General features: G+C 36.6%; 1 protein-coding gene across 3 annotated transcripts; it reads left to right on the top strand.

Annotated features, from left to right (window-relative positions):
• Positions 1-13,154: 13,154 nt before the first annotated feature.
• LOC128858734 (serine-rich adhesin for platelets) lies at positions 13,155-43,917 on the top strand. 3 transcript variants are annotated; one of them, XM_054095214.1, is made up of 8 exons: positions 13,155-13,364; positions 26,763-30,033; positions 30,107-30,754; positions 30,820-30,946; positions 32,915-33,154; positions 33,223-33,641; positions 37,628-37,794; positions 38,224-43,917. In XM_054095214.1, exons 2-8 carry the CDS (start codon positions 27,010-27,012, stop codon positions 41,060-41,062), a joined length of 7,464 nt encoding a protein of 2,487 aa, XP_053951189.1. In that variant the 5' UTR covers positions 13,155-13,364; positions 26,763-27,009; the 3' UTR covers positions 41,063-43,917. The 3 variants fall into 3 exon arrangements, with proteins under 3 accessions (XP_053951189.1, XP_053951190.1, XP_053951191.1); XM_054095215.1 differs by lacking the exon at positions 13,155-13,364 and adding an exon at positions 13,651-14,181; XM_054095216.1 differs by lacking the exon at positions 13,155-13,364 and adding an exon at positions 14,204-14,320.
• The last annotated feature ends 17,361 nt before the right edge of the window (positions 43,918-61,278 follow it).

A 61,278-nucleotide genomic window follows, 5' to 3' on the forward strand; every position in this document is an offset into this window, starting at 1 on the left:
GTTAAGATTCTAAGGGTATCGACGGAATGTTGTTGCTGTTATGAAAAAGCACGGCTTTAAGACTTGTTTTTGATGAGCCCATAACCCGGTCCGTTTCGCTCAAAACAAAACTCAGCTAAGAAATTCACCATTCACCGAATGTATTTCTGCCATGTAAAAGCTTCTCATAAAAAATATTTGCCTTTCGGAGTCGGCTTAAAACTGTAGGTTCCGCCATTTGTGGAACAACATAAAGACGTTCGCCACAAATAGGAGCGCCAATTATATATATATGTATATATATATATATACTATACGAGTATAGTATCTTAATAATGTACTGTAAAATTCTCATGCGCAAATTCCCAATATTATAGCTTCTACAGTCCATTAACTAGGTAGAGATCGGTTAGGTAGTTTTTCTGTTTATGCATAAGATCCTATTTTTCTTTTTGCATTCATCATCTGTACCAACTTTAACTAGTTTTGCAATATTTATAACAGAGGTATATATATCTTTGACATTACCGTTAATGGAAATATCAGTTTTCAGTACGAAATTACCTTGGAAATTGTGATCAATTTAGAGGTATCGAATTTTAAATTGAAATAAAGAAATTCAAATTGGATGGGTAATCTTAATTATTTTTGCGTAGAACCGTTCATGACATTTGTTTTTTAAAGGTAATACCTTTCAAACGTTGGGCGCAACTGCACCGTAATTCGACCATCCGTAAACACTAATTTTGAATGACTCGCTGGACGACTTCGGTCGGTATCTCGTGAATAACTTTAGTAATGTTGGCTTTCACTGCCTCAATCGAAGCTGGTTAATCCACAAACCATTTAGACTTCACATAACCCCACAAATAAAAGTCCAAAAGGGTGATATCACACGATCTTGGTGTCCAATCCACTCGTCCGAAACGAGATATAAATTGCTTACCGTAACGACGATGCAGTAAATCCATTGTTTCACGGGCTGTATGGCAAATAGCGTCGTCTTGTTGGAACCAAATGTTGTGGAGATCATGGGCTTCAATTTGCGGCATCAAAAAGCCGTTTATCATAGCGCGATAGCGTTTGCCATTAACTGTGACGTTGCCGCCATACTCGTATTTGATTGATTCCTCCAACCTATAAGCTGCACCAAAGGGTTGTTTTTAAAAGATGTAATGGCTTCGGGTTGCTCTTCAGCCCAAATACGGCAATTATGCTTACTGGCATAGCCATTAAGTCAAAAATGGGCCTATCGCTGAACACCATAAGCAAATATTGAAAAAGTAGCTATAAAGTACGGTTATTCGAAAATTTCAGTTGATAAATCGTCGTTCTTATTACATACAAATATACTCGTACATGTGATAATTCGTAAGAATCTGTATGAAAATAAAAAGCGAACCGGTCGCCAAAGAAACTGTCCAGAAGAGATGTAAGCTCCATTTTAAGGGAAATCGACCACAATTAGTGCTCCGAAATTGGTCCAACATATCGTCGAGACATCCGAAAAAAGTGTTCATTTTAGAACTATTAAGATATATCTTAATAACAGCGGGTATTCAGGAAGACACCACGTAAAAAGCCTCTGATTTCGCCTTCGGCTTCGGTTAGCGCGAGCACATGTTCGCAAGGGAATGGATTTCTGATCTAAAGGTGTATTTACGGACGAATCGCAGTTCAATATACAGTATGTCAATTAATTATTTGCAACATAATGAAAACTTCTTAAATACGTTTTCGAATGAATAAGGTTTTTCAAGTCGTAAGTCTCTGGTATTTTCTGCCATTCTTTCCAATTTCATTCTGCCATTTCTTCATTTCTTCTTTAAAAAAGCCCACAAATTGGGTTTAATTCAGCACTCTGGGCAGGCGTATAAATGATTTTACTGCAATTATAAAGTAGCCAGATCTTGCAAAGCAACGACTTGTGTTTGGGGTCGTTATCCTGATATAAATATAATGCCAACAAAAAATTAGAAACAATTTATAATGTATCTTCTAAGCTTTAACTAAAGATATCGGGAGAGATTTTTTCAAATGTTTTTTTTTATTTTAGTAATATTTTATCATAAACAAATGGTATGAAACAAGCACCGAGCCGTAGTTTCATAAGATATAGTCATACCCAAGCCTGGAAAATATCCTAACGATGTCTTCTCATATAGGCCAATGTCGTTGCTTCCAGTAATGCGAAAATTATTTGAAAAAAATGCTATTGGCGCGGCTACCGCCACTTATCGAATCACTTGATTCCACCACTCAACAATCGACCAAATTCACTGCGTTGTAAGCACCTTCAATCACGCTATGGAAGAAGGTATGCTCCGCCGTTTTTCTTGAGTTTCTAGGGCTTCTCCGAAAGTTTAATTCTATGCTACCAGCCCATTTCCGCGAGGTGCTTTCGTCACAGGTACTTTTGCGTTAAGTACAAAAATGCCTATTGTGCTTAAAAAACAAAAACGCTGGAATACCGGCGGTCATCTTGGGGCCTATGCTGTATCTCCTCTACACACAAGGCATACCAATTGCAGGTGCTGCTACTAAGCTTCAAGATTTTGGGCTGGGCCAAAAATTGGAGGGTTAAACTAAACAAGAGCAAATCAACCTACATAGTTCTTTCTCTGAAAAATACAGAACCCAAACCAATCTGCGGATGAATCGACAATCCCATACGTCATTGTCGCCAAATACTAAAATATAATATTACACTCGATGCAAAGCTACGCTGGAAAGCGCACGTAAAAAAGAAATGTGACGAACCCGATTTGATATCAAAAAACCACATTATCTAATTGTACATCGCTCTAAATTATCAACATATCAACAAATTACTTATTTACGAACAAATTTTAAAGCCTGTCTGGACCTCTGAAATCTAATTTTAGGGATGTTCAAGCAAAAAGTACTTATAGATAAATTCCAGATTTTGTGAATTATTTTGATGTTTTCTGGTGTTACTGCCCCATTTGGACGTCCACTACGTTGTGCATCATCGGTGTCTCTACGCCCACGTTTGAAGTCAGCAAACCATCGTTTTATTCATGTTTTTGATGGAGCAGAGTCTCCATAGCACTTCGCTTTAACGCTATTTTTCCCCATCAAGAAGCAGTGCAACATTAAAACACGAAAGTCTTGTTGATCCTTTGTTTTTAAAATAACAAAAGTAGTGCCACTCTTAGCCGTATGCGGTCTCACGATCAACACGTACTGCTGAGAAAAAGATTCAATTAGCCCGTGCGAATTTCTAAGCATAAGATTAATTAGATTAATTTGTTTTCGGGGGTGCTAGATGTGGACTAAAACCATTCGTCAGTGGTTTCATAAATGATATGTGAGCGCAATGCGCTTGAATTTGCATTTAAAAATGCTAAAAACTCTGCAAGCAGTGACTTAAATAGAAAAAGAAAAAATGACAACGTGATAGAGGACACAATGTCAAAATATAGCAAAAACAATTACTATGCTATTCTAGACAATGAACTAGAAGAGTGTAATGAAGTGATAGAAAAATTTGAGCAGTACTTGCATACCAACAATCTAAGCAACGAAAGAAGTGAACAAATAAAAACTGGTGATACAATAAATAGTACCACCGTTACACCAACAAGTGCAAAGTCAATTACAAATCCAGTTGCCTCTACTAATGTAAACAATGACAGTGAAACAAAAGCAAACAAAAATGTCAAACACAAAAACAATAGTAAAAATATTCCCCCTATAAATACATTTGATATAGAATCGAACAAATTATAGAACTAATAAAAGATGGTTTAAGGATAACACAATTCACAATTAAAGAATATAAACAAAACAAATTAGCAATATACCTAAAAAACATCGCCGACTATAAAAGAGTTCGAGGATACTTAGAAAAATCTAAAGTGAAATTCTACTCATATGCGCCTAAATGTTTGAAAACAAAAACTATATTAATGAAAGGGATAAACAGTAACACCGACACCAAAGACATTTTGAGTGAACTTTGCAAATATCAAAACGATAACCTTGAAATCCTCAAAGTAACACCATTCACTACTAAAAACTCAACACAACAAAAAATAAAACTACCAATTTTTATGGTTCAAATAAGTGCGGAAAGCAATGTTAACGAATTGAAAAAAATTAAAACCATTTTATACCACTGCATTAAATGGGAACACTTACGTAGGCCTGAGATAACTCAATGCAGGAATTGCCAAAGCTTCTTCCATAGAGCAGCCAATTGTAACCTACCACCAAGATGTGTCAAATGTAGCGGAACACATAAAACCGAAGACTGTTCTTCCTCAAGCGGAACCTTAACGGAGAGGGAAAATGTGTACTGTGTCTTATGCAAGAAGTTTGCACACCCAGCATCTTACAAAGGCTGCCACTGATACAAAGAACTGCAGCAGAAAATTAGATTAAGAAAACAAATCCTCATTTTAGCTATGCCGACGCAATTAAAGAAAATATTGGGGCAAATAGTCCTACTAACAATCAAAGTTTAATACCTCTAGAATTAAAAAATACAATGTTATCTCTAAGTAAGCAAATTATGGCTCTTCAGAAACAGCTCGAAATACAAACTGCACGAATCGATGCAATATGTAGTCTAGTAGACTCAGTATGAATTCGCAATCGCATTTAAAAATTATTTCCATTAATGTTAACTCAATCATTAACATAAATAGAAGAATAGAATTAAGTAAGTTCTTAACAGATAACAATCCAGACATAGTTTTGCTGAACAAAACCAAACTAAACGCGAAGCACAAGCTAAAATTTAATGGATATAATTTAATAAGGAGAGATAGATCTAGTAGAACGACAGGTGGAGGAACTGCGATTTTAATTAAAGAAAATATGAAATTTGCCAAAGTTTTTAATTATAGAGTAGACTCCCTTTCTTATTTAGAAGCTTGTATAATTAAAATGCATATGCCCCCAAATAATATATTGTATCTAATTGCAGCTTATTATCCATCAGAAAACAACAACGATGCATTCAAATCAGAACTTAATGTAATATTTGAAGCTCTTGACCTTCAAAACCCAGATCATTACTATATATTAGCAGGCGACCTTAATAGTAAGCACTCGGACTGGGGAAACACGCAAAACAATACTAAAGGCAACGCTTTAAAAGATTGGCTTACTTCAAATGCAATAGAATTTAGATGTAATATGTATGCCTCCGTAACCCCGTCTTATGAAAGGACCCACTCCTTCCTAGATATTTGTATTGCTGATCATAGAATAGATATTCAAAAGGTCAATGATACAATTAACTGTTTAAAATGCATCGACTATGATAGCGACCATTGCGCTATCGAAATCAACGCTACTCGTAGGGATGGCACATTCTATCTTAACTTGGCAGGCAATCCAATCCAAAGAACATTGGACTATAAAAAAACCAATTGGAAAAATTTTCGAAATACACACAGCTTCAGAAAGAGATTTTGGCACCAAACAATAGAAACATAAGTAATTCCAAAATTGATCTTCACTTGCTTAAGCTAAATAAAATTATTTTAGCAACTGTAGAAAAAAGTGTACCAAAAGTTAAGACTAAAAATCCAATCAATACTCTTGTAAACTTACCTATCATAAAAACACTACTGAAAGAAAAAAGTAGAATTCTTACTAACATCAAAAAACACAACCGTCTACAAATATACCTCCCTCCTAACATTCTCCAATAAGAAAAAACAAAACTAAAGCTTATCAAAAAATTAATTAATGACAATATAAAGATTCAATTTAATAATCAACTCGAACACACACTTATTTCCCTTAAGAATATCGACCCCTCAAAATTTTCAGTAATTCAACGAACTTTTCTAAAAAACCACATCTCAATTAGTCACATAAACGTTCCTTCTAACTCATCAGATATACTTCAAAAAGCTGGCCTCGATTGCAATCTGCTAGAAAAAAATTTTACAACAGGCAACTACTGCATCAAAAACAGTGAAGATATACCCGATATAGTAGGGTTTCATTTTGAAGCAATTCATTCTTCAAATCAGTGCAAACCTGACAATCTCGTTCACTTACAGGTGCAAGAATGCTTCAATAAGTTTTTAGAAACAAAGACTTTATTCGACAGCTTTCGAGCAACCAAAACAAGATTTGATGCCATCAAACAAGCCAATAATTTAACTGAAGAACAAACAGGCAACTTCTTTATTCGTTTCGATGATCTCTCAGATATATTTTCCAATCTTAAAAGTAAACTGTCCTCAGGCTTAGACCAAATACCTAACATCATTCTGAAAAACTTATCCCAAGAACTAATTTCAGAATATTGCACACTATTCAACAACATGTTGAATAATGCCTATTTTCGTCCTATTTGGAAAACAGCTAAACTGATCGTGATACCAAAAAAAGAGAAAGACAAAAACTGTTTGAAAAATCTCCGACCAATTAGCTTGTTACCAAACATTAGTAAAGTTTTTGAGGTCGTAATCAACATAAATATAAATAGGGTCACTAAAACCAACAACTTAGTGAGTTCTAAGCAATTTGGGTTTAAATATAGACATTCAACTATACATGCAATTAACCTTTTGACTTCCGAAATTAACTGGAGCTGGAATAAAAAACATGTCACAGGAGCTTGCTTCTTAGACATTGAAAAAGCTTTCGACAAAGTGTGGATCGAAGGCCTGATGTCTAAACTCATAGGCTATAAATTCCCGGTTCACCTCGCCATTCTCATTTATAACATACTGTCAAAACAAAATGTTTCAGTACATATAAATAATATGAAAAGTAAGCGCGAATTTAATATAGCAAATGAATACAAAGAAATGCGAAAGCATTTTGTTTCGTCCACCCATAAAAAGATGCAACTCAAATATCAGAAAAAAATGGAAAAATCTAAATATAATATCTAACGAAACCAGAACCCCTATTCAAACCACTGAGAGAGTCAAATATGTCGGTATTCACCTTAATCAATTTTTATACTATAACGATCACATTAACCTCCAAGTCGAGAAGACCGCAAGAGCTTTCCATATCTATAAAAAAATGTTTTCATCGAAACTACTACACAAGAAAGTCAAAATATTAATGTATCAAACCCTGGTATGACCGATACTCACATATGGTTGCTCAATTTGGTACAACATTCCACCCTCATATATGGAACGACTAAGGAAGCTTGAGAGACTTGTGAACTTGAGTACTACGATCATGTACTTCCTTATACAGATCACAAAATAGTAACTATACCAAATACATTTCGAACTCAAAGCTTTATAACATAGCGAAAGTGCCCAGAATTGATTGTCATATTATAAATTTAATAAGAAAACATCAGGCGTTGCCTATACAATACCAATGACATATGTATTAATAAGAGCGTTTTACTACTAAAGCGACGATTATTTCTCACTAGCTATTTCTAATGGATTTCCACCTCCCGAATCCTTCTTATACCTCGACAAAAAATGCTTTATACAAAACGAAAACCACACGCCAATAATATATCACATATTCAGAAGACCGAACAATAAAATAATCACATCAAAAACACTTAATGCAAATAATAAACGTTTTGATACATATATTTCAAGCTGCGACAAAATCGAATCCACCCTTACCATTAAAAACTGCTGGTGGTTAACAAGTGACACGCAACACTAACTCATACCACCTTTCTAGTCTGACTACCTTCTTTTACTACTTTTAAGCCTTTTATTATAAACAATAATCTATGCATCGTTTTTGTTCCCTTTTTCCCTGCATCAAAGATATAAAATATTTTAATAACTTCTAAGTTAAAACAAAATTAATTTCAATACTAAGGAAAAGTTACTCGACATCAGATAATATACGCACTTGAGAGCTCGTCTAGAGACATTGTACGACACATCATTACTATACTAATACTATTGTTTATTGTATTACTTAATATTTTTAGTTGAAAATAAAAAATAAAAAAAATTGAGCCATGCTTATGGCGTTTTTGACTTCATTTAGGATACTTAGGTGACCGGTGAGTTTGCCTAATTTGAAATTTCCTTTCTTGTGTAGCATGAGGGCTTGCGTAGCTGCTTCCTCTTGGATTGCTATATGAAGTGGTGGGAGATTAAGGAGTGCTTCCATGCCAGCTGTTGGGGTAGTTCTCATAGCCCCTGTGATGCAAAGGCAAGCAAGCCTTTGTAATTTTCCCAGTTTGGTTATCGCTGTTTTTTGAATAGATTTGCTTCACCATACTAGTACCTCATACAGTATGATTGGTCTAACTATTTGGGTGTATGTCCAGAGGGCCATACTAGGGCTGAGGCCCCAGAATCTCCCTAGTAATTGTTTGGTTGTCCACAAAGATTTCGTGGCTTTTTTTGTTATATTATTTATATGCGACTCCCAAGTCAGTTTTTTATCTAAGGTTAAACCTAAATACTTGATTTCTTCCTTTAGTTCTACCACGGTTTCATTTATTTTCAATATAGGAAACTCCAACTTTCTTTTTTGTGATTTTGTTAGGGTTGATCGACAGCCCCTCCTTTTTACACCATTCCCATGGTGCGTTCAAGGCATTTTGCATTAAGTCTGTTAGTGTCCTTTCATGATTGCCTTTTATTATAACAGATCTGTCATCTGCATAACCAATGGTTATAAATCCCTTATTGTTTAGGTGCTGCACCAAGTCATCAACTAGTAAGGACCATAGCAGTGGAGAAAGAACTCCTCCTTGCGGGCATCCCTTTACTGTTGTTACATTAAGTTCAGCTTGGCCTAACGAGGCTTTAATAATCCTCTGATTAAGCATTTGGCTTATCCAATGTGTAGGGTTTGCACCTCTTTTCTCGAATGCTGTTTCCATGGATTTGTAATTTGCGTTGTCGAAGGCTCCGTCTATATGTGAAAGCGGAGAAATATATATTACTAACAGATCAAGAGATTTTAGAAAGATGTTGTAAGCATTTTAACGACCTTTTAAATAAGAAACACCCGGACGTGAATTCATCTTGGGAACATAGAGCTACGGCTGAAAACAGTATTCTGTGGCTCTTAAGAAACTCCAAAACGGTAAATCAAGCGGTGAAGACTCTATAGCGGCTGAGCTCTTAAAAGAAGGAGGTAAACAACTGCATAAATATTTGTACCACTTAGTGATAGACGCATGGGAAAGAGAATCTGTACCCTCTGATTGGCTGGGAGGCATATTCTTCCCAGTGTACAAAAAAGGAGACAAGAGAGTATGTGAAAATTATCGTGGTATTTCACTGCTTAACTCTGCTTATAAGGTTTTTACTAATGTCCTCTATCATCGTATCAATGAATATGCAGAGACCATTATTGCAGACTATCAGTGTGGACTCCGCAAGGTAAAATCCACAATCGACCAGTGCTTTGTCCTCAGTCAAATCTTTGAAAAACACCACGAATATGAAAAGGATATTCACTGCATTTTGTTATAAAAGAAGTCAACAAAGGTGGTACATTACTAATTAAAACAACGCAAATATGTGCCTATGCAGACGATATCGCCATTCTTTCGAGGAACACGAACGACTTAAATGAAACCTTTTTAAAAATTGACAAAATTGCCAACGATATTGGCCTCTTCGTTAAGGAGTGTAAAACGAAATACATGCTGAAATCAAGACGGCACGCAAATGCACAGAATCTTCATGTAGGTGCATATACTTTTGAAGCGGTGCAACAATTTAAAAATCTAGGTGTTATGTTCACTTGTAGCGGTAACTCAACACCCGCAATCAAAGATCGCGTCAACGCCGCCAATAGAGCGTACTATTCACACCTTAGTTTGTTCAGGTCTCGTCTTTTATCTAGATCTACGAAGCTGACCATGTATAAAACTCTTATACGACCAATTTTGACATATGGTTGCGAGGTGTGGACTATGAAAATCAATGGCAGTGCGCTTATTGCTAACTTCGAAAGGAAAATTTTAAGGAAAGTGTTCGGACCCATTAAAAATGAAGATGGCAGCTACAGAATTAGGTACAACTCGGAATTGAATGAACTTATCCAAGACGAGACAGCTGTGCGTTTTGTAAAGGCGCAGCGTATGCGGTGGCTAGGTCACGTGCTCCGTATGCCTGCTGAATCCGCTGTAAGGAAAGCCATGACTGGAAAGATAATTGCTGCGAAGACGAAGGGAAGACCGAGAAACCGATGGATAGACGCAGTAGGAAGCGATCTCACAGCATTGGGAATTCGCAACTACGAAGGAAAAGCAAGCGATAGAACACTTTGGAGGAGTTTTGTGAAGGAAGCTTTGACGCACCCCGCGTTGTAATGCTGTGAATGATGATGACTGTTGATGAAACATGATGTTTCCAACGCGAATCTGAAACTAAGCGTTAAAGAGCCGAATGGAAGGCCTCAGATGAGCCACGACCCACAAATTCGTGTTTGGAGAAGTCAAAAATCAAGTCAATACTCATTTGCTTTTACGATTCCAGGGGAATTGTCCACAAGGAGTTTGTGCCAATGGGTCAAACCGTCAATGCAATTTTCTATCTTGGACTCCCAGAATAGATTTTAATATATGCAGTCAGAGGCAACAATTTTGAAAAAAAAAGTATAGCAAAATGCATTTGATACAAACTCTTTTTTCAGTTAATTTTTTATTTTAACTTTTTAGATAAGTAACAACCTATTCAAAAATGTCTGATATCTGAATACCTTTCATCTGATGCTCATATTGTAACACCTCTTTTATCGATTTATTCGAAAAATCTACCTTTTATTTCTTCCGGGACCATATTTAATTTAATATAAAAAATCATTTGTGACAAGTTGCCATTATTTGTACCTACATATGTATGTGTGAATGTCTAGCTGATCCTTAAGTCCTTGGGAACACAACCTGCAAGGAAAGTAAAATTGGAAATTCAAATTGGCATTCCAATTCAAAAGTGACACTGTTAAATTTTTAATTGCAACGATTTGCCAGTAAGCCGTTTACAAGCTTACAAGCTATACTTTATTTGATACGGCGATTTAATATACTATAATATTTCCCAAACTTCTTGGGTTTACTGCCCCATAAAAGTGTGTTTTTGTGCTTATAAAATACAAAGCATATTTGCAAGTTGCCGGAGTAAGGTTCTGGCTATGCAGGGTTATGCTTAGTATAGAAGTAGCTGATAGACTACAATATTATGAATAATAGCTTACCCAAATTGTAAGGAACGGCGACCGCCGTAGCCGAATGGATTGGTGCGTGATTACCATTCGGAATTCACAGAGAGATCGTTGGTTCGAATCTCGGTGAAAGCAAAATTAATAAAAACATTTTTCTAATAGCGGTCGCCCCTCGGCAGGCAATGGCAAACCTCCAAGTGTATTTCTGCCATGGAAAAGTCCCTCATAAAAACCCATCTACAGTATATTCTATTTGTATATTCAATCGCAATAGCCGAAAAGGATTTACAATATTCGGTCGACTTTAGTCTCCTAACTAACGGAATAAATAGTGACAACTTGTGAGTGAATTTTCTTTTATTGCTGTAAGAACGATTGGAAATGTTTTCTCAATTCCTACCAGGGATTCCTAAGGAAATACCACTTCCTCAAACAAAATGGAAATTTAAGGTGGGACACAGAAAATATGTTTGTTTCTGCAAAATTTTTGGATTAGAAATCGACTAAAATCAATTTACCGAGGTGGTACTTCTAATACTATTTCAAAGCTAGGTAGAAGTGGCAGTCGGTCCTTAAACCATCTCACTTAGACCATTGCCGATACCAACTACTAATTTCATTGAGAAATGAGCTTCCGGTAAGCAAATCTAATTTTTGCGCTTTACACAACAATATGTATTTGTTGGTTTCTATTCCTTCCGAATTGTCACCAAGAACGGAAAAAGTTTGCATCAAAATTGAGTATTTAGGGGCATGGTTTGAATACTTGAATGCGTCTAACAAGGCAGACAGTGCCAGTAGAGCAAAATGAATAAGAGCAGTGAATTTGTTTTTGCTTTTGGTCCCTAGAACGTCCAAATCTATGAGCAAATATTGACCGTTTTGAGTAACTTAAACAAAATTTTACCAATAGAAAAAGTCAAATAAATAGAAAAAGTCAAATCAGCTGTAATAATTAAATTATTGTTAATTGAAAGCACTAATAATTGAAAAATAATTATATTAAATTCGATATTTCCATTCCTGTATCTTAAAGTTTGTTTAGCAATTCAAAATCATGGGCCGTTTCAATATGCTACGAAAATGTGTCAGTGATCTGCATCTCTACTGACTGCATCAGCTTGCATTGTAAGCACTCGTATTTTGTATGCTCAGCATTTTATTATTATTCGTACATATGTATGTATGTATGTAAATACTTACTATCATGTACTATATGTATATCTATATGTAAAGATGTATGTATGTATGTATATGCATGTACTTTTATGTACATTGGGTCGTTGATTTTCACGCGAGTGCTTAATTTCCAAAAAAACTTAAAATCTTGCTAAATTTCAAGGATACAAGCTGCATAAGCTAAGTAAGGAGGAACTTGCTTGCATATACATACAAGCGTGCATATGTATACATACATGTTACATACATACACGTTAGTGTGAATTGATACTTAAAAAGATACATAAAATATTTATACAAATATTTCTATTTAGTATTTCTCAAAGACAATAGGTACATTTTAACAAAATAGGCTTACATATACCTACTATGTACATACACATACATATGTATGCATACTACATGCTCATCACCCCAACTATTTATAAAATATACACACCCGTAGCAGCACTAAAAGGAGTTAAATTTGGTAAGTATTCGCACATGTACAAGTACACCCAAAATTCAGCTGCATTCATACCGGCCATTTTCCTGTGATGCAGTGCTGCTTGTTGCTGCATTACGTGCGTATGTATGTACATACATATGTAGATATCTTCCATTCGAAGCCAACGACTACCAACAACGGCAGCGACGTCGACAGCACACGCTAACGTTAGTTTCGTCGTCGATGGTAGGTAGCGAACAGCTGGCTGTGTTTTTCAATGAATAGAAAGAGCAAAGAGCGGAATGCTTCCCGAAGCAACAACAAATATATGCTTAGAGAGCGCCTGGCGAGTGACGTGGAGAGCAGACACACCAGTATGGCGGCAGCACATTGCTGGTGCTGGTTCACTAATCGTTCGCTTCATAGCGAATGAGCAGCGTAGCAAGCGTTTAGTTTTATTTTCTACCCCCAACGAGTCAGTTCATATGATCAATATAGTCAATACAATCCTTTGGACTATGTCGCGCAAAGTAGTAAAAGCGTTATACTTAGTAAATAAATAAATCGAAATGAACCACTACATTGACATTGGCAGAGCTTAGAAGAACAGATTAAAGAAGAAACAGAACTGCCAGTGAACGAGAAAAATTGGGAGAAAAACGTAAGGAAACAATCATACTTCAACAAACATAGGCGAATGCAGGAAAACTCAAATCAGACGAATACGAACGAACACGATGTTATGGTAAAGCGAAGTTAACTTGACTAAAGGCGGTATTGGAAGCGTAAGCAGCGACGTTGTTGTGTTGTATTCGGCAGGAAAATTTATGCTGTCTACTGTGGCAGAGGTGCTGCTTCTAGTTACGTTTGACTTTTATGGGAAATAGTGAGTGTAGTTGATTGGTTTGCGCTTGCTTTGACGCCGCGATCTCACGTGCGCTTTGGACCTCACGCTCTTTATACGTTTGTCATTTATTTAATTCCGTTTTTGCCGTGCTCTTCGTTTGATGGTTCCATTTTATTTTCTTTCGTATTCTTGCTCAGTTTTCATGTCATGTCCGCTGTTCGCTCATAATATTCAAGTTTATCAATTTATCTGTATTTGCGGCAATACGTCGTGTGTGCATTTTGTGTTATGTGCGTGTGTAGAAAGAGGTAGAGAAGAAAAATAAACGGCAGGCGAGGAAAAGTTTAACAAATACTACATCATTTGTATTGCATGTGCGAATAAATGCAATGCAATAAGTTGAAAAAGTGGAAAATTGAAGTGAAAATCGGTAGTTAAATTTGCATTGCATTTTGCGAAAGGGCAAAGAAGAAATTTGCACATTAAGTTCGTACGTTCCATAGAGTGTTGTTCGGCTCGGATGGCCTCGGCTCACTCGTCGCGAGTTAGCGTTGCAAGAAAAAGCAAAAGCATTGGTGTGTACGCGTGTGAATAATGTGCTGAGCGTTGTTATTCAGTGAGTTTTGGAACGGTAGGTCATTAATTTTAAATGCAGTTATGGTTGCATGAAGTGTTATTCGAGAGAAATTTAAATTAAATTGTTGAAAATTAAGTAAAAAAAAAAAGTTAAATGTCAAAAAAGAACATATTTCGGCAGAAATATTAAATGGGTACGACATCAATGCGTTATTGTGTGTGTAATGCAAAATTTTACTAGGACAAACGGTGAAGAAAATCGTCAAATGCAATTTATTTGTAAGAAGAGAAGAGAGCAGAGGTTGGAAGAGAAGATTGAAAGTGGTACGAGAAAAATGGCGAACACAAAGTCGCAGCTGCCATCGAAAGACTTGGACTGCGGAGAAGAATATTTGACGTTCGGCAATTTCCGCTTTTAGATTTTGCTATGTTTCCTCTTCTCCGCTTTTTAACTTTGTTTGTTCTCTTTTATTGTTTTATCGTGCGTGGTTTTACGTATCATTTGGTGTACGTTTAGCCCGAATGTGATAATGGCGGACGTTAAAACAAAATCGGCGATTGAAAAGTCGTATATCAGCAAACAGCAATTGCTGGGTTATTGTGGCGAAGTACGATGACGGTGACAACACCGGCGAACATAGGAAGAAAATGGCGTTCTCTGCTATTGCGCTAGCCTTTTTTTTATCGCGCTCCTTTTCGCTACTGTTTATTTCTTTCTATTTTTTTTTCCTTCTTGTTTATAGATACTTATATACAGGAGTATGGTCAACAATACTAATCTACTAATGGACTAATGACTTCTGAATCCTTATATTGAAATTATTATTCATTTGCACGGAAAGGTGCAGTGTTAATGTTGCGTATTTTATACTATTGGCGATGAGCACTTGCTCGTATCTGAATATACAAACACAGCTAACAATTTGGCAGTTATGTTCTGTAAGCTGATATGAATCGGAGCTGTGCCAATAGTTTAAAGCTTGTTTTTTTACTACTAATAATGAAGTGTGCTGGTGGGAAAATGTTTTTGCAAAATGATTTCCCGTTCATACGGGTTCACCGAAGACACTTTGTCGTAATGCCAAGGAACTTTGACAAATTCATGCTGGCGGGCTTTGATAAGTTTGGCTGTCAGTTTTAAATTGATTAAAGTTGTTCCAGCGTAAAGAGTTTTTTAAGGATAGAGTTTTAATAATTTAGGAAAGAAAGCTTAATATCTTACTACGCAATTTCTTTGTAGTGGGAGCAGAAGGTAAGGGCGGAATGGTAAGATGACTTCAGAATGAGAACCTCCGATTTTGGTAGGAACTTATACCACTCGCTTCTCAACTATATTGTTTTATAATAGGGGCGGGTCCGATGTTGACAGGCTATCACTTTGTTTATTACTCAAGTGTTCTATTGTTGTTTTTTTTTTTTTTTTTTTTTTTTTTTTTTTTTTTTTTTTTTTTTTTTTTTTTTTTTTTTTTATTTATTTATTTATGTCAAACGTACGTCCAAATAGGTTATTTTTACAATGATTAACATTAAGAATAGATTAAATATTTAAATCCTAGATTACAAACAATAAAATCACAGTAGTAATAAAAAAGCAGTAATAGTAAAAAAGTTGAAGTTGTAGAAAGTATTGAAAAAAGAAGTAGTAGTAGAGGTAAGCATTGATTGGACTTAAAGAATGAATTATTGTAAATCTATTATTTGAGGTTAGGGTTATCTCTTGTGGCGATAAAGTTAAGTGCCTACCCAGATAGTTGAATTAGACATTGCTGTACATTTTATTGTTCAGTGGTCTCAGTTATATCCTGAGCAGCCATAATCGTAAGCATAGCGCACAGACCATTGGTCGAATTTAACCGGATATATTCAGTTGAGTAATTGAAAGTTGCAACAGGATAAAACATTTGCTATGAGTTTTTGACCAATACTGCTATGTGGATGTCATTGAACATATAAGCATACGTACCTATATAAATATCTGACTTATACATGACTGACTTGGAAATATACTGCGGATGAGAAACTACATATAATTGTAAATATATTTTGTTTGATTTAATAATTACTAGAATAAAAATTTCATGAAAAATCAAACAAATCCTAATTTACTCCCTTAAGTAACATTCTGTGGTAATTTCAATCCCACGCCCATAAAAAAAAAATAAGTATATTTAAATTTTTTTTTTTAAATGAGATATATAAAAAGCTTTTACCTAATACAACATTTTTTTAATCAAAATGTAAATTAGTAATTTCCCTAACACAGAAATTCTTTAAATTTATTTTCGCTTGCTTTTGGTTGACCATCCTTTTTTTCGTTTGTTTTCGGCACCCTTTATTCAAAAATTAATGGGACAGTTAAAGATAATAATTATTATGTTATGTTATAACACACAATTCTACAAATACGAAAAACAAGTAATATAAATGAGTGGAAAGTAAGAAACACAACGCAGGATTTATTATCACGCAAAGCAATTCATTTTATTCATTTGTTTAATTTAGAAACCAAAATATTCACTGATTGATTCACTAAGCAAGTAACTTTGCACACAATCGTTTGTTTATTTTCTGTGCTGGCGTTTCTCAAAACAGCCGATTCGGTAAATTTCACCAAAAATAAAATAGGATAGGGGTACTAAAATGACACCACCTTTGTATCCTTTAAGTCGTGTTTGTGGCCCATCTTTACTTTGTAGTGATGGCAAACACAATGTGGAAAATACAAAAGGTGGCGCCATCTCGCTACCGCTTCTTCGTTCTCAATTTGAGAAACATCAACACTGAAAATAAACAAACCTTTAAAGGCAAATGTATTGACGTGCAGGGGGATGTGTGTGTGATTAATTCTACATTATTAGGTTCATTTTGTTTGTTTATTGTCTGAACTCACGCCACGATTCATCAGGAGGAGCAATTTTGTATTTTAGCATTCTTGGCTAGTAAGCCACATGTGATAAATAAAAGTAAAGTTGCTAAAAACTGTCGAATTGTATATTTCGTTACGTAGGCTAAAGCGTTCTCTCGATGAAAAGCATTCTCCCGCCCGGCATACATATTTAGGTAGATACTTACCTACAGGGACATTAGCAACATGTACCCAAAAATACGGGTGCACTCTGCCGGAAGGTAAGGAATTTGTATCCGGTCAAGGGATGTCCCTACAATACCATTCACCAATAATTTATGTGGAATGTTTTGTGCTGTGAATCAACAACAGCAAGGAAATATTTACGTGGTAAATTACCGCACAACTGAGCGGCGTATACGCAACATTATGTTTCCTCTCCTAATTGTAAGAAGAAAAATTAACAGACGCGGTTGCAAGCACGCGAATATGTCTGCAATACATGCACATTAGAGCCTTGCACGAGCAATTAAAACAGTAACCTGCTAGTTAGCAACCACGCCGATGCGCCGAGTACGCGCTACATAGAGATACATTCGGCAACGTGACATCGCCGATTACTAACAAGCAATGATAAATCCGAGGCCTGTTATTTTCATCGTTGTTTTTATTTAATTTTTTTTGTAGCCGCGTGCACTTGCGCACAAGGGTAATATAATTTTGTTCACATAATGGATATATACCAAAATGCTTAGAATGATGAGAGGAGCCTTGCTAGTCATACCTATCAACAACCACGCCCACCTCCCTTATAATAGTAGTGATGTTTGTGTTATAATTGAAGCAAAATTACTCAAGTTTTGAGGTAATGAGTATATCGTTTCACAATATTATTGATCGATTATTATTACTGAGATCGGGTTGATGCCAAAAATTACCTGAATTACAAAATTAAATTTTAGAAAAATTTCCAAACAAAATTTTATTCAGTTGAAACTAATTGTAACCACGCCAATGCACAAAAATAGTAATAAAAACAGTGTTAGAAATTATAGGCCCATATGAAAGCTATTTACTGGTCCTAAGTTGCTAGAATGCATCTTCAAAAATAAACCGTTTTTTAAACTTAAGCAATTAATTTGTATTAATCAGCATTGTTTAGTAACTCGTAACTCATCTCGCGATTTTTCCTGATAATTGATTTCCTGATACAGAATATCTTATAAAATTCTCTTAATTAAACTTTTCCACGTAGGATTTCTTTTTTGTTTTTTTTTTTTTTGTTAGTGGATCAGATCGCGTATCTTTCAATCTCATCCAATGCACTTGTCCTCTGGTGTCCCGGTTGCCATTTTTACACCGTTATTTTTATTTTATTTGTTAATACAGTCGAACTTCCATATAGTGAATTCGCACGGGACCTGAAAATCACTTCACTATATAGAAACTTCATTATAAAGAAACATTGATTTTTTATGTAATTTTATTTAAAATAATCAGTGAGTTTGGTTTGAATTACAGCCTTCCATTTTTCATTTTCAATAAAAGCTTCCAATTCATGTAGAGAGTTGAAAACATTAATCGGCACGTCACTCCTCATTTCCACAAAGGTTCTAATTACGCTAATGGATGAAGCAGCTTGTATCAACGTAGGTAATGCCTCCTCAGTTTCTGCAAATTTTTCAACGGTCAAATCGTGTTCATCGTTATCTGAAATAATATTTACATATTAAATTTTTGTTTGACTATAAAAAGATAAATGCTTACCAGGTTCAGCTGGAACTCCGCGACTTTCAAAAATGCTGTTGAGAATATCTTCTTCGGATGGGTTGTCCGAAGTCTGCACACCATTATCAACATTTACGTAGTCATCAAACGATGCTTCGATATTTGCTACTTTTTTAAATGAAGACTGTAAAGCAGCCAAATCTGATATTGAAAGAAGGTCCTCTTCAGCCCAATGCTCAAATGGAATCTGCATAGCATCTTTTGAAAGTCCAGCCTTTTTAAAACAGTTGGCAATTGTTTCTGGTTTAACATAGACATTCCATACATTGCTAAGATTTCGAACTGCTTGCAGCAAGTCTATGGCCATAACAGAATTTCCCTCATCCACTTGAGTCAATATATTCGTTAAAATTCGTTTTCTGTAATGTTGTTTCATATTGTAGAGAATGCCTTGGTCCATTGGTTGCAGTAACGAAGTCATGTTGGGAGGAAAATAAGCGAGATGAATGTTTCTCAACTTGTCTCTTACACCTTTAGGGTGGGAAGTGCAGTTATCAACAAAAAACAACACCTTTCTGTTTTGATCACAAAATTTTTTGTCGAGTTTTACAATCCATTTCGTAAAAATCTCACTGGTCATCCATGCTTTTTTGTTAAACTCATAATCGACACCTAAAGATTTTATTCCCTTGAAGCACCTCGGATTTTTGGCCTTTCCGATTACCAGTAATTTTAGCTTTTCTGATCCAGTCATATTGCTTCCCACCAGGACAGTTATTCTCTCCTTGCTTTGCTTCCCACCAAAGCATTTTTCATTTTTGAATGCCAGTGTTTTAGTTGGCAAGCATTTGAAAAACAAAGCAGTCTCGTCGGCATTAAAAATGTCGTTAATGTTGTAATTTTCAATTAATTTCGGTAAGACGTTCGTTACCCATTCATCACGGTTTTCAATGTTGGCGTCAGCACTTTCCCCACATAATGTCTTTTGAATAACGCCATGCCGACTTTTGAACTTGTCTGACCAACCTGTACTTGCCTCAAATTCGTGGTGTCCTAGTGCTTCCGCAAAATCTTTGGCCTTTTGCTTCAATAATGGTCCACATAAAGGGAGATTCTTACCACGTGCAACGAGTAACCATTTCAGCATTGCTTCGTCAATATCCTCAAAATGACAAGGTCGAAGTCTTTTGCGTTTGGTATTTACTGCCAAATCCTCCGCATTTTTTAAAATCACTTCCTTATTTTTTTAAATATTTGATAAAGTGCTGGGAAGAGCTCCGAATTCATTGGCAATATCTTTGTTTTTTTCTTTCCTTCATTAACTTTGTTAATCATTAATAACTTTTTTTCAAGCGAAATGCTGCTTCGATGCGTCATTTTAACTTCAATCACTGAATAAAACTGTAATAGCTCAGCTTTTTCTGTTTTAATTTTGGGATTCCCCTCATTACAGTTTGTCCACATCTAACTGTAATTTTTTGCAACAGAAAACTTTTGAAAAAATTCACTATATGGAGACAAAAACTTAGGACGCTTGAATTTCCAGCTGTAAAATTTGTTCATTGTATAGAAAACTTCACTATATAGAAATTCATTATAAGGAGACAAAAATACACCGAAAGTAGAACGAAAAAGCAGTGTCTTCGAAACCAGTTCATTATAAGGAGAGCTTCATTATATGGAAGTTCACTGTAGAGAAGTTCGACTGTATAAGCTCTCTAATGTTTGCTGATGATTTAGAAATTTACTCGTTGATTACAAATGTAAGTGACGCGAGCATAATTAAAATTGAACTTGAAAGTTGTAGCTATAGACCATAAAAACCGACTGCCTCTTAACATTAAGAAATGTCAGCCAATAACTTTTTCAAGCTTGATAAACCAAACCAGGCCTCATTTCGCATTTAGTCTACCCGTTCTTTAAATGTAATAAATGAGATTAAAGACATTGTTGCATATTTAGTTTCAAAATCTAGGAATAGCATTTTCTAAGCCTTTTTGCATTACTTGCTTTTGTACGACGCTATAATTCTGCTTTCTCAGACCCATGTATAGTAATCTAGGGTAATTGTATGATACTACATAGAATCATATTCCTTCGATATTGACATGCCAATTTTTTTTTTTTTTTTATTTAAAAATTGGAAAAGTAATGAATTACAATCACAATGAATTAAAAAGCATTAGCGGCAAGGCCATCAGCTTAAAAGATTTCTTTGTCAGCTTCTTTCCTACTTGGCAGAGGCTCGGGCTCCATTGATCGTCGATTTCCGTCAAGTGAACAGAGAAGTTGCGAATCGAAGAGGGCTAATATCTACGTACAAGCTGTAGTAAATATTTCCGGAATTGCAAAATATATGCATATTTCGTGGCGGCCCTGGTAGCTACCCTCGGGAGTACGTAGGTTCGAAGGCAATTGCAAACCTCCGAGTGTATTTCTGCCATGAAAAAGATCCAAACTTAAAACCACAAATGGCAGGAGGAGTTCGGCCAAACACCTAATAGGAGTGTACACGCCAATTATTTATTCTTTTTCTTTCTCATAAAAGTAATCAAGTGGTTAGCCAATTAGCCGACAAAACCAAAAGTAAATGCATGCCAGTTTTGTTTTTGTACCTTCGCTACCACTTTATATGAATTCGATTTGCAAGTTATTCTGCCGAACGATGTACATATATTATTCTTCTGTAGTTCCAATTTCTTGTTTGGCTCAGTTAAACTGTCATGACAAAAGTTTGATTGAACGTGAAAATACAATTTAATAAAAAAAGTATCTTTTTGGGCTAAAATTTTGAATTATGTACATATTTCACCCAAGCTGTTAACAATAACCATTTCCGCTTTAGAAAATTCACTAAAAAATAACAATGTAACAAAATAAGTTTTTTGCGTTTTCCTCAAATAATTTTAATTTTTCTCTACAAGTCTGTAATACGAGTAGTACATAGTTCTATTAAATTTTTCGGTATTTGATCATTTTGTATTTAATTAAATCGAAGTTTCCTAATTAAATTATGAATAAAATACTCAAATGTATTCTACCATATGCCCATGTTCAATTTATCAAATTGTAATTAACTCGGCTTAACTGGTGGTAGGTCCGCTAGTCCTGTCGTAACGTCAAGTGTGTTTGCCATGTGGCAAGAAGATGCAAATATGTACAAACCTGAAGCTACTTAACAAGTATGAGTATGTTTAAACGCATGTTTGCATGTATGTTTGTATGTAGTGTAAAAGTGTTAACAATGAGTGCTCGCCCCCACATTTCGATTCATATTAATCATACGCTTGTATGGCAATATTTGTCTCCCTTAACATTTTCGGTGGTTGATTTTTTCGTCTTCTGTGCAAACTCACTGTAAGTTCAAGAGAGTTATGTTAAGATTCTTGACCCAGCTAACTAAAATCTCATTCGTTGCTTACTTGCTTGTTATAAACGTTTAAGTAGTAAAAAAGGGTAATATACCGCTTTATACGACTATCAACTTACGCGCCTACTGCGTATACATACATATATTTATGTGTGGTATGTATAATTGTATTTCCATTGCATCTCTGCATGTACGCGTCTATTATGTTGGTGTACATGCCTACGAGCATTCTGCTTAGCTTTTGCCAACAGATACAGAATTTGATCTTACACCTCTGATTTTGTTGCTACAACCAATTAAATGGACCTTCAAGCACATTAATTTCGTTGCAGCTTCGTAACCGGTTTTCAGGAGCAAATATGCGTGAACAAGTGTTTAACGAGTTCCTTTTACTCGTTATTATTTTTAACTTTCGCAATGTCTTTTCTTTCTTCGTTCTGCAGGATTAACATTAACAAACTTGTTGCTTGCTGTTATTTATGCAGTGAGTAAGCCGAACCTAACCAGCATCCGATGGTAATCGTCAAGTGAACGAAACAACAGTCGTAAAATTTGCGTCTGTTAAGTTTTATTATCTTGTTTGCTGATGTTTCGTTTCGTGCGGATGTATGAATGTGCATGAACGTATGACTGAACTTATCAACTTTTATTTGCGTGTGCGTGTATTGTTGCAAACCGAATTCTCTGTCATCTCCTGCAAACCCTTTATTTATTTATTTGTATTCTTATAAGGTCTATAATTTAGTAAGGAAATTACAATTTTCGTACCTTTGGCATATGCAGTTTTGGTATAAAAAATAAAAATAAATAATTGGCGCGTACACTTCTGTTAGGTGTTTGGCCGAGCTCCTCCTCCTATTTGTGGTGTGCGTCTTGATGTTGTTCCACAAATGGAGGGACCTACAGTTTCAAGCCGACTCCGAACGGCAGATATTTTTATGAGGAGCTTTTTCATGGCAGAAATACACTCGGAGGTTTGCCATTGCCTGCCGAGGGGCGACCGCTATTAGAAAAATGTTTTTATTAATTTTGCTTTCACCGAGATTCGAACCAACGACCTCTCGGTGAATTCCGAATGGTAATCACGCACCAACCCATTCGGCTACGGCGGCCGATATATTTTTACAACCTTAATATACAATATATAAACTGTAGATGGACCGCTTTTCCTTGATTTTAATAAAATTGATACCTCAAACATGAAAATTGATAGAGTATCAAATAAGCATAATGGGGCGGGTGTAATAAACGCTGATAGTGTTATAAAGAGAAACTAAAATCAGCTTTAGCAAACAATCTCAATATGCATTTTTATTACTATCACAGAAGCGAAAATGAATAATCTCAAAATGTTGGCAAGTCTTATAAACGCTGAATTAATAAATAAAATTCAAAATCAAAATAGCTTCCTAAATGCTGCCAACTTAAGATGCATTAAAATACTTAGACCGAAAAGCAATAAGGAGGCATTCAATACGACAATTGAAATCAGACACATTTTTCCGGCAGGTCGTAGATTAAAAATATGCTACAAGTGTTTGGGTTTCAACCATGGCCTTAGCAAAAGTTAAGGTGTGGCAAATGTAATCCAAAACAAAGGCTGAATCGAGACACTAAATACAACTCATTTAAGCATGGAAAGCAAAGCTTAGGATGTTAGCAACTAAAATCAAAAAGAGGGCAACGCTTAATTTTATGATTTACACCTAATTACACAATAGATACGTTCCCAAAAAAATTTTGTAAAAAGAGAATTAGGTGAAAACAATATTAAAAAACTCTTTTTAGAGTTCACTTAATGGGTTACATGGGTTTCGTCGGGTAAAACAAGGCCTATTTTCAATATTATAATAATTTCTATGTAAAAAATTATTTATTTAATTTAAACTTTTCTCTGTCTTATAGATACATATTTAAAGAATAATTTCTGAAATTGACAAAAAAAAAAATGAAAACTCCTCCATTGTGACGTCATTTCCGGTGACCCCTCGAAAAAAGGTGCGTCCGCGTTGTCAGCATAACTCCTGACAGGCTCATCAAAAATGCAAAAAAACAAAAATTAATGCTTTAGTTAAGACCATAAACTCGTGCTTGAACGAAAGACAGAAAAAAAAAGTAAAAATTGGAATTTTGGCAGACATTTTTGCAAAAAAATGAAAATTTCGGTCAAATTTGCTTGACATTTTGTTTTTTTTAAATAGTTGCAATTGAAAAAAAAACATAATCCTTCGTTCAAGCACGAGCAAATTGTATTTCGAACACCTGTGTAAAATTTTATCAAGATCGGTTGAGTAGTTTTCGAGAACATTTGACAACCGAATTTGAAAACACGGTTCCTAGAAAAGCGCGTTTAAAGTTTTGAGTAACAATAAGAGTGGCTTGGAGCGCACACATTCCAAAGGCTGTATCTCCGAATTTATTATTCGGATCGACTTGAAAATTTAGGATAATATTCCTGAGATGTTGTAGAAATTAATAAGCCAAAAAAAACCCACGTAACCCATTAAGAATTGCCTTCATGCTTACACATTTTAATTTATTAAATATATTATAAAAAAAAAATTATGAGTCTCAGAGACTTTTCACGAGTCTAATTTAAACGCTTCGTACATGCACCAAAATTTCTCACTCAAAAAATTCATAAATATTGAAAATTGTGTTAAAACAAAACAATTCGTGTAAAAAAAGTTTTTTTTGCTTTTTAACTCGTGTAAAAAGAGCATTAGGTGTATATGTATTTTGTGGTGGTAAAGTTTACTTTTAAATTTTTGTTAACTGTAAGAAGCTCCATTCTTATATCTGCTGACAGTTCGTTGTACTTTTTTTATTGATAGCATTGAACACATCTTTTTATTAATAATGTTATAGAGTTAATTTGCAAATAAAATGAATGTAGAGTTGTGATTAAATATTATATAGCCGAGTGGGTTTAGGTGTCATTACCACTTTGATTATGAATCACCAACTGATAGAAAAAATTTGTTTTGTAGCGGTCGACCCTCGAACGAAAATTTTAAATCTCTCCATTTGTATATTAACATTAGCTGGCAAAACTTTTGATTGAATAAATCGCTGAATGCCGTGTTCAAAATTGGCTTTATTCATCAACGTAATTTCCATCAAGAACAACGAAATCCTTCCATCGCCGCTCTAACATTACAATACCACTTTTGTAAAAGGATTTATTTTTTTCCTCAAAATAGGCTTCAGTTTCAGCGATAACCTCTTCATTCGAGCTTAATTTCTTATCGGCGAGCCTTTTCTTCAGGTCTGCGAACAGCCACTAGTCGCTAGAAGCCAAATCTGATGAATACGGTGGATGTGGTAGCTATTCGAAGTCCAATTTATGCAGTTTTGTCAATGTTTTGAGTGATTTGTGACACGGTGCGTTGCCTTGAAAGTGAGCAAACGCGGCATCTTCTTTGAACAGGCCTTTCTCATAGTCAAATTCTCATGCAATATAAAGCCAACGCGTTCTTTTGATATCTTTACGACGTCAACTTACTCCTGCAAATTCACTTCAAAACGATTTTGTGTTTGATTTTTTTTTTATGTTTTCTGGTGTTACTGACCCATTTGGACCGTCACTACGTTGTGCATCATCGGTGTCTCTACGATCATGTTTAAAGTCAGCAAAGCATCGTTTTATTGTTGTTTCTGATGGAGCGGATTCTCCATAGCACTTCGCTTGAACGGTATTTTTCTCCATCAAGGAGCAGTGCAAAATTAAAACATGAAAGTCTTTTTGATCCTTTGTTTTTAAAATAACAAAAGTAGTGTCGCTCTTTGCACAATAAGTCACGAACTAATGAATAGAATATCATGAAATTTTAACAGCTGTCCTTTTAAGGTTAGTACTAACTGAAAAAGAGATGAATGCAATAAATAAAACTAATGCCATCTATGTGTTAAGCTCGAGACCTATCAGCCCATGTGTTATTATATAATATATTGTTCCCTCTACTCCTCACAATACCGTATTCATATCCATATTTATTTTATCCATTATTATTAACCTGATATGATAGCGGGCAGGTCTGAAGTATGCATGCGCGCCTTATCCGACCGTACTTACTAGAGACAAATCCAGAAAACGTGGTGGCACATCATTTCTTTCTTTATAAAACGACATTTAATGGAATAAAACTATCAAGTTTATTGTAAAGTAAGTCCAAGTCTGTATACCAATCATTATTATGTTTGTAGGAAACAAATAGTGAGGGGTTTCTTAATAAGGGCGGGTCCCTGTTGATAAGCCACGGCAACGTCTGTCAAATCGGTTGTTTATTAATCGGTCACTGAGACCAAATCAACGGCATGCTGTTCCAGGTGATAATACTTCTTATGAACAATTGAATTGTACGGTTATCTCCAAGATCGTGTTCTGTGGTTATGAAAGATATTAATTTATATTTTCAACACCGTACCATATGAAAGGTATACAACTGCTGTGTTGGCCTTCCATTAAACCCAGGGAAATGGTGAATAGTTGAATTTACTTGGGTATAATAGAAGTAATTACAAACAAAACTTAACTGGTTACCAAAGCCATAACGTGTTCGTTTCGAATTAGCCACACTTTTCCAAAGCTTTTGTTTCTGTCATAGGAAAACAGAATACAAGTAAAAACATTTCTGGATATCTTTTGCATGAATTCACAAACTAACAAATTGTTTATTCTTTTTATTTACAGCGGTTAAACTAAATGCTGGAGGTGAGTTCCAAAAGCAAAGCAGAAAACGCAGCATTGGTTGTGTTCAGGCACAAACGCTTTGAGCGGGAGCCTTTTCGCCGCTCAATATAATCGCATATCCACGTATGTGCGTAAAGTGAGGAATCACTCAGAAAGGATTAAAGAACACAAACAGTTTGCTAATATTGCCAGCAGTCTTTAGAGCTCTGAAAAAATTGAAGCTTTAGCTGCGAGTAGCAAAAATATAATGTCGACACGTAAAACGTCGGCAGCAGCAACAACAGCGGCTGCAACAACGCCACAAGCTGCAACATCAAGTGCAAAGTCGGAAAATGCGACAGCAAAAGGAGCGTCGGCAACATCTACAACAGCAAAGACAATAGCAGTGGCATCCACAAAGACTACTTCATCCACAACAAACACAAGTGCTGAGGAGAAAGCCGAAATGGGGTCGAATGCATCCACTGTCACTTGTGTTGATGTTGAAATGAGTGAAGTGACAGAATCAGTTAATACAAACAAAGAAACAACAAAGACAGACATTAAACGCGCCAGTAGCGAGCCAAAGCGTATAACGAGAAATTCTCCGTTACTACTTGCATCTCCAACACCTTCTAGTGGCGCCAGAAAGGAGTCGCGTAGTAACGAAACTTGTGATTCGGAATTGACAAATAGTGAGAGCGAAGACGGCGGTGGTGCTCCGCGACGATCATTGCCTATAAAAGGGCGCAAATCACTAAAAGAATGTAGAGAGACCAAAATATCTGCCGAAAAGGATAAAACGGAGACTGATAATGCGGCAGAAGTCAATGAATCTCATAAGGCGGCAAAGGATGTCAAAGAGAAAGAAGTTAAGGTATCTAAAGAAATTAAAGAGTGTAAAAAGAAAGAAGATGGTGAAACAGATGAAAGCACGAAAGACAATAGCCTGGCAAATACACATGTTAATGATAGCACTCATACTCAAGCATCAGCAACAAACAGGCTAACTAGAAAGTCTGTGGCACAGGAACTGGCGGCTAATACCCGAGTAACTCGTAACCGCCAATCGAACACATATCGTCCTGAAACTCCTCCAAACGCCACAACTTCTACATCGACACGTCCTCGTCGTTCCACAGCCGGGAAGAAAAATTCATTTTCATCAGGTGAGCCAGCTTCAAAACGTAAACGTGCCGATGACGAAGGTCCTACAAGTGGAACTACAGAATCCCATGTTATGAAATCTATCAAAATTGAACCGAAAGATGACTTCGAGGTTGCAGAGGATGAGTTGCCTCCACCAAACCATGCGACCGCCAGCAGTAGTAATGAAACTGAGGTTTTGAAAATAAAATCAGAGCCTGTTGAAAGTGACGAATCTGCAACAGATGTGTGCATAACAAACTCCAGTGTGACGCGAAGTCGTAGCCGTTGGAGTGCACGCAAACCACATCAAACAAGCCTGCAAAATTCCCCAAGCACGCGTGCAACGCGGCACTCGAAGACCGCCTCGCCATCGCCAACTCCTCTAAGCGGTAATACAGTAACGGAAGGGAAGCGTAAACGTATCAACGCTCAATCGAATGCACTAACGCGTAGCTCATCACTGACGCTTCTAAAGACTGCAGCAGTAACAGGCGTCACCAATCCTGCCGCCACACCACTTCATGTACCTGACGACGACTCTAAAGACAGCATGGCATCTTCATCCATAGATGACTTGTTACCGGATATAAAGATGGAAAAGTTGACACCCGATTTGGCTGATGAAATAAATTTGGACAATGAGGTGGATGAAAAACATGTCGGCGCTAGCAGTGCCGTTGCTGTGCCACTCACAGTTGAAACGGAAATGAACATAGAATCAAAGGATATGAATGTACCCAATGCAATTGATGGAATAAAGGATGTTTTGCCAAAAGCACAGCCAAGCACGTCATTGGCCACTACCAGTAATTCCTCAGCAGCCAATGAAGAAGCTGTTAAGGCAGCCTCACTTAGTCCAGAAATGGTGAGTGAAGGGGTGAGTGAAATCAGTGTCAAACAATTCTACAAAAAACCGAAATTCTTGGAAAATAATTTGGGAATTGAAGAAGATCCAAAATTAGGAGAGATTGTCCAAAAAGTGTCTACAGAGAAGGAAAAAGATCAAACAAGCACATATGAAAAAGATATAATTAATGCAGTGGATAGTGATGGTACTTCAATACCACCTAAGCACAAGGCAGCGAATGATGAGAGTGATGCAATATCGATTGAGAGCGATGAAATAAAAGAAGGTGATTTACGAGTAGATGAAACTCTTGAAGATAAGAAAAATTCATTCACTGAAGATGCCAATAGCTTAAGCACAGAAATTTTGTCACCACTAGTAATCGAGGAAGATGATGAAGTGGATGCTATTGCCGAGGATGTTATAGAAATAACGGAATGTGCGGAAAGTGAAGCATCCAAAGGCGACAAAGAAGGCACGAAACAAGATCTTGAAGACCTGAAAAACGTGGAGGAAATAGAGGGCGAGGATGATGTCACAATGGAGGAATGCGAGACAATTTCAATAGATAATCCCCCAGTGCATGAAAATATAGTGGACGAGACACCCGTTGACGGAGATTTAGAAAATGACTCTAAGCATTTGGAGAATGCAATTGATTTCGGGGTATCAAATGGAAAAGATAAAAAAATCAAAGAAAAGACTAAAACTGAATGTGATAGTATAGAAGCCAAGCTTACAGTTGAAAATGAAAATAATATTGATACGAAAGATGAACTCACTGAGGGTGAAATGGATGCAAAGGTAAAATGTCTAGTTGAGGAGGAGAAAGTGATAACAAAATACTCAGAAGACAAGCCTCTCCAAATGGACGTTGATGGGGATGAATGCATAGACCTAGCGGAGGCCATGGATACTGTTCATTCAGATGAGGAGGATGAAACCAAATTATGTATTGATATGCAGGAAGAAGACAGCTCAGCTGCTAATATGGAGATTATAGAAAACATTGAAGACGATGAGGTTGTTGCTAAAATTGATGCCGAGTTAAAAAAATATGACGATTTAGAGAAGAGCAAGGTCCGAGAAAAAGTAGTTATTGCTAATTCGGCTAACTCCGAAAATAATTTCGAACATAAAGAAATTAAGTTGCCCCTTCTTGGTGATTTAATTAAATCAAATTGTATTCTGAAAGACGAAAAAGAATCTATTAGCACCACTGATAGGCTGGAACAAAATGAGAGTAACCCTGTTGAGATAGCATTGCTTGAATCTGCAGAGGGTGTTGAAATAAAGGTTGGTATATTCGTTGAGTATAGATGAGTTTTTGTTATGTTCATTCATTCTAATTTAAATTTGCACATTTTAGGAATCAAACGATACAGATAATACAGAAAAGGAGACACCATTTTCTTCTACAGCAAATTCGCCAGCTAAACCCTTAGTTGGTCAAAAGGAGGACGATTCAACATCCATGAAGTCCGGCCAATCGACCGACAGTAGCTCCTGGGTGACGCTTGATTTGGAGCACGATGAGGAGGCATTACGTCAAAAGGAACAGCACTTGCAAAATCTCGGACTTTTAACACATAAGGCTGCCGAAAAGCAACGTCAAGAATACATAAAAAGTTCCGCAGCTGCAGAAGCTTCACGTGCCCAGCACCAAAACAGCAGCAGCACTGGAAGTAAACGCAATGGCAAATCGTCGAGTACTGCTGTAGCGCAGGAGTACACCGGTACGTTAAAAACAGTCATTAAAATAAATCGCAATACAAGCGGGGGAAGCCATGCTTCGACCTCGGGGGCTAGTAATGGCCGCAAAAGCAACGGTAATGGCAGTCAACATTCAACGGCTTGCGCTGGTACCTCAAAAGACGCGACAAATGGCGGCACGGTTCGTAGACAATCACTAAAAATGACATTCCAAAAGGGCCGGGCACGCGGTCAGGGACATGCAGACCGCGCTGCTGATCAGCACAGTAATGTGGAGGATGCCTATTACACTATTCAGAACGAGGTATTAATTTTAACAATATTCAATTACGTTAAACCGTTTTTAACAAATGTTTTTTTTTTTTGCAGAACGAAGGTGGGCTAAAAGCAGGCAATGCCGGTTCTACGGCGGAGCATTCAAATGTTCAAACGCATGGTAGAAAATCATACAATCGATCTAACACTACTAGCCATTCTACAAATACCGCTACCATTGGTGTGTGTTTTGGATTTAACCATTTACAAAACGCTTTTGCAGTAGTTCAATTTAGTTTGAATTGCTGCAGTCAGTTAGTTATAAATGTATAACCGTTATTAACCGCTCCTTAAGTGGGCAAAATAGGGCTTGCTTTTCGCTTCCAGAAATAGGAAAGTGCACTTGCGCTCACATAATTAAGTCTTTATCTTTTCACAATTTTTTTCATGTTTTGGTTATGAAATTTAACAAATACCAAAAAAAGATATGCGACATATAAAAATAGTTATAAAATCCAAAGCAGATCGTGGATCGCACAGAAATCAATATATTTCACTTTCAACCCGCTTTCTAATAAAGTATTTCTTAGTCTGCGGTGGAGATTTTCGTCAAATTCGCTTGGCTCTCAATGGCTTAATTATGGGAGCACAAGTGCATATGCACGGGATTTTATTATTTTCATTTATTATATTGGCTTTATTTTTTCTATTGTTGGTATAGTCACAACCTTAAGAGCCTTTGTCAAAAGTCAGTATGAGACAAGAATATTTCGGCGACTTTTTAAGCCAAGTTCAATTCTGTAGTACTGGGCATTTAAACTTAGTTGAGCAGAAGGTTTGTAGAAATAAAAATGGACTGAAAAGCACACACGCTAACAACCGCTATTGCTGGCTTTGCTTTTCTAATAGCATCCACCATAATTTTTTTTTTAATTCGAAATCTTGCTAAAACACCAGTTCTTGGTTGGTTATAAAACTGGATCTTTCCTGTCGGGTAGACCCAACTGTTGAGGAAAAGTTGCCGTTCTTGTTGAAACAGCATAAAACATCCCCAATAAACTTAAAAAAATGTTGCCAAAGTGATACCACTTAGTCGATAGCATAAACCGGACTCTCGTGGCAAGGTCGTGCTGCTTCACAGCTGTCTAAAGAACGTGTACACTAGGACGGGTCGATTTAAAAATCGCTCATTGCTCTGTGAAAATCGTATTCTAGGGATCAAAATAAAAAACTTTGCCGAACGACCCATACCTCTAAAACGAATTCTGATGTCCCCCAATTTGGGTCGAATGAAAAATCCCACTTTGACCCATTTAGAGTGCTCTAATCGAGTCGAAATGTATGACCGACCCCCACTAACTTTGGACGGCCGATCCACCCATGTCAGTGGCACACCCCCTGCAACTCCCCTGTGGGGTTCCCCATACAATCATTTCAAAATATCACCATTTTTGGCCTTTACATGAGAAAAGAAACTAAAAAGTTCGACCCAAATTGGGGGGCATCAGAATTCGTTTTAGAGGTATGGTTCCTTCGGCAAAGTTTCTTATTTTGATCCCTAGAATATGATTTTCACAGAGCAATGGGCGATTTTTTTGCCTCCCCACAAATCGGCCCGCCCTAGTGTATACGTATGTGTAAATAAAACAATCGTATTGCGGACAATTTCTAATAGTGTTCAAAGCACGAAAAAAAGTGTGGGCACGAATGTATTCATGATAAAAACAGCAGCGGCTTTGGTTCTTAATTTGAAGAAAAAATATTTCCCATTAGGCGTTTTAACGATAAACAGCTCTGACGTCGTCCAGGACTAGGATTCAGCATTTTTTAATTGATAAAATCCCAAATATATGCACTTTTACGTATTGCTTTGATGTATTATAGTTGAATATCGCCGACTGTCTCGCACAAATGTCAAACTACTGTGCTTTATAAATATTTCAACTGTTGTTTCACATTTTTGCATGCACCATAAACAACTCTAAAGTTATTTGCATTTTTAAGTATTGCATAAAATATTACTTTAAACACTTGCATTGGCCTTGGACAACCCATATTATCGCATCTTATTACTCTTTAGTTGCACACACCGAAAATTTTAAGTTGAGCCTATTTGCTATTTTGGTGCTATTTTTGTTAATCTGACCTAAAAAGTGCATAAATACCTAAAATTAAATTTAATGTTTTAAACCTTTTACTATTTTTACAGACTCCTCACATTCGGAGAGTTACGACGCAATACGTCACCACCCCATGGCAAGTACTTCACACAAAAAGGACGAAAAAGAGGAAATACTCATACCTGAAAAGGCGTCGTCATTCAAATTTCACCCTGAACGCATATGCGATGATCAGTGTTTTTACTGTAGCGGCAAATTTGGGATTTATGATACTCCTTGCCATGTAGGCCAATTAAAATCAGCAGAACGACAGCAAAAGATACTTGCAAGTAAGTAATAGTTTACAATTAAATAGTTTATTTATTTATTTCTTAATTAATTGACATTTTTCACACAGACGAAGAGAAAATAACAGTCGATAGCTGCTTGTGTGATGCTTGTTTCCGACATGTTGATAGGCGTGCGAATGTTCCATCCTACAAAAAACGTGTGTCTGTAACAGGCGGTCTCGTTAATCGCGCTGGTCCATCATCTTCATTAGGTGTTAGGGAGATTGGCGATGCCCCATTGGAAGTCGATGATGCTCCACAGTTTCACAAGTGCTTAGTGCCAAACTGTGCCAATCCAGCTGCACGTTCGCTGCGCCGCAAATGCATACGGAAAAGTGTGAAAAAATTTCTGTTAAAATTCGACATGCCAACCGGTTCAACTTGCGTATGGCTATGTCAAAACCACTATGGCACCGTTATGCAGTGCACAGGATGTGTGCTCTGCAAACGACGGCTAGGCAAAAACCACATGTACCATATAACATCGGTAAGTCTACAATTCATTTTATAAAACGAAAAATCTATGTTAAACTAATACAAAAGCAAAGATCTTTAACTCTCCGTTGGACACGTTTTTTAATATTTTCGACTGGCCGCCCGGTTCTGGCCTTTTTTCATCCTGTCCGAAGATCTTTTTTAAAAGGTTATATCCATAAATCGATAGAAAATTAATTTTAGGAAGTCACCTGGAAGCTCACGTCGTTAGCCATAAAGAAATGTGTTAAATTCATATCCAAAATCGAAAAGTGTGGTCAGACCCGGGGTGACCAACGGAGGGTTAATGGTTGTTCAGCTAAAAGAGTTTGAATTGAATTGACCCTTAAGTATAAAGTTTCTTTGATTAGCTGGTTAGCATTTTGATGTAAGATCTAAACTGTTGCTTTAGATGATGAAAACTTATCAAAGAATATTAAAAACTTGTTGGAATAATCATAATATTTGAAGTATAGAAATATGTCTTAAAAATTACAATGCCCTGTTTTTAGAGTTGTGACTTTAGGTTAGGTTAGGTTGTAGCGGTTGTCCACTATGCGACATCCTCACCCTCATTTGATTCCGCATTGGGAACTTGTCCTGTGACTTAAACGATATAAAACATTTGCCATAAAGTAGTAGATGCCGAAATATATTGTATAAAAATTAAAATTATGCACTATGGCCTATAGACGACGTTATGAGCCAATTGACCCTGCACAAAAGAGGCATCGTTTGGAATTTCACCAAAAATCTCGAGGACCTGGACTTCATCGATGGCACGCACTGTCGAATTGGAGGTCAACATCGCCAAGACGAATGTTCTGAGAGTCAACCACAATAAAGCAAGACATATAAAGGTTGACGGGTGCCCGGTCTGATTTGTTGTTGTTATTTTAGCAGTATCTTCGCCCTGTCAGTGTAGTGTAATCACCGGTCGTCTTCGTCTAGCTCATCTTACTTTAGGCCCAGGAAACTAGCTGTTTCGACGGGTTGGGTCCAGAGGGAGAGAGGTGTTAGATGAGTGGGTTTGATGGGGCATGTGAAAAGGTGGTTAAAGTCGTGCTGGGTGCCTTCACATGCCGGACATATGTTTAGTATGTAGTATGTAGTATTTGTATTTGTCGAAAGCATCGGCTGCATTCACAACAGACGGCGGAGCAAACGAAGATGTCAACTCCAGGCTAAACAAAGCAAGGTGGTCGTTCGGGCGAATGCATACAGTAGGGGCAAGCTCGCAAATCTCCAGGCGCACTAAACTGCGAATATTCAGCTCATGTGTGAAGTCAGTATTGTTATACGTAGTGAAACATGGTTGGTATCCAACACCATCACAGAGACTACAATCTTTCGTCAGCAAATACCTCCGCATCATCTGTAGAATTTTCTGGTCGAACACCGTCAGCAACAACGCGCTGTGGAGATCAACGAATGAGCAACTCATCCTATGGCAAATCGAATGCAGAAAATGGCGACGAATAGGTCACATGCTTAGATAGCATCACGAGCATAGCACTGGACTGGAAGCCGCAAGGGAAAATGTCAAATGAGCACTTCTTTGGTGTTATATGAGTCCACTATAAAGATAAGTTCAAGTCAATGTGTTTGTTCCATTTCCCTGCCTCTGGATTAGAATGGTATGCAGATATGCAGCAAAGGTATTGAGTATATCTATCAACTCTTTAGGGCCAATGAGAATTTTATTTCATTTAAAGACTGACCGTAATTTCTGAAACTACTGAGATGGTTAAAGTTTTTGATGTTTTTCATCTTTTCAAAAGAAAATCTTGTTTATCATAATTTAATAGACTTAGATTTATTGGAGGTTTGCACTTTGACCTCATGGTCTTTTGTGCTCTCTACTCATCACAGTACCTCATCCAGACCCAGTTCTCTTAATAAACTTAAGATAACGCTGGGTTGAACTGAGCGTATGTGCCTTTCTTCTGGCTGCAAATGGCTAAGAGGTCTCAACCTTCTCTATCAGCGCTATATCGCTACATTCAAAGGGAAGGTGCATTGGAGCCTCCTATTTTAATAACATCACATAGAAACAATAGCAAACAAATTAATTTTCAAATAAAATTTTAATAATAATGGGTTCTTGGATGAGTAAAAATTGAGGAAAGGATTTATACTTGTAGATGATATAGAAAAAAACAGAAGTGTTCTGGAAAACAATTTTCTGGCAAGGGTGTTAAGGGGTTACATGGGTTTCGTTGGTTCAAAAAATCGATTTATTTTTTTTTGCTTATTAATTTCTACAACATCTCAGGAATATTTTCCTAAATTTTCAAGTTGATCCAAACAACATATTCGGAGTTACAGCCTTTGGAAGGTGTGGACTCGAAGCCATTTTAATTGTTACTCAAAACTTTAAACGCGTTTTTCTCGGGACCGTGTTTTCAAAGTCGGTTGTCAAATGTTCTCGAAAACTACTCAACCGATCTTGATGAAATTTTACACAGGTGTTCGAAATACAATTTACTCGTGCTTAAACGAAGGATTTTGTTTTTTTTTTTCAATTACAACTATTTAAAAAAAAAAACAAAATGTCAAGCAAATTTGACCGAAATTTTCATTTTTTTTTTTTGAAAAATGTCTGCCAAAATTCCAATTTTTTTCTTTCCTTCGCTCAAGCACGAGTTTATGGTCTTAACTAAAGCACTTATTTTTGTTTTTTCATTTTTGATGAGTCTGCCAGGAGTTATGCTGACAACGCGGACGCACCTTTTTTTCGAGGGGTCACCGGAAGTGACGTCACAAGGGAGGAGTTAAATTTTTTTCTTTTTTGAAAATTTCAGAAATTATTCTTTAAATATGTATCTATAAGACAGAAAAAAGTTTGAATTAAATAAATAATTTTTTACATAGAAAAAAAAATATTGAAAATATTGAAAATATTTTTTTTTTTTACCGAAACCCATGTAACCTCTTAAGGGGGTAGTATGGTTAATTCGGTGTAAAACAAGCATATTTTTCGAAATTTTTTTTGTCGACACAGTTGATTTATTCAAAATTTTAAAATTACTTCATTATAAAGTCATATTTAAAGAATATTGTGTGAAATTTTCATTGATTTTTATGAAGAAATGAGTTGGTGGCAGCGAATCTTCGCGGACGTCTCATAAAAAAGTTTTATTGCGGTGTCCCTCAGAACTCATTACTGGATCAACTAAAATCAAAAAACCAAATTGATTTCATCAGCTAATAAAGTTTCGCAGGTAACAACGTCGAATTTTTTTTTTTTTTTTTTTTTTTTTTTAATTTTTTAAAGCTCTTTGAAGTCAAAACACCGATTTTTCATAAAAAAAAACTTGAAAACTTTGTTGTTTTAAAATATGACAAAATTTAAAAAAAAAAAAAACTCGACGTCATTACCTCGTGAATAAAGTAAAGAAACAAAAAAACCAAATTTGAAAAGAATCGGTGCAGTAGATATGAATCTACAGTGGACACCGACCGTAAAAAAGGCAAGTGTGAGAAAAACGCGTTTAAAGATTTTCGGCAGCGTGAAATCCGGTTGGAGAGGTAGATACTTAATCCTTTGTGTCTTTGTCAATTTTACTCTAATGCACTTCAAACTTTCACACAATAATCTTAAGATGTTATAGAATAATTAAAAAAAAAAAAAATAATAAATGAAAAAAAAAAAAAATACCATACTACCCCCTTAAGTTGACAATTCATTTCTAGACATAATTTTATCACAGAACACAAATGTCACCTGTTTCAAAGGCCATGTGACTATCGGCAGACCGTATTAAAATTCTGTGCAGAACAATAAATCGTTGAATATGAATATAAATCGTCCAATCTGTTCGTGTATGAAAAATAATGCCTCGAATTTTAAATGCATTTTCCATATTCACGCAGTTTAAAATACAGTAATTGAAAAAACTACATTGTTTTTAGTATTTTCTTACCTTTTCATTGCAGTTTCATTGTTTATTTCTAAGCGTTTTAAAAGTTTATTGTAAATATCTTTTATATTTTTAGGACACTGATCGCCTCGAAAAAGCATTGACGAAGATGGGCATCCCGGTGAAGTTGGGCATAGGCACCGCTGTCTGCAAATTATGCCGTTATTTTGCAAATTTACTAATGAAGCCGCCAGAGACCAACAAAGAACAGAAGGATGAATTCGTAAGAAACTATCGCAAACGGTGAGCTTCTTAATATAGCACGAGAATTTTAAAGATGGTGGTATCGATCGTAAATCGTCCCCAACGAAGATTGCTGGAAATGTAAAAGATATTAATGCTATTCGCAATCGCCAGTTAAATCATTAAATGAAAAAAAAACTTAACAAATATGCAAATTGTTAAAAGGGATATTCAAAAATAGCTGTAGTAGGGAGGGTATTCGAATAGCCGCTAGAAATCCCTATGCCGTTGGAGGAAAATGTATATTAATTGGAACGAATTTTCTCTTCAACCTTTCGACTTTTTTTTTTTGTAAAGTCAACTTAACTTCCGGCTTTCACTAAATTAAATTCGAATATTATAACCTCCAAAAAAATTCTATTTTACTTTTGGTATTAAGCGTTGCTTGCATATTACCGATAAAATATTGAAAAATTTTTCTTATTTCAGCCTACTACAATTCCACAATATTCACGATGGAAGTAACGACGCTTCCGAAGCAGATGATGAAGGTCGCAATTGCAACAACTTTATTGATGACGCAGAAAAGCCACACTGTTCTAAGAGCAAAACGCAAAAAAAATTGAACCAAACCGATAGTAGCATAGTACTTGAAGTGACGCCCGTAAAGAATTTACCTTCACCAGCAGACTCCAACGGATCTTCGATTGAATGTTTGGGCGAGACAACACCAATGGAAGTCAGTGCTAGCGAGAATAATGATTCTGAAAAACAGTCCCAATCAAAACCTCACCTAATGATTGCAAGCGATGTTTTGGTGGACTATGATCCACCTACAACACTGTCCACCGATTCAAATTCGTCTAGTGCTCCGATGTCTCCAACAAATAGTGGAGCTCCTGAGAAACAACAAATGTCTAAACTTAAGGCGATCTTGCAAAGTAGCAGTGGCAGTTCCAGTGCCAGTGCGTCGGCCGTGAAATCTTCATCATCCTCAACGGCTGGCACTGCTGCCAATGATATATCGAATGTTCTGCGTGCCAATCCCAACATTTCTATGCGTGAACTCTTTCCAGGCGAGGAGGATCTCGGTTTGAATTTCAAGGTGCCTTTTGGTAGCAGCACCAGCCAGCGTACACCTGAAGGTTGGACCAGAGTACAAACATTTTTACAATACGATGAGGCAACACGTCGCTTATGGGAGGAGTTACAAAAGCCTTATGGCAATCAAAGTTCTTTCTTGCGTCATCTAATACTATTAGAAAAATACTATCGCAATGGTGATTTGGTGCTTTCACCCAACGCCTCATCAAATGCTAATGTTTATACACAAACGGTGCGACAACGTCTCACCTCATATGATCAGGGTCACTGCGGTGGATTAGTCAGTGCCAAACCCAGTCCGCCAACTAGCAAGCGAAGCAGTACCGACATTCCGACAGTAGAAATCAATGAAGATGACGATGAGCCAAAGCGCACTGGTTCGGCCCAAAATAACGTCCAACAAATGGAAGTAGAGGGTGTGGCACGAGAGTCTCCCAATTCAATTCGTGCAAAGCGCTCTCGCAGTGATTCTGTGGACAAGCTCACCAAACAGTTGAGCTCTAATGCTGTAACCATAATAGCGCGTCCAAAACCACACACTCAACCAGCGGGAGATCCTTCTCCCCAGAAGTCACTATTGAAGGAAAAATCTATAGATAACAGTGTAATAGCTTCAACTACGCTCACTGTTTTGAGCGGTAACAACGCTAGCGGAGGCGGCAATAATACTAATAACAGCAATACATCAAGCAATAGCCGCAGCATTTTGAAAACGAATCTGCTCGGTATGAATAAGGCTGTTGAAATCGTACCAATATCAGCTGCCAGTAGCTCTGGTGCTGGTGGCTCCAATGCAGCGAATACTTCCGGTAAAACACAAAGTGAGAGTAAACATCAAAAAATACTGGATCTTGCAAATAAGCTCTTGGACAATCGAATCGAAGCAGCGGCTGCTGCAGCAGCAGAGCAAACGAAAACTGGCACTGGCTCATCATTACTAACATCTCCACCGGAACTAGTAAGCTTACAGCGTCGTTCAGTTAGCGTTGCGAGTGGGAACTCCACTAATACTGTTAGCGCCAATGCAGCGCCCTCAGCTAGCATTGCAACTGTATCATCTCTCACAGCCAGTCTCATAAACAACAAGCGTCCGCAGGGCCCTGCCAAGGGAGTAGGTGGCACCGGCGAAAATAATACAGCACCGCATCGCGTGCCTCCACCAAATGTGGTCATATTACCGGACACCCTCACAGTGCGAGAGCGACAGCAACGCAGTTGGCGTCCAACTTTGATGCCTGTTGAGGAGAATTTGCATTTAATTGACAAGGGAGGACCGCTTTATCAAACTGCAGACGGGCGCCGGTTGCCAGCGCTGGTGCAAGTGCTGTCGGGTGGTAAGCCATTCCTCATCTCTATTTTCGATTACAATCGGATGTGTATCTTGAGACGTGAAAAGTTGTTGCGCGATCAGATGTTAAAGACTGGCAAGAATCCACACGACCCCAAGCAGCAGCACGCGCAGCAGCAACAACAACAACAACATCAGCAGCAGAATGCAGGGAAAGTAGTGTCAGCGCCAAACCCGCAAGTGGCGAACTTCAACAAGCACGTCGGCAAACAACAGCATCAACATCAGCAGCAGCAGCAACAACAACAACAACAACAGCATCAAGCAGCTCAACAACAACTGATGCATTTGCAAATGTTGCAAATGCAAAAACAAGCTGCCTTAAAACCACCCGGTCGCTATCCATCCATCGCACCTAAAACCACAGCAACCATTAGCCACAATGGCGGTGGGGGTGGAGGCGTTAACGGACCTGCCACTTCTCATGCGCCAGCTACGAACGTTAATGTGCCAATTTCGAGCAGTAGCGTTTTTTCCTCACCGATGATGCCATTGCTCACCAATGCATTCTCAAATCCGAATTCAAACCCTCTTGCCGCCGCGGCTGCAGCAGCAGCGGCTACAGCCAAACTTAATACCAATGCTTGGATCTGGAATTTCCCTGAACCGAATCATATGATTAACGGCAACATGGTAGCTGGCCAGGGTGCACCCAAACTGCCACAGCTGCTGCACAAAGGTCCGCCAGTCGGCATCGGTGGTAATATTTCTGCAACGATCACATCGAAGCAACAACAACAACAGCAGCAACACCAGCAAATGCTTATCGATAACACGTTGATGTCGAAAATTCCAAAGACTCTAACTGTCATACCGCAACACAAGCTAATGGGCACCAGCGGCAACACGGCGTCTAATATAAGCCACAAGGAGTGATGACGACTTAATTGTTACGCGAGTGTGAAGGGTAGAAGAGAACGCAGACAGAGTAGACTGTACGGAGCATGGCTGAGTAGTTGAGCAGTTAGTGATTAGATGAGGACGACGAGGAGATAAACATGTAAGATTGCCTTTCGCCAAGAGCTTACACATACATAAATACAGGTAAACTTCCAGCTTTCGCTTCAGTGCAGATCACATAGCGATCGTATGGACTTAAGCGAAAGCATAAGTATGTAAAGAAACCTTTTTAGATAGTTAAGTTGTTGCCAGTACCCTAAGCATTCAACAGAGTAAATAAGTGGACTAAAAACTAAGTATTGTTATTTGGCTGGTGCTTTTACAAACCTAAACCGAGTTCAGCATTTAACGCCATATCAGTTAAAAGGAAATGAGGTTAGTGTATGCCAGGCAGATGATTTAATTATTTGCTGATGGAAAGATTTAAAGAAAAACAAAATTTCGACGGAATGATTTAAAGAAGAACAAGATTTCGACGGAATGATTTAAAGAAAAACAAAATTTCGACGGAAGGATTTAAAGAAAAACAAAATTTCGACATTTTTGCACGACAGTCTCAAATAAAATGTAATCTTGGCCTAAGCGACAGTTGATGATTTTTTTGCTATAACACCATTTACACTGTTATTTGCGATGATTGTAGCATTTCACAAAACTTGCTTCACAGTTCCATACTATTTTTGTGTCTTTGACTTTTATAACAATTAACAGTTCCATTTAAAGTAGATTTAAATATATGCTGCTATGTGAGTGCAATTGCATATTTTTCATGCATAAAAACACACAAACACAAAATAGATTAAATGGTTTCAAGAAACACACTATGCAACATACACATGCAACTCCTTTGGATGATATGAAATTAAACATTGCAGACAATCATAGAATTCAAGCGGTTATGTGCTGAATTGCAAAATTTTGAAAAAAATGCTGCCAAAAAACGGTCAATTGATTTTCAGTTTCAGAACACAGAACGACGTGAAAAATCAGTTCATCATGAGAAACAAAATTAGATTAGGAAGGAAACAGCAAATTATTATAAAACATATAAATGAATGCTAGCTGGTATGGCTTGCTGTTGTGTGGTTGAGCTCGGCGAAAGTGATGTGATTGCACAGAATGTAAATAAATATGTTAAAGCGTTTGTTAAAACTACTACAACAAATTATATATAGATCTGATAAACAATTGTTAAATATGTAGAGCTCAAACAACTGCACATTTTTACGTAAAGGCGGTAACAGACCCGACTCTGTGCTTAGTCAATGTGTAAACGGGCATATTATCACACTTTATCACTATGTGAATTATTCTTTCATATTAACAGATATTTTGCCGCAATGTTTTAAAAAGTATGCTGGCGGTTATTTATCAGGGAGAATTTTATGCATAATAATTATTACATGTTTCACCATCCCAACTCTGCAATCTCAGCGCAGAAAATGTAAAGTAAGTAAAAAACAAAAATGATTTACTTGCATACAAACGCCCACACATTACATTGCAAAACGTATATAAAACAAGAAAACACATCTACATAAAAAATATCAAAAAAAAAAAATTGTAGTTATAGATCTATATTTATTAATAAATAAACTAAAAATGAAAAATAGGATTAAAACGTATTTTAGTATAGCAGCGGATGAAAAAATACCGCATCCTTTTTAGGCAATAATAACAATAACAAAGTAATATAGCAGTATGTAAAAGCAAAGCGTACAGCGCATGAAATGAAATCTAACCTCAAAATTGCCCTTACAAAATTAAAACCTTAGATTAGTAAATAAAAAACATCAAAACAAATCAACAAAACTTTTATGAAAATTTAAGGAAAACAGTGCCTAAAATAAAATACAGACAAAATGAAACCGAAACAACAAGCGAAATTCTGCAGGAATTAAAGTTTAAATTTATTGTATGATACAATATATGTATTTATATTTATGTTCATAAACATTTAAAATGGTTTAAAGCAAGACTCTTCTAAGCACAACAAAAACGTTGGCTGGAGTGTTACTCGTACCAATGTGAAACTGAACTTCACGTTGAATTAATATTTTCATTTATTCAAATTGATTATATAAAAAAAAAACATACATTGTTGTTAATTATATACACATATACATATACATATATATATTCATAATCATTCAGACAAAAACACTCATAAATATATTTACATAAAAAATCGGGCATTTACTATTGTACAATGCGAGCAAATGTATAGAAAGTGAGTAAAATGAATGGAGAATTGCATTAATCATTACTTATATGCTTATACTTTAATTATACGACTGGATTACTTGTTAATTTAGCTTAAGCTAAACTACCACATAATTAGGTATGTATATCTTAGCGATAAGTTCCATACTAAATTATTTAATTTGACTTTGTTTAGTTTAATCATGCATTAATCAAATGATTACTTACATTTCAAATATTATAAAATATAGCACTAGCTGAAAAGTCTTTAGTTTACTTCAAGCATTAAAATGTCAAAAAGAACTTAGTATTGGAATAAATACAAAGTTTAAGATTCCTATTGCATTGATTTTCTGCTGCATACAATTACTCTATGTAATTACGGACATAAATATGGTATATACTATACACGCATACAAACATATATGAATGCTTAAGCTGCGTAATGTAATCACTTACAAATATCGCGCACTCTATTATCAAATTTGTTTATGCCTGTAGTATAATTATAATTTTAAAGAAATATCATTTCCATGCTTTTACTTAAGTTTCAAAGGCAATTACATAATCTGGAAATGTAATAAAAAGATACATATATAAAATACATGAACTCTTATTTCTCCCATATACATATTGTGTTTTATTATTTTTAGCGACAAGTAGTTTTTAGTGAACTTAAAACCTGTTTGGAAGCAGGTTTTTGAAGAAGGAAACTTTTATCGGGTCATCTGGGATTTTGCGGCTTCCTAACAGGGCGGCCGCCGTAGCCGAATGTTTTGGTGCGTGGCCACCATTCGGGAGTGCGTACGTTCGATTCTTCATGCATGAACATCAAATAATAGAAAAAGTTTTTTCTAAGAGCGGTCGGCCCTCGGCAGGCAATGGCAAACCTCCGAGTGTATTTCTGCCATGAAAAAGCGCCTCATAAAAACCAGGTCTGTCCATTTGTGGAACAACATAAAGACGCACACCACAAATGCTGTGGTATATTTTAATTGGTTGCGATCGGCAGAGTGAAAAGTTTTTGTCTACAGTAAATTAGATTCTATTATTTATTTTTTTTTTAATAATGGGTAAACAAACTTCGACTGATATTAGAGAACTGGTACTAAAGCTTCGCAATGAAGGTAAAACCTTTCGTGAAATTGGCTCTATTATCAACAGAAGCCATAATACTGTGAAAAAAATAGTTGACAAATACAAAAAGTTCGGCAAAGTAGAAAATCGCCCAGGTGCAGGCCGTCCAAAAATTTTAAATGAGACTATAGTGCGTGATGTGAAGAAAAATCTCTTTAAAAGTGCGGTCAAAATATATTATCACAAGAAGTTTCAACTGCATCAGATACTAGCGTAAGTGTCAGTACAATACGTCGAGCGTTGCACGCATATGGGTTACATGGTCGTCTCCCACGAAAAAAGCCGCTAATATCGACAGTTATTAAAAAAAAACGTCTTGATTATGCAAAAAATACGAAAATCGGGATGTTTCTTGTCCTGATTAGCGATGAAAGTAAGTTCGAGGTATTTGGGCAGAAAAAACCGGTTAAAGTCTGGAGAACCAAAAATAAAGAGTATGCCGACCAAAATTTGATAACCACAGTTAAGCACGGTGGGGGTTCGGTGATGGTGTGGGGATGTATGGCGGCAAGCGGAGTTGGCAATTTGGTTTTTATTGAAAGTACCATGAATAAAACAGATTATCTGAATATTTTACAAAATAATTTACTAACCAGTGTGGAGAAATTAGACTCGCAAGGATCTTGGATCTTTCAACAAGATAATGATCCCAAGCACACAGCAAAAATAGTAAAAGGATGGCTGCTTTATTGTACTCCTAAGACATTGGGTCATCCTCCACAGTAACCGGACATAAACCCTATTGAACATCTGTGGGAGCATTTAGACCACCAAATCCGGAAAAGGACAATCACCAATATGAATATGCTGAAACTCGCTATAAAGGAAGAGTGGGATAAAATTTCATTTGACGTGACAAAAAAACTAGTTGAGTCGATGCCCCGAAGACTGTCTTCCGCTATCAAAGCAAAAGGGAAATCAACAAAATACTAAATCGATATCATTTTTGTAAAATATATCACTGTACACTTTATTTTGACGCGTAAAATATGCCCTAAATTTTGTTTTTGTCTTACAACTTTTGTTGTTGTAATTTATTTTTTGTTGTTTTTTAGTAATTAGTAGAGAATCAAATACTAATTCAAAAAACATGAAATTAAAATATATTGTTTTGTTATAAAAGACTGAAATAAAATCCACCTTGTAACAAAATGCTTTGTACGCTTTATTTTGACGCTCACAATAGATGGAAGAGCTCGGCCAAACACCTAACAGAATTGTACGCGCCAATTATTATTATTATTTGTTTAACAGTACACAGCAGCCACAGCACTTAGGGCCAGTTTTTTGCGAATTTAACTCGGCTTTCCAGCTAAACTAAATGTAATCGCTCAGTGTTGCAGGGTTAAGTTTAAGACCTCTTTTCGCCAAGCGTTAGCAAGTGGCGAATAGATGAAGCAACTGGTATAAATGAACATAGGGTATGTTCAACAATGCATTATAATGAGCAACATACCATTTCAGAGTGAGCAGTGCGTTCAAAAATGCAAATATGGCAGTACTGCAAATGCAACGCGTTCTTAAACGTCATTTTTGTATCAAAAGTCGTGCATTATTTGCAGCAAAAATTTTCACACTGCCAATAAATACGCTAGTACAATGTCTGATGAAAAGTGGGTATTTAATTATTTATTTTAGCTTTTAATACAAAAATTGATGAAAAATACGATATTTAAACTTTATTTTATTATACTTTTCTTGGTTTTAGTGATTACTTTAGTACATCGGAGATAAAATTACTGTTCAGAGTCCGACTGAGCATGGAGAACGAGTTCACGTCGGGAAGGAGGAAAAAGAGCGTGCTCTGGGCAAAGGTCGTAGATGAAGTAAAAAAAGTTAATAAAGATTAAAAAATAGATAGAAACATCGCCCAGCGAAAATTTTCTAATTTACTCATCACATCGAAAATGAGAATAAAAGATATCCTCGGGAAACGATTTTATTGTTAAAAAAAAAGACTTATTTTTGGGTATTTTCCGTTTTGATATTAAACTTTTGACAACATATGTCCTGCTTTTAAGCTTTACACGGTTTTTTTTTTCTTAAATTTAATAAAAGACTATGGGTTTTTTCCTCACATACATCGTCCATGACCAAACTTAGTAACAATTCCATTTTACTGCACAGCGCGTTCATAATGCAACAAATCTATTTCCAATTTTTCAACAAATCTATCAGTTGCATGAATTGTCACATTGACAAGGCTGCCAGCGCTGCAAGTACAGCGCATTATAATGCGTTTCTGAACATAGCCATATCTTGGCAGCGCTGGAATAGAGCTCTGCCTAAAATTACATTTGTTTGTAAGGCAGCGAGTACTTATGTATATGGGTTCCGGGACACTCCGGTGTTCAAGGAAACGGAATTGCCGACGAATTGGCCAACCGTGGATCAGCGGTGCCCCCACAGGGGCCAGAGCCAATAATCGGAATCAGTTCCGCAGGAATCAAGAATTGGATCAGCGATTATGTAAGCAATCTACATAAAGAGCGATGGTCTGGTCTGGAAGGCTGCAGAACTGCAAAGTGTTTTGTGACAAGTCCGAACAGAAAACTGTCAAACTTTCTACTACTCGTAAAACTTAGAAGGAAAGATATTCGGTTGATGGTCGGCATCATTACAGGACACAACCCATGGGATCAGCATATGGCCACCATTGGAATCATCGAAAACCCGGTATGCCTGTCATGCTTGGAGGAAGCGGATAGCACCGAGCACTTTCTCTGTGAGTGTCCTGCCTTTGCTAGAGCGCGACTACGAGTACTCATGAGAATGAGTAATATTCGTTCTCTAAAACTGGAGGATATTTACAGATTTGCCAAAGAATCTGGAAAATTCTCACAGGACTAACCATCTCTATCTCTGTCTCTATTCTTTCCTATCTCTTTCTCTTATGCTTTTCTCCTTCCCTCCCTAGTAACTCACAAAAGGTTCAAATATTAAAAATTAGTGGCGTGAATAGATCGAAAATTAAATGTTGTGTATTTTATAAGGAAACAGCAAAACCACAAATTTACATCCATACATATGGATGTGTGCGTGTGTGTTGAGTATTTTAAATGTTACTCATACGCTCCGTTTAACTGCAATGGTGTAATTACATACATATGTATGAATGTATGTGTGTAGGTACGCATTTAAGTAAGCACTTGTAAATTTGCAAATTGAGTTTTCTTATTATTATGTTAATAAATTTAATTGGGGTTTTAATTGTATGAATTAACGCTAGAAAAACGTGCAAGTAAACAGTTTTAATAGCAATGAATTAGAGACTAATCATTTTTTAGCCCTACGACTAGCGTTGTGGTCTGGCAAAGCATTTTGAGAAATTTCATAAAAAATGTGTGTATTCCTGTACATTTTCGCCAAACTGTTTCTTGACTTACAAGTTCCACGAGGGGTTGTCGTTAGAGTAAAATATGAGAGAGTTAACTTCGTCTTAAGATTAAAAAAAGCATATTCCAGCTTGTGATTCCCTTATATGTACACATATGGTCATTAAAATAGATACGCTGCCTTTATCTATCGATTTCCTTGTGCCGCTCGGAAAAATTTAAGCTACAGCGCACGCTCGATAACGTGAACTAATTCAAACCAAGGCAGTTCACGTTAAGAAAAGTGTTCACGTTTTGGAATGCGCCAAAAGACTAAGGCCCTTATTATGAGCAACATTCGATCTTCGACTGTAGTCGAAAGTGCTGATCGAACGAATTTTCATTTGGTATTATGGTGCTCATTCGCTGAAGAATACGACTATTGTGAATTTCGATCGCTCAACGCATTTACAATAGATAATTTTTTCTCAGCTGATACAGCAAGTCAAAATAAAAGAAAAAGCGGTTGTATTAAAAGTCTTTGTGAACAACATTTTTAAAAGTTAAAAAAAGTATTTTTTGTGAAAATGAGTACAAGGGAGTTGTGGTTCGAGGATTCATCTCAATGCGAATATTGTAAATTTTAGGTTTGTGATCATACAATGAAAATAACTTATATAAATGCGAAAAATCCAGGAGCTACTCATGATTCTATGGCTTTCAACATGTCGCCATTGAAAGCGCCTTTAGAGGAGCAACATCTCAATGACCATCGCAATACTTGGCTCCTCGGTATGTAATAAACACCTATTGAAATTCCGTTTTTAATAATTTTTGTCTGTCTCAGGTGATGCTCGATACGCTCTAAAACCATATTTAATGACAGCATTCAGAAACTCTGAGGGAGGGTATTGAAAACCCGATTTAGATGTTTGTTGCAGGCAAAAGCTCTCCACTATTCTCCAAAAAAAGGAACACAAATTATTAATGTGTGTGCAGCTTTGTACAACAGTTGTCTGCTGTACAATGTTCAACTTCCGGATGAAGAGTTATCCGATGAAACCCTCAAAGATGATGCTGGAGATATTGAAGTGGAGTCAAATAACGGAGAAGCAGAAAACATAAAAAGAGAATTTCTTAGAATATTATGGAAAAAACTAAAAAGTCTTAAATAAAAACCTTTACGCCATAGTTTCCTTTTTATAAATTGTTTGTTATAAATTTTCTTTATTCAAATATTCGTCAATCGTCAGCCCATACCTGCTAAGGGAAAATAAAAATGTATTTCTACAAACATCACAAAAAAATCCATTATTAACCTTAATCCATTTTGCTGCCGTTCTAACTATTGGTCCCAATCAATTCAGCTCCATTGTAAACTCCTCTCATTTTTTTGCTGCTGAACTTTTGTGCAAATCCCTTTTGCGAATTGTGGATTCTTTTCCATTGATGCAACCAGCCTTTTTAATTGCTATTTGGCACTCACGACTTTCGACCTGCATAAAATTAACAAAATTAGTATATGTTTATTATTTGGTTACTATAAAACAATAAATAATCGCAAACGACTTTACTTTACTTACATATTAACAAATTTTCCGACAATACGCTACACAATCGAAAGCAAAATTGCATTCGACTCTAAACTCGGTATACAACGAAAATTTCGACAGGCATGCACCGCTCATAGAACTAAATTCACATTCGATTTTCGATCTTCGACAACCATCGAATATCGAAGATCGAATCCAACTCATAATAGGGGCCTAAGTAAATATATTTTTTCACATTTAAATTCACATTCTATTCTTTTTTTTTCGTTACATATTAATTGAAAATTAAGTCATACGATGTATCTTCTGTTTTTCAAAAAATTGAATCACAGCTTTCGCCCTTAACCGTCTTAGCACACTCATATCATTTTGATCGACGTCTTCATGACGCGTCTCATTAACGCCTTGTTGAAAATTTCAACTGCTTCAGTCGGCTTAATTTTCTCCAGTTACTCTGATACGCTGTCATTATCGGATTCGTCCTCTTGTTGATGATCGTCATCTGCATTGCCCTGCTCGATATCTTCTTTCCATTCATGAATGGCTGGTAACGTGAATGCAATCTGAAATTTTTAATAAAAAAAAAGTGTTTTCAATAACCCACATACATATCTTTGAGCATACCTGCGAACACGAACGAACCTCAGGATTTAAACTACTAAGGAGATCGACGGTGTTGCTCATCAAGGTGGGAAGTTCAGCTTTCCATTTTTCTTTTAAAACCGCCAACGGAACATTATCATCGGGATCATCATTGTTTACCGCAAAATTTAAAATACTGTTCCAGCACTAAGCTAATGTTGCTTCACCAACACAAAACCAAGCCGCGTCCAAAAGATTTATAGTTGTTTTTAAGTTCATTTTTTTCAACGACTCGATCAAATTAGACTTTTTCGCTGCTATTGAAGCTAGAAGGCTGTTTCTGTAATGCAACTTAGAGATTTTTATTTCATTCTGATCCATCGGTTGAATGGAGGGAGTAAAGTTTGGTGGCATAAACATTGCCGAAATTTGCCCATTCTCCGTTGTCAGTTCAGCTTCATTTGGGTGAGAAGGAGCGTTGTCGATTAGGAGGAGAGCTTTAATTGGTAAGGCTTTCTCCTTTGAAAACGATGTAACCTTAACAAACAACCAGTTAACCTTAAAAATCGGACAAAACTTAAAAGGAATATTCATCTGTGGAACAAATGATCGCCGTAGCCGAATGGGTTGGTGCGTGATTACCATTCGGAATTCACAGAGAGGTCGTTGGTTCAAATCTCGGTGAAAGCAAAATAATTAAAAACATTTTTCTAATAGCGGTCGCCCCTCGGCAGACAATGGCAAACCTCCGAGTGTATTTCTGCCACGAAAAAGCTCCTCATAAAAATATCTGTCGTTCGGAGTCGGCTTGAAACTGTAGGTCCATCCATTTGTGGAACAACATCAAGACGCACACCACAAATAGGAGGAGGAGCTCGGCCAAACACCTAACAGAAGTGTACGCGTCAATTATTTTTTTTTTTTTTAACAAATGACTCACGAAACCATTGCTTGAAAATAGCCGACGTCATCCAATCGAATTTCGAGCTCTTATAATTAGTTGGTGGGACACTGAAAGTTTTTAAAGCAACGTGGATTCTTCGCCTTTCCAATTACCAAAAGCTTAAGCTTGTGGGATCTAATGGCGTTTGAACAGCATAAAAACGTGATTCGCTGCTTCTCGGACTTTACCCCTGTGGCTCTTGCCGCGTACGTTTTCTCTGACAAAAGCCTCCACAATAACCCCGACTCATCAGCATTATATAACTGATCGTTGCACAACTCCAATTCGGCCATTTTAGCTTTAAGTTTTGCCAAACACACGGGTTTTTTGAAACTCATTTTCCCCAGAAAATATAAGATGAGACACTCTTTGCAAAACCAAAACCGCGACTGAAATATTTTACTCCTTACACGCAATTACGAATAAAATGCCTATTTTATACTTAGGGGATTCCCCAATTTCAGAATTATTTGAGATCAATGTAAACTACATTCAAATAATTGTAACGTTTATTGTTCATGTTATAGAGCTTTTCGGGTTTGTTCACGTTTTAGAGAAGTCAATGCACAAAAATGTCTGTTCACGTTTTGGGGTGTTCACGCTTTAGAGCGTTCACGTTATCGAGCGTGCGCTGTATTTCGCTTTTTTTACAAATGGCATCACTGCTACGTTGTGAATTCCAAACACGCGTTATATTAAAATGCGTTATTATTTGCACAGATTCGGTTATTTTCAAAAAGTATAATTTTGTGTGGCCACTCAAATAAGTACTTTGCGGATAACTCTTGCATTTTAACGAATTAAGTGAAAAATATATATTAGAATGCAATGAAAGTAGCGAATTAAATAATTCCTTTCATAAATAATAATTAATAAGAATTTCTTTCAAAGATGGATCGTGTGCAGCATTGTACAGTTGAGCAGCGGAGACTTGTTGTCAACTTCGGAAACCCTCTTTCCTTCAGCACAAAAAATCCACAGAACAAGTTGTTTTCCCCGATGTCAAGGCTATTGATTACCATGGAATAAGGCCAGATGGATATAGAGGGATAAACCTCAGAAGGACAAACAGAACGAATTCGGCCTCAGCAATCCCAAAGACGTACATTTTTTTCAGATGAATTTTCTGTATTTACAATCGCAAAAACATTTGTAAATTTTTCCGTTGAATATTCTGTGTTTTTCCCCTTGAACTGGCCTTCAATTTGGTCTCGCAAGGAGAAACTGACAACGAATTCGGACTCAGCAACCCAAAAACATTTTTAAATTTTTGTTTTTTAATTTTTCCGATGAATATTCTGTGATTTTTACCTTGAAATGGCCTTAAATTTGACCCCGCAAGGGCAAATGGATAATAAATTCGGAATTTCAGTAGCCCCAAAAACGTATACAGTAGGTTCTGTTTTTATGCGGTAGATACGTTCCGCAAGAAACAGCATAAAAAAAGCTACTAGTTCTATAGTAAAACTATAGATACGTTTCAAATGCTAAAACCGCATAAATCTGTAATAATGTAATAAAATCGCATAAAAAAGGGTACTAGTCCCATATTATAACTATAGATACGTTCCATAGACCGCATGAATCTGAAATACAGTGCACTCGTGATAACTCGAACTAATTAAAACAGGCGCTGTTCGATTTATCGAATTTGTTCGACTTATCAATTGAGTGTGCTATGTTAAAAAAACAGTCATCGATAACGATTTTTTTCAATTAAATTTATTTATTTATTTACATATGGATATGAACATGAATATGTTTAAAATAATTAATTCGTTTCAATATTTTTCATCAAATATTTGGCAGTCTTTGTGTCAGTTACACAAAAAAGTCAGCTTTAACAGAAAAGTTAGGCCGAAAAGAAAGTTGTAATGTGTGTTTGTCTTTTCTTGCCTGCAGCAATGTTGAATATGGCTTTTTCACGCAGCAATTGAAGAGGGTTAACCTTTGCGGGGCTTACTTGTTCAGTTGTGGCTCACTGAATTACCTTATTGATAGAGCTAACTGCCTCCTCAGATGATATCCGCTCACATGTCTCAGTTGTAACAACACAACTCAGACTCAGAACCACTAGTTTCAATTATTACTTCTGTGTCGGTAAATTCGGCACCATCATTCCATTTGTTAACATCATGAAGCGTAAATTCGACCTGTAAATTATGTTTTTCATAAAGAAGTCAAAGTTTTAAAACATATATTCCAGTCAGAATACCTGTGGGGCTGAATTGTTAAGCTTATTAAGAAGAGAGTCTGTTACTATCTGGTTTTCTTCCAACAATTTTTTTTTTAAAATGCTCAATGGAATATTATCTTCATCAGAGTCGCCTAAGTTGGCAAAACTCAAAATGTTTTTCCAACATTTGGATACAGTTTCCTTTTCTAACCGACTCCAAGCTGCATCTAAGAAAGTTACTGAGTCTCTTAAATTAATTTTTTTCATAGATTCGGTTATATCGCAATTATTGTTGAAAATGGAAGCCAGTAGAAAATTTCTGTAGTATAGTTTCGTTATACGAATTACTTTTTGGTCCATTGGCTGGATCAATGGTGTCACATTCGGCGGCATAAACATAGTTAACATTAAACCATCCTCGGACTTTAATTCGATTTCCTTGGGATGTGATGGGGCAATATCAATTAGAAGAAGAGCCTTCTCAGGTAGTCCCCCATCTTTCAAATATTTTCTTACCTAAATATTAAAGTCATTTAACTTGGTTAAAAAAATTGTTTTAATGAATCTGGATTTTACCTGCGGCACGAACGAATTATGAAACCAGTCTTTGAAAATCGCCGAAGTCATCCAGGCTGATTTGGAATTTTTGTACTCCACCGGGCAGTTAAAATTTTTGAAAACACGAGGATTTCTTGCTTTGCCAATAACGAGAAGTTTAGGCTTATGATTGCCGGTAGCGTTAGTGCATGCCATAAATGTAAAACGCTGCTTTTCAGACTTTCTTCTCGGTGCTTGTTTTTCCGACAACGAAACATAAGTTTTCTCAGGAAGAAGTTTCCAGTACAATCCGGACTCGTCGGCGTTATATATTTGGTCGGCACATATCTCCATTTCCTTTATTTTTCCTTGTAAAGCCATTTTGAAAGGGTCTACCAGCTCTGGCTATGATGACAGTTTTTCTCCAGAAGTTTTTAACAAACGTACTCAATAACGTTTCTTAAAGTTTTGAAGCCACCCGTCGTCACTGGCAAAAAATGTAGAATTTTCCCCATTTCCCTTTCGCTTTTTCTTTCAAGATGAGTCCACTTATTTGGTAATTCTTTTTTCTTTGGGACAGAAACCATTTGTATAAAGCGGCTTCCATTTTAGGAAACTCAGAAGCTTTTAAAGTTCTCCTCTTCCCAGGACCCAAAAACGTGTTGTTTACTGCTTTTAAAATTGCCTTATCTTTCTTTTTTATAAGGCTTATGGTGGACTTGGCTACCCCATATTCCTTCGCTAGAGAAGTAACACTACGTCCACGTTTAATTTTGTTAAGGGCTTCAGCCCTCTCTTTTAATGTTAAACACTTCAACCTTTTACGATCCATTACTCACGTGCACTGATACACTACAAATGACAAATTTAAAGCAATTTGGTCAATGCAAGATGTTGTTCCCAGAAAACTAACGGGATATTAACGCCGAAATATTCATATGGACAATACACTAGTATACATATAATTTATATACATATACTAATATATATTACATATGTATGTACATATGTACAAAATGTACATGTTTGAAAAGAATGTGTGTACAAATAAATTTGTTTTTTTGTTCGAGTTATAGCGCTTTTTAATATTGTTCGAGTTACAAAGTAGTCAATAGGGAAAAAAATGTGTTCGAGTTAGCACGTCGTTCGACTTAGCGGCTATTCGAGTTACCGCGAGTGCACTGTAATTAAATAAAATCGCATAAACAAAACATTGTATTTTTGAAAATTATATCTTTATTTAAGAAACGTCAGAATCGAAAAATAAATTTAAGTCAGAAATAGAATCAGACAATACCCACATGTTGCGCGTTCGTTTAGGATTTGGTGTAAAATCACTTTCGTCACTTGAGGAAATGTACACGTCTGATCTAGATGGTTATGCAGGCGGTTCCATACTTGTAGGGTTAGCATTTCTGATGTAATCTGTGATGAGTTTTTGCTTAGCTGGCTTAGAATCTTGTTTATATGTACAATTCCCGATAAGTCGACATGCATTTTTTAATTTAAAAAAAAACCGCACTATTTCAAAACCGCATAAAAACAGAACCTACTGTATATCAATTTTTTTTTTTAATTTTCCACTGAATATTCTCGGTTTGTCCTTGAAAAAAATTAGTTTCTAAGTTTTTAGGTAATTAGGGGCTGATTTCACCTCTTAAGAGGAGTTAAAAATTTTCGTACTTGCTGGGATGTATTAGCACTGACTACAATTTGAATACACACAATTTTTTATTTTTAAAGTTTCGCGGAATTCTCCATACAAATACTCCTATTCAAGAGTGTGTGTTTGATATAATAAGAAAAAATTGAAATTCGTTCCCAGACAATCTCTTCCAAAATCATTACGAACGTTTTAAGAAAAAAATTATTAAAATCGGTCAAAATTGCCTTCGTTATGATTTATGAACAAAATATGTCGAAAAATCGGCATTGTGCGACGGTGGCAAAAAGAAAACGACTTGCATTACAGATAATTTAGTTATTATTCTTACCAGGTGGAATTTCTTTAAGTCATCAGAGGCCACTGCAGCTGAAATCCACAACGTGTTATCAGCGAGAACTCTACGGCGTCGATTGTACAACATGAACCTACCAGCCAGAATTGATCGTAAAATTCCTCTGTCGAAACAAGCAAATTTATGGAAGAGGAAAATTGTTGCTCAAAGCGCAAGTCTTAGTGTGGGCTAGAGGATATGGAAAAATGGTATAAGATACTTTGGAGCGATGAAACAAAAATAAATTTATTTGGAAATGATGCTGGGAGAAATATGAGGACAAGAGTGCTCACCGCGGCTCAAGAAAAAACAGTCAAGCACAACATAATGATTTGGTGATGTTTCTCTTGGTATGGATCAGGAGCTGTTCACCTCATAACCAATAAAATATTCAAACAAATGTCGAGAAAGAGCAGACTGATTTTATTACGGATGAAAACGAACATGAAAAAGAAACTGGTTGTGTACTCAACAGAACCAAAAAACTAATAGGAAAAGAATCTTCTCAGAATTTAATACCACTGATCCAAAAGAGCAGAACAAAAAAACATAATTAAAACCTCCCATAATAATACTCTTTGGCGCGGAGCTACTTCAAGAAGTATTGCAACCAGTTGCTGAAGAAAATATGCCACTTCGGTTGCTTTTTGTATCCAAGATAATGACCCAAAACACTCTTCGATGCTAAAACTTGAATGTTTTTTTTACAAAATAATGTTAAAGCAATCCATAGCCACGCGATCAAACCCCCATTGAAAAAGTTTGGAGAGATTTAACCTGTTAAGCGATTCGTTTTTCTTAGACAGCTCGATTTACTGTGCTGAATTAATTTCAAGCGAAGACTGTGGATGCAAAACCGATTTTCAGCCAAATATTGGATTCACCGTACGCGTAGGCTGAACGATTATGACAACGATTATCAGGAAATTCAGTGTTCATGCTTACTTTATAATGTCAAAATAACAGGGAAGTTTTAGTTTCTTGCTTAACTTTAAATTTCATAGCAAATGCAATTTCCTTTTTCGGCATGACACACATATACGACATTAACTAAAAAATTAACTTTTGAAATTGACGCATATATACGACATAATCACTTAACAGGTTAAAGAAGCGAATTGGGAAGGAAACACTAAAAAATAAGAAGGATTTATGGATTCCACTCCCGCAGAAACCTGCCGTAGGAGTATCAAATATATGCCAAAGCGAATACAAAAAGTCATTAGCAACCAATAACCACAATCAACACTGATTAAACTTCGCTAATAAGTAAACTGCAGTTTTAATAAAACCACTAAGTTCTTTTTGTACGGTATCTACAGAGTGGGCCATATAGCGTTTGCTTTTTGAACCACCTATTTTTTTGAGAATGGTAACACAAATGGCACGTCAAATGTGTTCATAATTTACTTAAAGGTTTGACATTTACGAAATGGGACGCTATACGCTTGAACAAAATTGGGAAATATTGAAAACCTATTTCCAAAGTGGTGAGTCTTCTTCTTCTGATTTTCATATCGGTAGCTACGTCAATAAGCAAAATTGTCGGATTTAGGGCTCAGAAAATCCACACGTTACTGTAGAGAAGCAAATGCATCCACAACGAGTCACTGTTTGGTGCGGTTTTTGGTCTGGCGGCATCATCGGACCATTTTTTTTCGAAAATGAGCGAGGAGCCGCGGTTACAGTAAATGGCGAGCGTTACCGTGACATGCTCAACGAGTTTTTGTTTCCAAAAATTGAAGAGGATGACATGACCGACATTTGGTTTCAACAGGACGGTGCAACTTGTCACACTGCCAAAGTTACTCTCGAACTTTTGGCTACCGTTTTTGAAAACCGAATAATCAGCCGAAGTTCCGATATCAATTGGCCGCCTCGGAGCTGTAACTTAAGCCCGTTGGACTATTTTTTGTGGAGAGCCGTTAAGGACAAATGCTATGTGAACCATCCAGAGACGATTGATGCTTTAAAACACGAAATCGAAGTTGCCATTCATGAAATTGGAGCCCAAACAATCGAAAATGTGCTTAAAAATTGGGTTGATCGAATGGCCTACTGTAAAGCCAGTCGTGGCAATCATTTTAACGATATTATTTTTCATTCATAAGGGCAATGTTCAATCTTCAAAATAAAAAAAAAAGTTGTACATGGCCCACCCTATATTTCTATTTCGTACCTATTTTATTGACCATTTGAATATTTTTGTTTTGCTCCTATTGGCACTAGTTTAATTTTTAAAAGATCCTTGAATTATTGTTTATATTTGTTATATTAGTCTATGAAATAAAACCACTCTATCTGCTTAGCGGTCGAATGGACTGGTGCGTGACTACCATTCGGAATTCAAAGAGGGACCGAAGGTTCGAATCTCGGCGAAAGATCAAAATTAAGAAAATGTTTTTTTATTTGCCTCGGCTGGCAATGGAAAAGCTCCTCATAAAGAATATTTGCCGTTCGGAGTCGGCTTGAAACTGTAGGTCCCTCCATTTGCGGAACAACATCAAGACGCACACCACAAATTAGGAGGAGGAGCTCGGCCAAACACCCAAAGAGGGTGTACGCGCCAATTATATACATATATATATCTGCTTCAATATCATTCCAAAAAAATTTGCCTATATATGCTCCGTCTGGCTAGAATCGGCCGGTTTGTCGTATTTGCTAAAAAGAGAATAAAAAGAACAGAAAAACTCGTGTCCATTGCATAAAAGGCATATTTCCGGTTTGTGACTCACATTCAAGCAGATGTGTTACATATATTTTGCTGAGGGAATGCCAAGAGGCTGCGCGATCCAATGATATATATATTGTATGGCAAAGGGTGATCAAATTAGAGGTATCAGTTTTCAAATTGAAATAAAACAACGAAAATTCAAATTCATTGGGCAATCTGTATTATTTTTGTGTAGAACCGTTCATGACATTTATTTTTTAAAGATAATCCCTTTCAAATGATGGCCGCAACTGTACCGTAATTCGGCCATCCGTAAACACCAATTTAAAATGACCCGCTGGAGTACTTCGGTCGGTATCTCGTGAATAACTTTAGTAATGTTGGTTTCCAATAACTCAATAGAAGCTGGTTTATCCACAAATTTAGACAATCAAAAGTCTAAATGTGTGATAACACACGATTTTGGTAGCCAATCCACTGGTCCGAGACGAGAGATAAATTACTGACCTAATGGATTTACTCATTGTTTCAAAATATGATTACAAAACTAGCAAACATAATGAGCGCTTGCTTTAAGCTGCAATACTTTCCAATTTATTGGAAAATAGATAATGTTATCATGATTCTAAAACCATGAAAGTCTCCAAACGTGTAGCATCATATCGACCAATATCACTGTTGCCCATTTTCTCCCTACTACTGGAAACATTTTTGATAAAGCGCCCGAACAATATCATAGAAAATAAACAAATAACACCAACACACCGATTTGGATTCCGCTCACACCACTCAACAATTGACCGAATTCACGAATTACTCGTATCAAAGAGAATACATTTGAAGGAAAAAAGTCTGTTCTGCCGTACTTCTCGAAGCCTCTAAAGCTTTCGATAAAGTATGTTATGCTGGCCTGCTGTGGAAAATAAAAATGCGCTGCCAAAATAATTGTTTGCTATGAGTATCTTGAAAGCCTACCTGTCCGAGCGCTATTTTCGCGTCAGATACGTAGGTGAGTTCTCTGAACTGAAAGAGATAAAAGCTGTTGGGCTTGGCCCGCTTCCTTATCAACTTTTTACTTACGACCTGCCGAACAGCAACAACAAAGTCTACCAACTACCTGCCACATACCAAGTACCATACTCTAATACAGCAAAGTATTTACCTATGTATGACGCTCGACACGAAGCTTAGGTGGAGTGCGCACGTGAAAAAGGAAAGAGAAGAACTGGACCTAAAATTCCAAAATATGCGTTGGCTAACGGGTGAACAATCAGCTTTATCCACACACAATAAGATACGACTTTACAAACAAGTTCTCAAACCTATCTGGGGACCTATGGGATTCAGCAATGGGGATGCACCAGCTATAGCAAATACAAAGATTTCAGTCTAATGCGCTCAAGCATGCTGTTCATGCTCCATGGTATATTACGGACGATCTAGAACGTGAGCTCAATATTCATTCAGTTACTAAACAAGCATGTGCTATCTTCTCAGTCAAGCAGCTATTAAGGCCTTAGACTCCAACTACATTTCATCCAAACTGTTCTTACCGTGTAGAGAGGAGCTGGAACTGCTCAGCCATTGGCTTAAAATTACTCTGATATGGGTTCCCGGTCATAGGAACATACGGGGCAATGAAATAGCGGATGAGCTAGCAAGAAAAGGTTCGACACTAGACATAGCAGAGGTGGTGGCAGTCTCCACCCCACTGGACACATTAAAAGCATTCATTGCTTCACACTATCATGCTTTAGCCGAAAGAAGATGGAATCAAATACCTACATGTATTACAACAAAAAACACATGGTCGTCATATAAAATCCAAAGGACGAATGACCTGCTAGGATGTTCTCGGCCAAACATTTCACGAATCACTGCAACCCTTACAGGTCATTGGAAAGTAGGGGATCATGCAGCTAGACTCAATCTACCCTTCAATCCTATCTGCAGAAACTGTCAAGAGGAAGGGGCGAAGGAAAGTCTTTTCCACTATTTATGTGAATTTCCGGGACTAGCCAGGGCACGACTCCGATCCTTCGGTAAGCCTTTCCTACAGCAAATTAAAGAGATCTCAGACATCGAGATAAAGGATTTGCAATTATACTTGGACCTCACTAAATGGATCTGACTTGGAAACAAAAAAAATACATCATCACACGAGATAGTGGTAGTAAAACGGTGCTGGTCACTAAATAGGAGTATTTCAGTGAAAATGTTCAACCACCTCAACAACAACAACAACAACAACAACAAACAAGCATGTGAACAATGAAGCTTTGATTCTTAACGATAATACAAAATGGAAACGAAAAAAACCTCTAGATTTAAAGTAATAAATAAACAGAAATCAGTTAAAAATATGAATTGTATTTTGCTGAGGATTAACATAAATTATTTGTTGTAACAAAACTCGACAAAAATTGCTCTTTAGTATACGTATGTTGCAATGAAAGCACTAATAAATAAAAAACACAAAAAAAAAACAAAAAAAAAAAGTATAGCAGTAGCGCCGTCCTGTTGGAACCAAATGTTAACGATATCGTTCACCATTCACTGTTACATTAGCGCCTGCCTCGTCTTTAAACAAATACGGGCCGATGATTCCTAAAACCCATAGGCCGCACCAAACGGTTATTCTTAACGGATGTAATGGCTGTACTTGAAAGTTGGCCTGAGCGCGAGATGAACACTTTTCATAGAGCGTCGATTTTTGTAATGCATTTGTACGAGTTGTAAAGGTTGTTGAGAAATTGAATTGTCAATGAATACTGAAAAAGTTATGTATTTAATTAACGCAGACAGGCGTGATCTGTCAAAAAAACCCTATTGGAAAAAGTACCTCCAATCTGATAACCCTTTATATATATACTAGGCCGGGTCGATTTGTGGGGAGGCAAAAAAATCGCCCATTGCTCTGTGAAAATCATATTCTTGGGATCAAAATAAGAAACTTTGCCGAAGGAACCATACCTCTAAAACGAATTCTGATGTCCCCCAATTTGGGTCGAACTTTTTAGTTTCTTTTCTATAACTCATTTAAATTAATTTTTTCATTTACATATGTTCTGACT

The sequence above is a fragment of the Anastrepha ludens genome, chromosome 3 (assembly GCF_028408465.1).
Source record: "Anastrepha ludens isolate Willacy chromosome 3, idAnaLude1.1, whole genome shotgun sequence".
Taxonomy (NCBI): domain Eukaryota; kingdom Metazoa; phylum Arthropoda; class Insecta; order Diptera; family Tephritidae; genus Anastrepha; species Anastrepha ludens.

Excerpts from the sequence above, each read along its gene's own strand:
- LOC128858734 (XM_054095214.1), top strand. The coding sequence starts at position 27,010 with ATGTCGACACGTAAAACGTCGGCAGCAGCAACAACAGCGGCTGCAACA. Across the intron at positions 30,034-30,106 it reads CAGAGGGTGTTGAAATAAAG|GAATCAAACGATACAGATAA; the intron begins GTTGGTATATTC and ends TGCACATTTTAG. Across the intron at positions 33,642-37,627 it reads ACATGTACCATATAACATCG|GACACTGATCGCCTCGAAAA; the intron begins GTAAGTCTACAA and ends TTATATTTTTAG.